The sequence below is a fragment of the Channa argus genome, chromosome 8, assembly GCF_033026475.1.
Source record: "Channa argus isolate prfri chromosome 8, Channa argus male v1.0, whole genome shotgun sequence".
NCBI lineage: Eukaryota > Metazoa > Chordata > Actinopteri > Anabantiformes > Channidae > Channa > Channa argus.
Window position 1 is genome coordinate 17,276,037 of NC_090204.1, and position 55,343 is coordinate 17,331,379.

The 55,343-nt window shown below is 34.9% G+C and overlaps 5 protein-coding genes across 6 annotated transcripts; all 5 read right to left on the minus strand.

Annotated features, from left to right (window-relative positions):
* Positions 1-1,710: 1,710 nt before the first annotated feature.
* On the minus strand, positions 1,711-8,755 carry LOC137131878 (receptor-type tyrosine-protein phosphatase C-like). Its single transcript, XM_067513701.1, has 11 exons — positions 8,738-8,755; positions 8,193-8,487; positions 4,949-5,062; positions 4,657-4,785; positions 4,397-4,546; positions 3,925-4,071; positions 3,282-3,499; positions 3,119-3,179; positions 2,886-2,997; positions 2,667-2,704; positions 1,711-2,536 (listed from the first exon to the last, which is right to left on the minus strand). Exons 1-11 carry the CDS (start codon positions 8,753-8,755, stop codon positions 2,493-2,495), a joined length of 1,326 nt encoding a protein of 441 aa, XP_067369802.1. The 3' UTR covers positions 1,711-2,492.
* Positions 8,756-12,237: 3,482 nt separating this feature from the next.
* On the minus strand, positions 12,238-21,721 carry LOC137131140 (uncharacterized). Of its 2 annotated transcripts, none has more exons than XM_067511995.1 (20): positions 21,631-21,721; positions 21,488-21,529; positions 19,000-19,140; positions 18,222-18,362; positions 17,804-18,013; positions 17,254-17,394; positions 16,818-17,027; positions 16,536-16,664; positions 16,321-16,353; positions 15,871-16,134; positions 15,541-15,771; positions 15,333-15,446; positions 15,040-15,168; positions 14,781-14,927; positions 14,310-14,456; positions 13,783-13,997; positions 13,620-13,680; positions 13,387-13,498; positions 13,161-13,198; positions 12,238-13,030 (listed from the first exon to the last, which is right to left on the minus strand). In XM_067511995.1, exons 1-20 carry the CDS (start codon positions 21,713-21,715, stop codon positions 12,987-12,989), a joined length of 2,634 nt encoding a protein of 877 aa, XP_067368096.1. In that variant the 5' UTR covers positions 21,716-21,721; the 3' UTR covers positions 12,238-12,986. The 2 variants fall into 2 exon arrangements, with proteins under 2 accessions (XP_067368096.1, XP_067368095.1); XM_067511994.1 differs by having other exon boundaries at positions 14,310-14,480.
* Positions 21,722-23,349: 1,628 nt separating this feature from the next.
* On the minus strand, positions 23,350-25,662 carry LOC137131146 (receptor-type tyrosine-protein phosphatase C-like). Its single transcript, XM_067512018.1, has 5 exons — positions 25,454-25,662; positions 25,291-25,351; positions 25,025-25,136; positions 24,865-24,896; positions 23,350-24,715 (listed from the first exon to the last, which is right to left on the minus strand). Exons 1-5 carry the CDS (start codon positions 25,619-25,621, stop codon positions 24,669-24,671), a joined length of 420 nt encoding a protein of 139 aa, XP_067368119.1. The 5' UTR covers positions 25,622-25,662; the 3' UTR covers positions 23,350-24,668.
* A 75-nt stretch (positions 25,663-25,737) lies between these two features.
* Positions 25,738-40,256, minus strand: LOC137131879 (integumentary mucin C.1-like). The gene is made up of 12 exons (XM_067513702.1): positions 40,041-40,256; positions 39,898-39,939; positions 36,851-36,991; positions 36,075-36,215; positions 27,987-28,019; positions 27,536-27,799; positions 27,207-27,437; positions 26,999-27,112; positions 26,702-26,830; positions 26,443-26,589; positions 25,971-26,117; positions 25,738-25,769 (listed from the first exon to the last, which is right to left on the minus strand). Exons 1-12 carry the CDS (start codon positions 40,153-40,155, stop codon positions 25,738-25,740), a joined length of 1,536 nt encoding a protein of 511 aa, XP_067369803.1. The 5' UTR covers positions 40,156-40,256.
* Positions 40,257-41,084: 828 nt separating this feature from the next.
* Positions 41,085-49,179, minus strand: LOC137131141 (receptor-type tyrosine-protein phosphatase C-like). The gene is made up of 16 exons (XM_067511997.1): positions 49,089-49,179; positions 48,942-48,983; positions 46,351-46,422; positions 46,063-46,191; positions 45,643-45,852; positions 44,647-44,679; positions 44,152-44,382; positions 43,944-44,057; positions 43,647-43,775; positions 43,388-43,534; positions 42,916-43,062; positions 42,406-42,620; positions 42,269-42,329; positions 42,055-42,166; positions 41,893-41,924; positions 41,085-41,744 (listed from the first exon to the last, which is right to left on the minus strand). The coding sequence occupies exons 1-16, from the start codon at positions 49,171-49,173 to the stop codon at positions 41,692-41,694; spliced, it is 1,812 nt and encodes a 603-aa protein (XP_067368098.1). The 5' UTR covers positions 49,174-49,179; the 3' UTR covers positions 41,085-41,691.
* Positions 49,180-55,343: the final 6,164 nt, after the last annotated feature.

Here is a 55,343-nt window from a genome sequence, read left to right on the forward strand (position 1 = left end):
CCAAGAAATAAAAGCACAAAAGAGTAAATGTAGACTTCATTTTGTATTGTCACAGATGCTGTTGGGGTTCTAATAGAAAAGTTCTATCAAGTTCCCCAAAAAGAAAGGCTGCACACATGTTAGGAAATGTAACCTGAAATCATGTACGATACTAATTTTATGATTTTTTTTAAATGAGGGGGGCCTTAGTCATTTTCTGACTACACTGATTGTATACGTTGGATAAACTGTCACATGATGAAACCTCACAGTCACCCACCACTCTGCCTTTTCTCTGAGTTGTCTTGTGCACTTCAACAGAACTGCCTATTTGATAAACAGGAAATCTTCACTGTGGTTGCTGGAGAAACTAATCTCTGTAATATTGATTTGATCACGATGAATTTACCCTGTCAACAAGTTGCACAACATCTCAACTTTCAATGTGACGACATTGAGTTATTTCAATGTGACAAAAAGGTAAAACAAGAATCTTTCGGTTCACAGACACTGATTTCATAAATGTTAGAGCAGTATATAGTATCAGCATCACATCGATGTTCTTATCATAAGCCATATCATGAATCAGTCTTTGATAAAGATGGAGACAGATAACTTTCTTTAGCAGTTCCCCAATGTCTTTACCACTTGAGACACTTCACTTCCTAGTTCGACCCTCTCACATGACATATATTAACCAATCAGAAACTAGAATTACTTACACAGAGGTATATGCATGTAGGAAACACAGACATAGATTCAGTTAATTAATTTAGTCATACAATTAGTTATACTTGTAAATATGTAAATTATCAAGAGTTTAAATGTAAATATGTAAATACTCAGAAACACTCAGAAAAACTGTGCACGTGCAGCAGGTAGGTTAGGTTGAGGAATAAATAAACATGGTTAGCTGACATTGACATGTCGTGCTGTTGCTTTCATTTGGTGAAGATTCACATTATGAACAAATGTGTTTAACATTAACCCTCTTTCTTTCCGTACCCTGCGTTAAATGTGTCAGGGAGTCACTATATGTGCACTAAACACTCAGAACAGTATTTTCAACTTCAAATATCTATAAGGCAGAAACCACAAAAAACCAGACACTTACAGTAAGTCTGCCTGTTAGCTGTTTCTTCCTGTTTTTGACTTCTTCTATGACACATTTAATCAGGCCTGAACTTATCCTTTAAGTATAATAAGATGCATCAGGGATATTAGAGACTTCAACCTCCTTGTGAATTTGTAGGTAGGTTCTGAGGTCCTTTAAAACTTAATGATGAATGAGGTTCACACTCTACTGCGATCACATTATTCTCTGGAACTTTACTGTGATTTGAGTAATAACTTCTGGTACTGTAAGGAAAAAAAAAAACATATACAACTTTGTGAAAATTATGTTTGTTGTTTGCTATTTCTTTTATCCTCTACAACTGTTGTGTTAAAAGAAAATACCCTGCGTTAAATGTGTCAGGGAGTCACTATATGTGCACTAAACACTCAGAACAGTATTTTCAACTTCAAATATCTATAAGGCAGAAACCACAAAAAACCAGACACTTACAGTAAGTCTGCCTGTTAGCTGTTTCTTCCTGTTTTTGACTTCTTCTATGACACATTTAATCAGGCCTGAACTTATCCTTTAAGTATAATAAGATGCATCAGGGATATTAGAGACTTTAACCTCCTTGTGATTTTTTCGTACTTCACTAAGGAAACAAACATCCACAAAATGCATGTTTTAATGAATAAATGTATTTATTGAAGCAAAAATTACTAAATTACCCAGGACTAACGATGCCTACAGAAATAATTATGGAAAGTTTTTATCCTTCATTTTAATATGGAATCAAAAAATTATGACAATTTTTTATTGTAAATTAATAATAGAAAATAGAACAGAAAACAATTTATTGCATAAGTATTCACTTTCTTCATAGTAACTTTTTAAAATAATCACTGGTGCAGCCAATTGGTCTCCAGAGTCACACAATTAGTTTGAGATCAACAGAGTGCAAGAATTGTAGTATAAATATAATTGTTAAGTATGTGGAAGGTTTAGTTGTTGGTGAATAATTTAGAAATGGAAGGAATATGACAAAGGTGAAACGCAGCTTTCAGCAGCTGACATGGGACAGACTGTACTTGAATCTGGGAGAGAGACAGAGTTGATGTTATCTCTTAAAAAGGTTCTACGGTCTGATAAGACCCAAATGGAGCTTTTTGACCATCAGATGACTGACTAATGACCTGAGCAGCAGTTGTTGTGTGTACAGTCTGTTGGAAGCTTGTATCTCCTTCAGAGGAGTCATTGGTGTCTTGGTGGCCTCCTTCAATAGTCCCCTTCTTGTTTGTCATCCAGTTTTTGAGGACGACCTTTAGACAGTTTAAAGCAGTTCTAATATAAAATGTGAATTGGCAGAAAAATACTAAACAAAACACTAAACATCTTAATAACCATAGACAAGGAGTAAATGTTAATCTGGAATCCAGCTGTATTTCTTTCTTCATCAGGGAGAGTTTTCATTTTCAGGAGCTTGAGGATTTTCATAAACTACAACAGGAAACAAAGAGGAAATTTCTTAGTGATGACAAATAATCAAATAATCTCACAGTTCAAACATCATTAGTGTCTGTTAAACAAACTCAGGCTGGTGTAAGGACAGTAGCTGAACTTTACTCACTTGTTAATGTTTCTAACATCACGTCTTCATTCACATCACTTTGGGGAAAATAGTGATGATAGAAGAGTTACTTTAATACAGATTATATTGGAACATGTTTTCTAACTCAGCACAACATAAACCTGTATTTCTTTAAGAGTAAAGGCTTTTCTGTAAATGAAACCACAATCAGTGTGACAGTCAAACTAATAAAGATACATAAGAACATCATTATTTTACTCTTTGGACTGTTTGTTCTTCCCGTAGAACTTGCTAATGTAGACCATCACAGCAACAGATGTGGCCATGAAGATGAAGGACACCAGATAACGGATTATACTGGGTGCATCACCTGTAAAATGATCAAAGCAGTAATGTTAAAGTGGCATTTTAAGATTCAATATAGAGAAATTAAGTGAAGTAAAATGTTCTTTAAGTGAAGGACTGATGGAACAAATATCAACAACACATACATGGAGTGGAAATGATTATCATCTGGGGTCTGCTCTCGAATTTTCCATTGAAAGCAGTCACCTGAAAGGACAGAAAATTCCTTTATTAAGGAAATTGTAGCAGTTTAATAAATATGATGAATAAGAATTTAATAATCTTGTGAATAGAGAGAATTATACAAACATCCAGTTGGTAGGTAGTAGAGTAACTCAGATGTCTGAATTCAAAGTCACATGTTTGGTTCCTAATCTCCTGTAGAGTCTCACGACCATAATAAAGACGTGCAATGTACATCTTCTTAGGTCCATTGAAACGAAATGATGAATGATCTTGATTACATTTTACTTTGATCACATTATTCTCTGGAACATTCACTTTCAGTTTAGTAACAACGTCTGGTACTAAAAGAAAGAAAAAACATTGAAATTTGTAGGTAGGTTCTAAGGTCCTTTAAAACTTAATGATGAATGAGGTTCACACTCTACTGTGATCATATTATTCTCTGGAACTTTACTGTGAGTTGAGTAATAACTTCTGGTACTGTAAGGAAAACTTTGTGAAAATTATGTTTGTTGTTTGCTATTTCTTTTATCCTCTACAGCTGTTGTGTTAAAAGAAAGTAGGATCCTACAAGGAGTGAAGCCAATATTACTTGACAAATGTTAAACATAACAATAGAATGAAATAGATCCTTTTTTTAAATAAAGCCATCACAAAATATTAACTGTCATTGACAGTCAGTAAGTGAATACATGTAGTCTTATTTTATTACATAAATGATGTATGAACTGTGATCATCTGCAAAAAATCGATTTTGGACTCTTACTTCCAGCCTTAGTTTTCACTGCAATTTCTTTTGGTTTGGAAACGTCCGTGTTGTTGTAGGTGGGTTGGACTTTACAGGTGTAACTGGTGAATGGTTGGAGACCAGTAAAATGACATGTTCCTCCTGATGGATGTTTGTCAGCTGTAACTATAAAGAGCCATAAACTGTTAACTGACAACAAAGAAAAAATGATAAGTGTTTACAACAGCAGATTGTTTTCCACTAAGAGACAAGTCAATCAGTTAATATCATCCATGTGTCTCTGGTAGATCACCAGCTTTGGCCCTGTGAGTTAAAACTTTGTGAATCTTGTTCATCAAATTTGATTTAACCTCAGCTTTATCTGCACATATTGTACTGTCACTGATGTATAGTACATGTATGGATGCTTCAAATTCCCATAGTTTATGTCACATAAATTGATAAATAAACATAAATAATTAGAGAAATAATGGAAGTTAATTTTACTTACTTGTAACTTTCTGATTAGAGTTACTACAACTGCAGGTATAATGAATCTTCTTCAGTTCATGTACATCTGGACAGTTCTGACTGGTTGTGTCCCAACTTAACTCAATGAATGTGTTGGTTTGTCTGTTCTTTATGATGATTATTGTGAAATCTGTTGGAACATCAGACATGAGTAACAGTGAACTGAGTATCTGGTGCAATTCATCACTCTAGTATCTGAGGAAACAAGTTTATCACTGACTGAACTGAACATCAACGTACCACAGTCAACCCTGAATCTGACAGTAGTTGTTTTGTTGGTATTGACATTGTTGTTTTTGATCTGACCAGTACAGATGTAGTCTGTGAACGGCTCCAGATCAGTGAGCTTCTTGGGTTTATTAAGTTCATCTGAGGAGACACAAAGATGAGAGTGATTATTCATCAAGATGGAAAAATGAAACACTTTCAATAAACTAAAGACAATTTCCTCTAACACCAATAGACAATTCAGTTCAATTGAGTTTTAAATCTGGAAACATATAAGTATTTTTAACTAAATATATCCACTTACCCAAACAGGTGTAATCAATGGAGAGATTTCTACAGTTTATAAGAAACTCTGGTTCTATTTGTGCAGGAAGTTTAGTGGGAACAGGTTGAAATATGTCACTTGGATTTATGTAGTCTGTGAAAAATAAGCAGAACACACAGATGAAATATAATTAACTTAGGTCCAAACATTTGTATTTTAATTGATGGTAAATTTGTTTGTACATACCAACAGTGATGCTTGTGGTGAGGTTTAAAGAAAAACTTCCTGATGTGAAGGTTGTAGTCAAATCTGAGCAATAGTCATTGTTACCAAGTTTGATACAGAGTGTTTTATCATCACTGGTGCATCTCTCAGATGAAACATGATTTGATGATGACAGTGAAAAGCTGATGTCCCAGTCACTTTGGTAACAAACATATCCAGGTCTGCAGTTGTTAACTTGAATGTTTTCTTTACCTGAAATACAAAAATAACATTTTTTTCCAAACTACATTAGAGATGTTTAAGATGTTCAAGTTAAACTGGACTTTATTAGTAGGAGTACATTGAGATAATATTGTTTTGAGTTGGCTTCATACAAATAAAATTGTATTTACTCCAAGTAAATTTTAATTTATTTACAAAAGAAAACAATACTCACATTCTGCAGCAGAGAGAGTCGGTAAATGCCAAACATCACCAGAAACCAAAAAGCAGATTAGAAAATGACAAAATGAAATATTTGATCTCATGTGAAACAATATGATAGAATGTAAAATCACATTATTATTAAAACCTTAATTTATTACCTGAAACCGTTTGTTCAGCACTGATCACAATGTGACCTGAAGTTCATTTCAATTAGATAATGATCATGTTAACACTAGAAATTTGTGGACTATATCCAGTGTAATAATAATACATATTTTGAACATGGCTACTTACAGATGATCCCAGTTAAGTGAAGGAAAGTCTTCAGACTGCAGAGACCAGTCATACTCAGAGGTTGTAGCAACGCGTCAAAGAACACGTTTGTAAGGACCAAGAGAAGATATTCACACTTAGAGAACTCCCCATTTCCTGTGAATGTGATAACTGATATCAACATATATGAGTTTATTATCTAAGCAATCATAACAGCTTCTTGTTCACTTCCCCTTAAATATAAACTAGAGACATTTCATATTAGTAGAAATTACAGGAATGTTGATTGTACACTTTAAATCTTTAACATCATCATATATAATATTATCCCAAGTCAACCGCAAGTCAACCAATCAGCTTCAGCACCTGTGTTTCTAGCTAAGGACCACTGTTTGTTGGGTATTTTGATCAGGTCTGCAAGATCTTTGGAAAACCAAAGATTAGCCCTATTTTTTACTCTGACTTTTCTGAAAGGTTCATTTTTATTAACGATCGGGATAAAGTAACTGTGAGCTTCTTGTGTTTATTAAGTTCATTTGAGGTGAAACAAAGATGACAGTGATTATACATTAAATTATTTTGTGTTTTTGAGTCCAAATGTGTCTTTTCATTTTAATGGCAAAGATGATGTTTGTGCCTCTGAACACATGGACATTCTCTCTCTCTCTCTCTCTATCTATATATCTATCTATATATATAATCTACAAACACAATTTTTATTAAAGTTGGGCCTTTTGTAAAATCTAAACGTGAATGCAGTGATTTGTAAATTGCACACAGACAATATATCATATGTTGGTTTCTGTTAGTCGCTCGGCGTGGTCGCTCAGCGTGGTCAACTCAACAGCACCTTCAAACCTGAACTCCCTCATTCAGGTCTACAATCCCTCTCACTCACTGCAAAACGTCCCAAGCAGAGCTCTTCGGCTCAGTGGTCCCATAATGATGGAAGGAGCTACTGAACTCTGATGCTCAGCAGCTTCACTCCCAATAATCAAAAGACAGTTTGTAACTTTCTATGCACTTCAAAACATAAATAAAAACTCTTCTTTTTTGTCTGTTTGAATAAGTCGTGAAACCTACACATACAACTGTGCTTTAATGTCTTTTCCTATAGTTGAGTTTTTTTTCTTGGTTTGTACGTCACTTGTAAGTTGCTGCCCAATAACAATGTAATTTTATTTTTTCGAAATATATATTTACTTTCATTTTGAATTTGATGCACGCAACATGTCGATAAAGATTCGGGGGGCAGCTGTCGATCAGTAAAGGCAGTAAAGGCATTCGTCCACAGTGTCAGTGGTTCAATCCCTGGTACCAGCTATATGTCGAAGTATCTCTGGGCAAGACACTGAACCCCTAACAGCCCCCTCCTGGCTGTGCAGTGCCAGTCACGGTAGAAATTGGGGAGGATTGTGTCAGAATGGGCATCCGGTGTAAAAACTGTGGCAAATCAACATGCCGACACTGATCCGCTGTGGCGACCCTGAACTCATGGGATAAACTGAAAGGACACAAAAAAAACATGTTGATAAAAAAAGGGACTGATACAAACAAAAGAAATAAACAATGCTAATAAATAAATAAATACAAATAAAATTCCACGATCGCATATATAAAAAAAAAAAAAACAACCCAGAGAAGCTGAGTGTTTAAGATGTAAATATCAGGCAAAGTTCATCAGTCTGTGAAAAAATGTGCCTCAATGTAAAACTGCAAAGAGGATTTTATCATTTTCTGATATATAAAATCACTACAACATTCGTAGACTTTACTGTATGTAGACAATAGGCCGCACTGAGAACTGAAAGACCACGATCTTCACGATCAGTACAAACACATGCACCAGCTAAATGTAAATTGTAAATGCAGTAGGTTTATGGTTAATTATCAGTGTCAGAGAATGCAGTCCTACCCCTAACCATAACACTGTTGCACATTCAACTAGTACATGTGTGCTTTCATCATCAGTTTACGAAAAGTTAAGTAAAATAATAAAACTTTAAACACTACAAAAGTTTACGTCCCCCTAAATGAATGAACTAAAAATTATCTTCGATCTTTGCACATGGCTGTAGTTTGTTGCTGCATCCGCAAATTGCACTTTACCATACAAAGAAAGAACAAGCAGAAGCTGATTTAAAAAGCACTGAGGTGAAATGGAAACTGTCCTGAGTTCAGGAGTGAAAATTTAAATTATGGAAATCATGAATTCTGAGCTTCAAAATTAAAAAAACTAGTCTCCTCATTTCCCAAAAAGTACTTTTTGAAAGAAGAGGCAATGCAGCACAATTATTAACATTTGATACGTTATCTTTACGTCATTATTTACAATCAAAAATAGATTATTTGTACATACCAACAGTGATGCTTGTGTTGAGGTTTAAAGAACAATTTCCTGATGTGAAGGTTGTAGTCAAATCTGAGCAATAGTCATTGTTACCAAGTTTGATACAGAGTGTTTTATCATCACTGGTGCATCTCTCAGATGAAACATGATTTGATGATGATAGTGAAAAGCTGATGTTCCAGTCACTGTGGTAACAAACATATCCAGGTCTGCAGTTGTTAAGTTGAATGTTTTCTTTACAAGAAATAAATGAATAGCATTTTTTATAAACTATATTAGAGATGTTTATGATGTTTAAGAGAAACTACGATGTAGTTTATGAACAGCTGATCTTCTGATGACCTGTCAGCCTTTTCAGTTATGTCTATTCTGTAGTTAATTCAGTGTAATTCAGTAGCCAAACTTGATGAATGTGACAGTGTAAGAATCTGCACAGTAAATTAACAAATTAAAAAAACAACATTTTGTTGTATAAACCATCTGAGGATATTTTCTATCTCTTCTTGTAGATGCTGAACGTTCTTCTGTGTGATCCAAACAATCTCTGCACTCACTGTATTGACCAGTTTCATTTTTGTTGTTTTGCTCGAGGGGGGATTTGTATGTTTCTCTTTATAAATCTGTGTAGTCTGGACTTTATTAGTTGAAGTACATCTAGCTAATTTTGTTTTGAGTTGGCTTCATACAAATAAAATTGTATTTACTCCAAGTAAATTTGAATTTATTTACAAAAGAAAACAATACTCAAATTCTGCAGCAGAGAGAGTCGGTAAATGCCAAACATCACCAAAAACCAAAAAGCAGATTAGAAAACAACAAAATTAAATATTTGATCCCATGTGAAACAATATGATAGACTGTAAAAACACATTATTATTAAAACCTTAATTTATTACCTGAAATCGTTTGTTCAGCAGTGATCACAATGTGACCTGAAGTTCATTTCAATTAGATAATGATCATGTTAACAATAGAAATTTGTGGACTCTATCCAGTGTAATAATAATACATATGTTGAACATGGCTACTTACAGTTGATCCCAGTTAAGTGAAGGAAAGTCTTCAGACTACAGAGACCAGTCATACTCAGAGGTTGTAGCAACGCGTCAAACAACACGTTCGTAAGGACGAGAGCTATAAGAGAAGAGATTCACACTTAGATAACTCCTTCCTTTTAGTAATAATTAATGTCAACGTTTGCACATGCATATGCAATTATTATCTAATCACTAATCACAGCTTCCTGGAGTTGTTACCTCCCCTTAAACCTCTGGGGAATATTTGAACTATAACCATTTCATATTAGTAGAAAATACAGGATGTACACTTTAATTCATCAACATTCTCATATATTATTATCCCCTCAATTTACAAAATGAGAGTTGATTTAATAATACATTAACAGAAAAGTGAGGCGATATTTTATTCCTATAAATAAACAATAAACAACAATGTTTGGAAATCATACCAGATCAATAATACCTTTACACAGACCATCCAAAGACATGTACCATGTACACTGACCAGCCATAACATTATGACCAGCTGTACAATTTATTACAATTTAATAAAGTGGCTCTGCCATGAATTCTCTTTTGCAAGGTAATAATTTCTTAGTTTTTAGGTTGAAATCATCAAGTAGGTGATAATTCTACTATGTGTTTATTATGGAGGCCAAAGTGGGTTGTGGATTGCATTACAAGAAGAGGTGGATCTAATTTGGCCACCTCATTCATTTTTAAATAGGGTGTCCAAGGTCAAACAAAAGCTTTGGTCTTTATAATCCTTTATTGCACTGATCATTGTCTGTGATTTTTGAGTCAGTTTTTATTACATTACTATGAAGGAACAGACTGCTGTTCTGTGTTGTGAGGGCCACAAGACATACTGCAAAATATGACTGTTGTCAGTTTGACAAACAACTTAACCTTAATGTCCGGAGCCTTTTCACCAACAGACGTACTCGGTTCAGATTGGAAGTAACTTTGCTTCTGGTTTGTAGGAAGTTAAGTGGGAAGAGGCTGATTTAAAGGTCTAAAATAACACCGAAAACTTTAAAACAGGGATTTGTAGCTTGATATACTGTTTTACATTTTACATACTGTCTTTACTGTATATACTGGGCTGAAGGTTCTGTGTTCAGATCAATAAAATAAGTCTAAATATTTTTTTTTGCAGGTCTTAAGAATTTGCCAAGAAATAAAAGCACAAAAGAGTAAATGTAGACTTCATTTTGTATTGTCACAGATGCTGTTGGGGTGCTAATAGAAAAGTTCTATCAAGTTCCCCAAAAAGAAGGCTGCACACATGTTAGGAAATGTAACCTGAAATCAGGTACGATACTAATTTTATGATTTTTTAAATGAGGGGGGCCGTAGTCACTTTCTGACTACACTGATTGTATACGTTGGATAAACTGTCACATGATGAAACCTCACAGTCACTGTTAAACCCAGCTTCTCTGGGTCTGTTGATGTGGAAGAATAACTCAAAACTTAATAAACTCTGAGAAAAGCACGTTTATTTAACCCTATTACAACAAAAATCTCTGGAAATCGTCTCGATGCCCACACTGTGACAGTCAAAGAGGATCTAAACTAATGGCAACTTCACTCTAACTCTTATTCCCAGTTTTTTTCTACCTTTCCTGATATCCATTGCTAAACTATGTGTGTTGTCAGTTTAAACCAGCTCCCTGTTTTTCTCTGCTGGAATGAAGGGTAGCACTACTCTGTACCTGCTGTTCCCTTAGCTAAGCTGTGTGTGTGTTTGCAATAGATAACTTGCCCTGCAGCTGTCTCCTCCCTAAGGTAATAATTGTTGAAGCAAACTATTGTTCTATATTATGTCAGTAAGCTACTTGCTTATGCACCTGCTAAAGCTCACCTATTAACTTATTAAAAGAATTGATTATAAATTCCTCTTCAACCAACATCACACTCTTAAAGATTATAATTCCACAATTCCCCCTTTTGATCTCTTCTAGAGATCATCATTTGATCAGCTCCAGTACCAAATTTTCTGATATTGCAGTTGTAAACAAACGAGTACACAAAGTAAAATTGCATGGTATACAACAGCATCCACAAGTAACCAACATTGCGATAAAAGTAAAAGCAATTTTCTTTTGCAATTTTCTTGTGCACTTCAACAGAACTGGCTATTTGATAAACAGGGAATCTTCACTGTGGTTGGTGGGGAAACTAATCTCTGTAATATTGATTTGATCACGATGAATTTACGCTATCAACAAGTTGCACAACATCTCAACTTTCAATGTGACAACTGAAAATGATCTAGAAGAGGAAGTTAATAAAGGATTCAGCCCTGTGTTTTCGTTTGGACATGGTTATTAGAAGAAATGTATGTTTTTGTTGAAAAAAAAAGTTAAAACAAGAATCTTTCGGTTCACAGACACTGATTTCATAAATGTTAGAGCAGTATATAGTATCAGCATCACATCGATGTTCTTCAATGCCCAGCATGTGCTGATTGAATCAGTCTTTGACAATATACAATACAATTGTTTATACTTATTTATACTTGTAAATATGTAAATTATCAAGAGTTTAAATGTAAATACTCAGAAACACAGCATTAAAACTATGCACGTGCAGCAGGTAGGTTAGGTTGAGGAATAAATAATCATGGTTAGCTGTCATTAACATGTCGTGCTGTTGCTTTCATTTAGTAAAGATTCACATTATGAACAAATGTGTTTAACATCAACCCTCTTTCTTTCCGTACCCTGCGTTAAATGTGTCAGGGAGTCACTATATGTGCACTAAACACTCAGAACAGTATTTTCAACTTCAAATATCTATAAGGCAGAAACCACAAAAAAACCAGACACTTACAGTAAGTCTGCCTGTTAGCTGTTTCTTCCTGTTTTTGACTTCTTCTATGACACATTTAATCAGGCCTGAACTTATCCTTTAAGTATAATAAGATGCATCAGAGATATTAGAGACTTCAACCTCCTTGTGATTTCTCGTACTTAACTAAGGAAACAAGCATCCACAAAATACATGATTTAATTAATAAATGTATTTATTGAAGCAAAAATGACTAAATCACCCAGGACTCACGATGCCTACAGAAATATTCATGGAAAGTTTTCATCCTTTATTTCAATATGGTACCAAAAAACTCGGACTCATTTTTATTGTAAATTAATAATAAAAAATAGAACAGAAAACAATTTATTGCATAAGTATTCACCTTCTTCATAGTAACTTTTTAAAATAATCACTGGTGCAGCCAATTGGTCTCCAGAGTCACACAATTAGTTTGAGATCAACAGAGTGCAAGAACTGTAGTATAAATATAATTGTTAAGTATGTGGAAGGTTTAGTTATTGGTTTTAAGCAGCTGACATGGGAGAGACTGTACTTGAACCTGGGAGAGAGAGAGAGTAGATGTTAACTCTCAATTAGAGTTAGTCAGAAGGACTGTGGGAGACACTGACGTCAACTGGAAAAATGTTCTACGGTCTGATAAGACCCAAATGGAGCTTTTTGACCATCAGATGACTGACTAATGACCTGAGCAGCAGTTGTTGTGTGTACAGTCTGTTGGAAGCTTGTATCTCCTTCAGAGGAGTCATTGGTGTCTTGGTGGCCTCCTTCAATAGTCCCCTTCTTGTTTGTCGTCCAGTTTTTGAGGACGACCTTTAGACAGTTTAAAGCAGTTGTAAAATATGTGTGAAATGGCAGCAAAAAACTAAACCAAACACTGAACATTTTAATAACCAAAGACAAAGAGTAAATGTTAATCTGGAATCCAGCTGTATTTCTTTCTTCATCAGGGAGAGTTTTCATTTTCAGAAGCTTGAGGATTTTCATAAACTACAACAGGAAACAAAGAGGAAATTTCTTAGTGATGACAAATAATCAAATAATCTCACAGTTCAAACATCATTAGTGTCTGTTAAACACACAAAGGCTGTTGTAAGGACAGTAGCTGAACTTTACTCACTTGTTAATGTTTCTAACATCACGTCTTCATTCACATCACTGTGGGGAAAATAGTGATGATAGAAGAGTTACTTTAATACAGATTATAATGGACCAATAAACATGTTTTCTAACTCAGCACAACATAAACCTGTATTTCTTTAAGAGTAAAGGCTTTTCTGTAAATGAAACCACAATCAGTGTGACAGTCAAACTAATAAAGACACATAAGAACATCATTATTTTACTCTTTGGACTGTTGGTTCTTCCCGTAAAACTTGCTAATGTAGACCATCACAGCCACAGATGTGGCCATGAAGATGAAGGACACCAGATAACGGATGATACTGGTTGCATCACCTGTAAAATGATCAAAGCAGGAATGTTAAAGTGGCATTTTAAGATACAATGTAAAGAAATTAAGTGAAGTAAAATGTTCTTTAAGTGAAGGACTGATGGAACAAATATCAACAACACATACACAGAGTGGAAACTTCTTCTGTCGTAGGTCTGCTCTCAAAATATCCATTGAAAACAGTCACCTGATAGGACAGAAAATTCCTTTATTAAGAAAATTGTAGCACTTTAATGAATATGATGAATAATAATGTAATCATCTTGTGAACAGAGAGAATTATACAAACCTTTAGTTTGTAGGTTGTAGAGTAACTCAGATGTTTAAATTCAAAGTGACAGTTTGTTTCATTCTTCACAACTGGAGTCTCACTATCATACTGAAGACGGGCTATGTATCGTTTCTGAGGTCCTTTAAAACTTAATGATGAATGAGGTTCACAGTCTACTGTGATCATATTATTCTCTGGAACTTTTACTGTGAGTTTTGTAATAACGTCTGGTACTGTAAGAGAAAAAAACATATACAACTTTATGAAAACTGTATATGGAATACAGACTCATATTCATAGTTTTATTTAACATTAGTTTCATTATTAGATGTTGATATAAATACAAAATGTCTCATAATAACTCAAAGCTAAAAAAGGAACAATAAAAAATTTATATTTAAAAGTTTTTACTGTTTGTTGTTTGCTATTTCTTTTATCCTCTACAGCTGCTGTGTTAAAAGAAAGTAGGATCCTACAAAGAGTGAAGCCAATATTACTTGACAAATGATCTTTTGTTAAAAAAAAAATCGATTTTGGATTCTTACTTCCAGCCTCAGTTTTCACTGTAACTTCTTTTGTTTCAGAAACACCCTTGTTGTTGTAGGTAGGTCTGAATTTACAGTTGTAATTGGTGAATGGTTGGAGTCCAGTAAAATGACATGTTCCTCCTGATGGATGTTTGTCAGCTGTAACTATAAAGAGCCATAAACTGTTAACTGACAACAAAGAAAAAAGATAAGTGTTTACAACAGCAGATTGTTTCCCACTAAGAGACAAGTCAATCAGTTAATATCATCCATGTGTCTCTGGTAGATCACCAGCTTTGGCCCTGTGAGTTAAAACTTTGTGAATCTTGTTCATCAAATTTGATTTAACCTCAGCTTTATCTGCACATATTGTACTGTCACTGATGTATAGTACATGTGAGGATGGTTCAAATTCCCATAGTTTATGTCACATAAATTGATAAATAAACATAAATAATTACAGATATAATGGAAGTTAATTTTACTTACTTGTAACTTTCTGATTAGAGTTACTACAACTGCAGGTATAATGAATCTTCTTCAGTTCATGTACATCTGGACAGTTCTGACTAGTTGTGTCCCAACTCAACTCAATGGACGTGTTGGTTTTTCTGTTCTTTGTGTTTATTGTGAGATCTGTTGGAACATCAGACATGTGTAACAGTGAACTGAGTATCTGGTACAATTCTTCACTCTGTAGTATCTGAGGAAACAAGTCTCTCATTGACTGAACTGAACATCAACATACCACAGTCAACCCTGAATCTGACAGTAGTTGCTTTGTTGGTATTGACATTGTTGTTCTTGATCTGACCAGTACAGATGTAGTCTGTGAACGGCTCCAGATCAGTGAGCTTCTTGGGTTTATTAAGTTCATCTGAGGAGACACAAAGATGACAGTGATTATTCATCAAGATGGAAAAATGAAACACTTTCAATAAACACAATTAAAGACAATTTCTACACCAATAGACAATTCAGTTCAATTTAGTTTTAAATCTGGAAACATGTAAGTATTTCTAACTAAATATATCCACTTACCCAAACAGGTGTAATCAATGGAGAGACTTCTACAGTTTATAGGAAACTCTGGAACTATTTGTGCAGGAAGTTTAGTGGGAACAGGTTGAAATATGTCACTTGGATTTATGTAGTCTGTGGAAAAATAAACAGAACACACAGATGAAATATAATTAACTTAGGTCCAAACATTTTTATTTTAATAGATGTTAAGTTTGTTTGTACATACCAACAGTGATGCTTGTGGTGAGGCTTAAAGAACAACTTCCTGATGTGAAGGTTGTAGTCAAATCTGAGCAATAGTCATTGTTACCAAGTTTGATACAGAGTGTTTTATCATCACTGGTGCATCTCTCAGATGAAACATGATATGATGATGAAAGTGAAAAGCTGATGTCCCGGTCACTTTGGTAACAAACATATCCAGGTCTGCAGTTGTTAACTTGAATGTCTCCTGTACCTAAAATACACAAATATTTTTTTAATAAATATAAATACTTGTTTCTTAAATTGAGATACACTAACTTGCATTACATTCAAAGGAACTAATTGTACTCACTCATTGCATTTGTCCTAGTTTTGTTTTCGGTTTTTTGACAGGGTGTTTCTCTGCCATTACTTTCAATAAAGGCCACATTATGCTCATATTCAGTACAGGGCTTCAGGTGTTTGAGCTCATGTGATGCTTGATAGGCAATGTAAACAACTGAACTTCTGATCTCTCGTTGTCCTTCTTCAGTTATGTTTATGATGTAGGTACCATTGGTAGAGCCTGTTATGTTAATCCAGAAGCCAAACTTGATGGGTGTGACAGTGTAAGAACCTGCAGACAAAATTAACAGACAAATAAAATATCTAAGTTAATATGAACCAACTGATGATATTTTTTAATCTTAGACATTTTGTTTATGTTGAAGTTAACATATTTCATAACAATAAAACAATTCTCACTACAAAAACATTCATCAATGAAGTGTTATACTGCAAAATGTTTTACACTGATACTTACACTGTGTAGAATGTGGAGGGGTTATAGATGTCACTGGGTGATTAGAAAGAATAATAAATAAATATTTATTATTTTAAAACTTGTGAAAAATAAAACTGTACTCTGTACCTGCCACATCTGAACTGAAGCAGTGATTGGTTGTTGTCTATCTCACACAGAATCTCATGAATAACACAGTATTATCTCAGTCTTATGTAATAAGAAAATGTTCCTACCTTCGTAGTAGTAGTTACTGTGGTGTTGGGGTGTGTGTGTGGAAGTGAGGTTGGGCTTTGAGTGGTGCTTGGTGTTTTGATGCTGGTTGTGGGTGAGGTGTCTTTTGAGGTGTGTAAAGGATGAAGTGGCTGCAGGATGGAGAACATGATGGAGGTTATCTTCATGTAGAAATACTTTATACCAACAGTCTGACCTGATATGGTGCTTTTATACCAGTTCAGGATTTTATCATGTTCCATGTTCTGCTAATCTGGCAGATAAACTGAGACTGGATACTTTACCAGACATGGCATCTGAATGTTTTGTTTGTTTAGCTGAATTTGTGGTGAGGGTTGATGATGGGGGTTCAGGTGTTAGGGTGGTTGTTTGAGTGTCTGAAGACACAGGAGAAGTTGTTGCCGTGGTGCTTGGAAGCAAGGTGGTTACAGATTTGTTGGTTACTAAAGGTGAAGTGGAGCTTGTTGTGGTGAGTGGAAGAGAAGTGGGTGAATCTGTGTTCAATTGAAAAAATAGTCAGGACAAATGAAACATCACATTGTTTGTTTCTACATCATTACAAAGTTCAACATGAAGCACTTTTCCCCCAAGAATGATGAGAACATTAATCCATCAGTGAATAACATCAGCTGTGCTACAGTTGTTCACTATACTCACACACAATCACAGGAATAACACAGTATTATCTCATTCCTATAAAAGAAAAGAGAAAATTCCAACCTTTGGTGGTAAAAGTCACTGTGGTGTTGAGCTGTGTGGTTGCAGGCGAGTGTGAGATTTTAGTGGTGTTTGTCTTAAGGTCTGTTTTGGTGGTGGATGTGGGTGAGGTCTCATTTGAGGTGGGTGCAGGAGATAAAGTGGCTGCAGGATGGAGAACATGATGGAGGTTATCTTCATGTAGAAATACTTTACTATCAACATTCTGAGATGATATGGTGCTTTTATAACAGTTCAGGATTTAATCTTTGTTTGACTTTGTTTGAAATAATAATTCTGAGTACTCCATACTGAGTTAGGAGTTTACCATAAGCACATTTTAAAGTACTGTACACTGTTATTTTAGTTGTGTAAACTAAATTGTAAGTGTACTACACTTATTAAGCATTTGTAAGTAGAAACACAATTCTTATTTCGGTTTACTTAATTTGTTTTTTAGACAATCAGTTTGCATGGTTCTATAAGTAAAGTCAACTCATCAGTATTTACAGTGCAGTTTATCATGTTACATGTTCTAATGACCTGGCAGATAAACTGAGACTGGATACTTTACCAGACATGGCATCTGAATGTTTTGTCTGTTTAGTTGAATCTGTGGTGAGAGTTGATGATGGGGGTTCAGGTTTTTGGGTGGTTGTTTGAGTGTCTGAAGACACGGCAGATGTTACTGCCGTGGTGCGTGGAAGGAAGGTGGTTACAGATTTGTTGGTTACTAAAGGTGAAGTGGAGCTTGTTGTGGTGAGTTGAAGAGAAGTGGGTGAATCTGTGTTCAATTGAAAAAATATTCAGGACAAATGAAACATCACATTGTTTGTTTCTACATCATACAAAGTGCGACGTGAAGCACTTCCCCCAAGAACTATGAGAACATGAATCCATCAGTGAATAAAGTTGTTGTCTATACTCACACAGAATCACAGGAATAACACAGTTTTGTCTCAATCCTATATAATAAATACGAAAATTCCAACCTTTTGTGGTTATATTCCCTGATGTGTTGAGCTGTATGGTTGCAGGCGAGGGTGAGATTTTTGTGGTGCTTGTCTGAAGGTCTGTTTTGTTGCTGGTTGTGGGTGAGGTCTCATTTGAGGTGAGTGCAGGAGATGAAGTGGCTGCAGGATGAAGAACATGATGGAGGTTATCTTCATGTAGAAATACTTTACTACCAACAGTTTGAGATGATATGGTGCTTTTATACCAGTTCAGGATTTAATCTTTGATTGACTTGTTTGACTTTGTTTGAAATAATAATTCTGAGTACTCCATACTGAGCTAGGAGTTTACCATAAGCACGATTTTAAGTCCTGTACATTACCAGACCTGGTGTCTGAATCTGTCTGTTTACTTGAATCTTTGATGAGTGTCGATGAGGGGAGTGCAGGTCTTTGGGTGAATGCTTGAGTGTATGAAGACACAGCAGAAGTTGCTGCCATGGTGAATGGAAGCAATGAGGACTAGTTTGTTACTAAAGGTGAAGGGGAGCTTTTTTTTTGTGAGTGGAAGAGAAATGAGTGAATCTTTGTTCAATTGAAAAAAAAATTAGGACAAAAGCAACATCACAATGTGTGATTTTACATTATTTCAAAATGCTACATGAAGCACTTCTCCTTAACAACGACGACCACATGAATCCATCTGGTAACAACTTGTTATGTCAGCGGTGCTACAATTATTTCCTATACTCACACAGAATCATAAAAATAACACAGTATTATTTAGATCCTATATAATAAATGAGAAAATTCCAACCTTTCATGGTTTTATACCCTGATGTGTTGAGCTGTGTGTCTGCAGGCGAGTGTGAGATTTTAGTGCTGTTTGTCTCAGGGTCTGTTTCGGTGGTGGTTGTGGGTGAGGTCTCATTTGAGGTGAGTGCAGGAGATGAAGTGGCTGCAGGATGGAGAACATGATGGAGGTTATCTTCATGTAGAAATACTTACCACACTGTAAAATCCAATATTAATCCTAATTTAGATTCTTTTAGATAACTTCACTCAGTTATCAACAATATGCACTTCTTACTAATTTTTATCAAGTTAGGTGGAATTGCAGGGTGAAACAAAAAACTTTACTGATTGTTTGGAGTAGTGCTACCTTAATACAATCAAGTATAGAAGCAACCAGCTAGGCACTGATGCTACTTAACCAGTAGGACGCAGCAATTCAGAAAAAGGGTGCTTAATGTGCCGGGAAAATGTTTAGGCATGTAATTACAGGGTCATAGATGTAAATATTAATGGGTTCAGAGCATTTTAGTGCAATTCATAAACCTATGGCAATCGACTACTGACAGTTTTCTGCTCTTGGAAATCCCTCTGCTGACATTTGCTGAGAACAGAGCACTGCTGCAAGTAAAATATATTTCCCATTTGTGCAAAACACTGTGAAGAACATTTACACTATAGCAGGACTGATCTGAGCACTAGATAATTACAGATAATTGACAAAATAAGCATTCTTAGATGGAACAGCTGGAAGGGTGGGGGTCCCTCTACCTTAGTAGTATAGTAGATAATAGCATAATAATGTGGTACAGCATAGTATTATAACATGAGTAATGTTCTTACATTTTGGGGAGAGAGGCATGGATAACAAACCGTGACTGAAGACACTTAAATAAGTGTGTATTGAAAGACATTGCTGTCTTCAAAGAAGTGACCGTCTTTATTCAGTAGCATATACAGTGCTCAGACTTGTCCTAAGGAGCTAACTCTCCTGTGTTCTTCCATGAGATCGCGAGAATAGAATAGAAGAGAAGAGAAGAGAAGAGAATAGAATAGAAGAGAATAGAATAAAACCCTACTAAAAAGAAAAATAGAAATTATTTTAAAAAAGAAAAAAGTTTCTCCAGTGAACAAATCCGTACATTTCTTGCTCCATGGATCTGCATATAACAACCCTGTCTCCTAAGAATTATAACTAAACTAAACTGCCAACACGATTATGTAATTTCAACCACATTAAGTGTCTTGTCAACATAATGAGAATATGTTGATAAGTAAAGTAAATGGTGAGTTGCAAATATGTTGGTACTGAACAAATCAATTAAATGCTACCAGACGATATATTTTTGACGCCAAAATATGTGATCTTGCAGCAAAATATCTGGTTTCTTTTTTTGCAGTAATATGTGAACCTGCAGTACAACTGAGGGCTGGTGTAATATAGGAAAATCTAACAGCCACCCAAAAGGGGTTTGTCCTTCTCTAACCCTAACGTCACCCACCACCCTCCCCAACCAATCATTTATAAACCAATGTAAGTAAACGTGTGAGTTATAAAAAAAATGTGTCTATTAAAGAAAAGAAGAGTTAAGGGGGTTAGAAGATTCAGTCCAATTTCAGGATATAAGAATACAAGTACAAACATGCATGATAGATTATAAAATATAGATAATGTGCTAAATATTAAACTTTAATGTGCTTTTCCACTTTACTGGACAAAGTGCTTTGTAATTGACCTCTTTTACCCACACTGATGAGGACACTGTTTATATGTTTTACCAACTAAACTCTAAAAGCAGAATTAAAAACAAATCTTAGTCTTAAAAATCTTAAAATTACAGTATTCAACCTAAGTGAAACTTTGGAATAAGTTTCTATTGCTCTGCTCATTCGTCTCTCTTGCTTCTCTGAAACAGCATTTTCCATCTTATCAATAAATAAAATAAAAAAAATTATTATGTACAATCAGCATTAATTAGGTTAGTTTATGACTGTCTAAAGTTTAAAACAGTTAAACAAATAAAATATCTGACATTTCTTAAACTTAACAAACACTTTAAGAACAATATTATACAAAGGTTTTGAAATTTGACTTTAAAATTAAATGTGCCGCCCTGTTTTAAGACAGACAGACCATCTCAGTGAAAACTAACCCTGAAGCTCACTGCTTCATACAAAGACATGACATCGTTCATGTGTTAAAAAACATCAATAAACACAATATTTAGCTCTATACAGCAGCGTACAGATGTTTGTCTTATTTTTACTGCTGTTGAAGAAACAGGTTGTGGACAGTTGATGTGTGAGATGACATATAAAGTTAAAGTGTGTGCAGTGCAATAAAATGTGTCTATTAATGACACAAAAACACAGTAGAGGGAACAAGACAATGACATACAATAAAATTAGGTTAAAAAACAATGTAACAGTAAAGTGCAGCATTTAATCACACAATACTATATATAGCACTAACTATATATGTATAAATACTTATATTTACATAAAGAAATTACCTGTAATCCAGTAGTACTCCCAAGCAGTGGTATTACTTTGACCTGAAGTAATATTTATTCAGATTATTATCATCATAATAATGTAAATTTGTAATCAATCATACAAATTAATAGTAAAAAATATTTTCATCATGGATACTTACAGATGATCCAAGCCAAGAGAAGCAACGTCTTGACATTACAGAGACCTGCCATATCTAGGAGGTACTGTAAGATGTAATAGTACATGGCAGTGGAGACCAAAGAAACCAAATTCGTACATATAAACTTCTCCTTTTTTTAAATGTGACAAACAACGTCAGAATTTAAACATGTATGTTTTCTGTCTCACCAATGATAAAGCTTTTCTCTCATCTCACTTCAGTTCTCACATTTGTTTTCACAAGTGTTTTACAGTAACAACTGAGTTTAGACCCCGAAATGTTACTTCTAGGAGACATGGTTTGACATGTTGCTGTGAGAATTGATGGAAACATGAGAAATGGCCGATTCATATTCTGATGGATCCACACTAGACAGGAACAATCATAAGTCAATGGGTTTGATCCTGCCGTTACAAAATGATCAACAAAGAAACACATAACAAGAGACGTCAATGCAAGAAAAAATGTAATGTACATAAATGCAACAAATTATTATTGATGTATACTGAACAATAAACACTTGATAAATAAACACACAATACTTGATTCTTGTCATGTATATGTGTGTATACGTTGTACACACATATTTTGAGATGATGCCAGAGATCACAAAGATTCAGTGTTTCCATGAAGGTAACAGGAAGGATTGTTTGTGAAAGCTTTACGAAAGATGGACAGAGGGGTCTTCTGGGAAGACGTCGGTTTCTTTAGGTAGAATCCACATTAAATACGCATCAGTGTATTTCAGTGATGATTGCTGCACTGACAGTAAAGTTGAGTTTAAAAGAAGTTGGATGCTTTATTTGTGTTGAATGTTCTGTAATTGTTGTTTGAGTTTGTCTGTGTAGTGACTTGTTGCTAATGCTTTAAACCTCCTGTCTGAGACCAAGTTATTGGAAGGGGTCTAATACCTAGAATCAAGCTGCAACATAGTTTTTTGATCGGAAGCTTAACTTCCACTACAGTATGTCACTGTGAACAGGAAGTCTCATGATATCCAGACTTTGCATACTGCATGTTTTCACATTATTTCTACACAACACTCTGTATGATTGTGTATTGAGAGCTGCTTCCTTTTTACAAAAACACGATGCTTAGCAAAATTAGAGAAATGTGTGTACTTGCTTTATGTGATGACTTATGTGCATTTATTCTTACTCTGTACAGTTATAGGGTTTAGCAAACTAAACTTTTTAGACAAGAGTGTATATTATGATGTACAATCAAAGACACAGTAAAGAATTACTAAATGTGACCTACATTTTGCTTGGTGATTAAATCATAACAGTAACTGGACCTGTTGAATGGTAAGTATGTTTAAACAGAGTCTGATCAGCCACTTTGGATTCTCTGTTTTGCATCTTTTCTTTAAATACCACTTTGTTTTATTGTTAAATTGGTTTAATTTAGCGATACAAGATATTTAAGCGCTTAAATGCAATTATCTTAAAGTCTGTTTAATGGCACATTTTGACAAATGACAACTGGAGAGTGACTGTAAGTTTCATGAACATTTATTTTACAGGCCTGAAGAATATGACACAAATACAAAAGAAATACATGTGACATACTGCTGAATAATCGAGAACTTTAGACCTATATGTGCATGTAAACTTTAAACACATAAAAAGCAGAATGTCAAACCACACCAGACTTTAAGTCTGCCTGGTAGTTATATTCTTCCTCTTTTTAACCCGTTATAGGAGATATTTACTCAGACCTGAGGGGGAGCCACAAACTAGCTTTCTCTCTCATTCATTAAAAGCATTTGGGGGAGCAGAACATCAGCTGTGCATGTTGGCAGTGGCTTACTATCACAAATGTGCTATCTGACATATTTTATTAACTTTCCTTTCAACTGTCATTGCAGTAATCACTAAATCTGTAAGAGTCCACAAATATGTGAGTATATGTCATTTAATATGTGAGTCCACAAAATCAGCTCTATAATGTTACAGTTTGGGACGGGCCCAAGTGTTTAACTGAACAAAGCCTTTTTATCCAATTGGACAAAAATTACTATATTTGAGCAGAAGAGTCATTTTTACGAGTCTAGTTGTGTTCTAATATTTCTGTATAATTAGCCCAGCTCTGCTCAGCTCTGCACCTGCTCTTGCAATTTTTCCTAATCGTATTAACAAAATCTTCTTAAAACTACTGTGTACTGTGATCTCCTACAACAAAAATGTGAAGCTCTGCAAAAACAGACAAACGTGAGCACTTTATGTTGCACCTTATGGTCTTTTACATTTATTGGGTTTAGCAGATTAAGCTTTAAGACACCAATTGTTTCAGTGCTGCCATAAAACTTTCCCCCTTTGCCATCTGCAATTTCGGCACCATATTTAATAAAAATGACTCTTGACTGTAAACTTTAACAGTGTCACCGGCTTGGGTAGATGTTTCACCAAAGACAGAACTGTGCAGTCATCCACTTTAGTTGTCTTCTGTGGTCTTTCAGGTGTGTTGCCATTACTGACACATCTTTTTAAGGATGCACCAAACTGTTGGTATGTTCAGTCATGAGGTTTCTGCCATGTTTCTCATGGCTTTATTCTTTACTTGCATGGACAACTCTTTGGATCTCATATTGAGTTTTTCACTGAATAATTATCAAATACAGCTCCAAACCTTTTATCCACTTGATCTGTCATGGAGAGACGAGTTCACATAAAACTGCTTTTCATCCATTGCCCAATTACCTTTGAGACTCTGAAAATGGAGGATTGTGTATAAAAATGGCTGTAATTCCTAAACGCTTACTCAAATACTTTTACTAAACATCTTGAGTTAAAACTGAAGAAAGGTATTTATTTTTTATTACTTCATTTTAGATCCACTGTGGTGTTGTAGAGATGCAGAAACGTTTTGCCACTGTTCAAACATTTTTTGACCTGACTGTTAATTGAGCTCTTAGTAAATAACAATGAGGTAAATCCTAAAGCTGGAAAAACCAAACAAAAGCAGTAATACTGGAGCTGCAAATGAAGAAAAAATGAAGAACTGGTATGTGGCTGTATCAGAACTTTCCTCATAGGTTAGTTCCTTTTCTGATGACATGCAGGAGGCCGTGCATTCATATAAACTACAAAAGGAAACAAAGAGAAATTTCTTAGTGATTATATTCAAGGTGGTAAAACGTTATTTATAGAATAAATGTGACTGGTGTTTGTACATATTGAAGACGTTGTAAGACTGTTGTAAGCTAAGTCAGGAAGATTAAAGTTTACTCACTTGGTTCTGTCCTTATATTTTCATACACATCACTGTGGAGAAAATCATAGGGATTGGTTTTAAACACGTTTATAAAAAAACTGCAATGAATAAACATTTTTTTGTTTTGAATCATTGTGAAAGAACTAATTCAGCTAATTAGAAACACAATAATCTTTACTCTGTGGACTGTTTGCATCTCCTGTACGTCTTTATTATGTAGAACACGACAGGCAGGGATATGATGATGATGATGACGAAGATGATCACAACAATTACAGCTTTGTCATTGTCTGTGAAATTGTGGTTAAAAGAGAAGAATTTTAAAATCTATAAATACATTAGCTCAGTAATTTTACCAAGCAAATTGCAATGGTATTTAAAACAGTACATAAAAACAACATACACATACACACAAAGATACATACAAATAACAACATCACATACACAGAGTGTAAACTTCTTCTGTTGTAGGCCTGCTCTCAAAATATCCATTGAAAACAGTCACCTTAAAGGACAGAAAATTCCTTTATTAAGAAAACTGTAGCACTTCAATAAATATGATGAATAAAAATGTAATCATCTTGTGAATAGAGAGAATTATACAAACCTTTAGTTTGTAGCTTGTAAGGTAATGCAGATGTTTAAATTCAAAGTGACATTTTGTTTCATTCTTCACAACTGGAGTCTCACTATCATACTGAAGACGGGCTATATATCGTTTCTGAGGTCCTTTAATATTTAATGATGAAGGAGGTTTACAGTCTACTATGATCATATTATTATCTGGAACTTTTACTATGAGTTGAGTAATAACTTCTGGTACTGTAAGAGAAAATAAACATATACAACTTTGTGAAAACTATGTTTGTTGTTTGCTATTTCTTTTATCCTCTACAGCTGTTCTGTTAAAAGAAAGTAGGATCCTACAAGGAGTGAAGCCAATATCACTTGACAACTGTTAAACAAAACAATAGATTCAACTATATTCTTTTTTTTAAAATAAAGCCACTAGAAAATATATACTGTAATTGACAGTCAGTATATAAATACATGTAGTCTTATTTTATTACATAAATGATTTATGGACTGTGATCATCTGCAAAAAATCGTTTTTGGACTCTTACTTCCAGCCTCAGTTTCCACTGTAACTTCTTTTGGTTCAGAAACGTCCTTGTTGTTGTAGGTGGGTTGGACTTTACAGGTGTAATTGGTGAATGGTTGGAGTCCAGTAAAATGACATGTTCCTCCTGATGGATGTTTGTCAGCTGTAACTATAAAGAGCCATAAACTGTTAACTGACAACAAAGAAAAAATGATAAGTGTTTACAACAGCAGATTGTTTCCCACTAAGAGACAAGTCAATCAGTTAATATCATCCATGTGTCTCTGGTAGATCACCAGCTTTGGCCCTGTGAGTTAAAACTTTGTGAATCTTGTTCATCAAATTTGATTTAACCTCAGCTTTATCTGCACATATTGTACTGTCACTGATGTATAGTACATGTATGGATGGTTCAAATTCCCATAGTTTATGTCACATAAATTGATAAATAAACATAAATAATTACAGATCTAATGAAACTTCATTTTACTTACTTGGGCCTTTCTGAGTAGAGTCACTGCAAATGCAGGTGTAATTAAGATTCTTCAGTTCAGGTACATCTGGACAGTTCTGACTGGTTGTGTCCCAACTCAACTCAATGGACGTGTTGGTTTGTCTGTTCTTTGTGTTTATTGTGAGATCTGTTGGAACATCAGACATGTGTAACAGTGAACTGAGTATCTGGTACAATTCTTCACTCTGTGGTATCTGAGGAAACAAGTTTCTCATTGACTGAACTGAACATCAACATACCACAGTCAACCCTGAATCTGACAGTAGTTGTTTTGTTGGTATTGACATTGTTGTTCTTGATCTGACCAGTACAGATGTAGTCTGTGAACGGCTCCAGATCAGTGAGCGTCTTGGGTTTATTAAGTTCATCTGATGAGACACAAAGATGAGAGTGATTATTCATCAAGATAAAAAAATGAAACACTTTCAATAAACACAACTAAAGACAATTTCCTCTAACACCAATAAACAATTCAGGTCAATTGAGTTTTAAATCTGGAAACAAATAAGTATTTCTAACTAAAAATATCCACTTACCCAAACAGGTGTAATCAATGGAGAGATTTCTACAGTTTATAGGAAACTCTGGTTCTATTTGTGCATGAAGTTTAGTGGGAACAGGTTGAAATATGTCACTTGCATTTATGTAGTCTGTGTAAAAATAAACAGAACACACAGATGAAATATAATTAACTTAGGTCCAAACATTTTTATTTTGATAGATGTTAAATTTGTTTGTACATACCAACAGTGATGCTTGTGGTGAGGCTCAAAGAACAACTTCCTGATGTGAAGGTTGTAGTCAAATCTGAGCAATAATCATTGTTACCAAGTTTAATACACAGTGTTTTATCATCACTGGTGCATCTCTCAGATGAAACATGATTTGATGATGATAGTGAAAAGCTGATGTCCCAGTCACTTTGGTAACAAACATATCCAGGTCTGCAGCTGTTAACTTGAATGTCTCCTTTACCTGAAATACACAAATATGTTTTTATAAATATAAATACTTGTTTCTTAAATTGAGATACACTAACTTGCATTACATCCAAATGAACTAATTGTACTCACTCATTGCATATGTCCTCGTTTTCTTTTCATTTTTTTGACAGGGTGTTTCTCTGCCATCACTTTCAATAAAGGCCACATTATGCTCATATTCAGTACAGGGCTTCAGGTGTTTGAGCTCATGTGATGTTTGATTTGCAATGTGAACAACTGATCTTCTGATCTCTCGTTGTCCTTCTTCAGTTATGTTTATGATGTAGGTACCATTGGTAGAGCCTGTTATGTCGATCCGGAGGCCAAACTTGATGGGTGTGACAGTGTAAGAACCTGCAGACAAAATTAACAGACAAATAAAATATCTAAGTTAATATGAACCAAATGATAATGTTTTTTAATCTTAGACACTTTGTTCATGTAGAAGTTAAACATAGTTCATAAGAATAACAAAATTCTCACTACAAAAACATACATCAATAAAGTGTTATACTGCAACATGTTTTACACTGATACTCACACTGTGTAGAAGTTGAAGGGGTTGTAGATGTCACTGGGTGATTAGAAAGAATAAAAAATAAATATTAATTTATGATTTTAAAACAAGTGAAAAATAGAATAACACTTGAAAGTACTTTGTACTATGTACCTGCCTTCTACAAGTGACTAGTAATCTGAACTGAAGCAGTGATTGGTTGTTGTCTATCTCACACAGAATCTCATGAATAACACAGTATTATCTCAGTCCTATGTAATAAGAAAATATTCCAACCTTTAGTGGTAGTAGTTACTGTGGTGTTGGGGTGTGTGAGTGGAAGTGAGGTTGGGCTTTGAGTGGTGCTTGGTGTTTTGATGCTGGTTGTTGGTGAGGTGTCTTTTGAGGTGAGTGCAGGAGATGAAGTGACTGCAGGATGGAGAACATGATGGATGTTATCTTCATGTAGAAATACTTTATACCAACAGTCTGAGATGATGTGGTGCTTTTATACCAGTTCAGGATTTTTATCATGTTATATGTTTTATAAACTTGTAAAATAAATTGTAAACTGAGACTTGATACATTACCAGACAGAATGGGTGAATGGGTTGAGGTGGCAGAGCTGGTGGATGGTAAGTTAGGTGAAGGACTGGTGCTGGCTGATGGACACATTGAATTTGGTGTTGTGGTGAGTGAAGATGAGACAGAGAAAGATGAGACAGATACACTGATCACTAAAGGTAAAGCGAAGCTTGTGGTAGTAGGCAGAATTTTATAGTTTCAAAAATTTTAGTTGCAGATTTTTTTATTCCTTAACCTCAAATATATATTTTTGTTTTTCTGAGACTGGGTTTGATAGTTTTAGTTTAGTGTTTATCAAGGAAATCTGATTTAGATGTAATTTTACTTTACTTTTTTTAAGTGTATTGATTCTACAAATGGTTGGTATGTACTGTAGGGACACACTAAGTGAAATGCTACAGGGACTAACTTTATAAACACCTTTCAGTAAGAGATACATTTAGATACTGGGAAACATGACGTGTAGATCAGTCTGTAAAGATTCTCAGTTATCCAGGTCTTGGTTATCCCAGAAGTTGTGTTCAGTGGTGACTGGACTTGCTATTAGTTCTTGAAGCTTCTTCAGTTCTGACCACCTGGCTCAGAGAGGCAGGCCTATAAACCTTGTGGAGTCATTAGGTCATCTAGGAGTTGTTGTCTCACCGCACTTTTATGTGTCTTCGGATTCAAATGTTTTAGAGTCTGGACGACTGTGAAACACCGTCGGGTGTCACAAAAGAACGGCACTGTAAGTGTTTGATAAGTGGGGTCTTAGTCCACCCCCTCTTTTGAGGGATGGTCGCTGTGGTCTGACAGAAATCTATTCCTTTAGCCTCCTTCAAAATAAAGGTCTTTCCTGTCCAGAATGTGGACATTGCTGTTTTCAAAGAAGTGACCCTCTTTATTCAGTTGCAGATACAGTGCTGAGACTTGTCCTAAGGAGCTGACTCTCCTGTGTTCTTCCATGTGATTGTGAGAATAGAATAGAATAGAATAGAGCCCTACTAGAAACAAAAATAGAAATTATTAAAAAATAAAAACTTTCTCCAGTGTACAAATCTGTACATTTCTTGCTCCACGGATCTGCATATAACAACCCTGTCTCCTAAAAATTATATTTCTATACAAGTAAACTGCCAACATGATTTTGTAATTTCAACCACATTTAGTGTCTTGTCAACATAATGAGAATATGTTGATATGTAAAGTAAATGGTGAGCTGCAAATATGTTGGTACTGAACAAATTAATTAAATGTTACCAGATGATATATTTTTGTCCACCAAAATATCTGATCTTGCAGCAAAGTATCTGCAGTAATTTGTGAACCTGCAGTACAACTGAGGGCTGGTGTAGTACAGGAAAATCTAACAGTCACACAAAAGCTTTTTTTTTTTTCGCTTTTAAACACATTTACAATCTTTCTCTAATCCTAACATCACTGGTTTTATTGGTTGAACCTAAGCAGAAAACTAACTGAGGAGTCTTTTCCTTGACAGTTCAGTGCTTTGTACTCTCACCACTTCAAGACAAAACATGTATATGAGAGGAAGTTTGAACTATATTTTAAACATCCTTCAAAAGTAGTTATTAAAAAATGTGTCTATTAAAAAAAAGAAGAGTTGAGGGTGTTGAAGATTCACTGCAATTTCAGGATATAAGAAAACAAGTACAAACATGCATGATTGATTATAAAATACAGATAAGGTGCTAAATAGTAAACTTGTGCTTTTCTACATTACTGGACAAAGTGCTTTACAATTGACGCCTCATTCACACACACATTCATTCTCACGCTGATGAGGACAAAGCTAAACTCTAAAAGCAGAGTTAAAAATCTTAAAATTACAGTATTGATGCTGAGGTGAAACTTCGGAATAAATCTTTATTGCTCTGCTCAGTCGTCTCTGTCGTTTCTATGAAACAGCTTTTGTTTTTGCTCCTTACACTCTGTCCCGCTCTGCACAGTCCTTCAGGCAGAGTCGCAGTTATCGTAATACAATAAATAAGAATGCTAATAAACCTACTAGTGAAGCAAACATCAGTTTTTCTCTGATTGCTCAGTAGGGTGAGTCTCACTTAGAAACACTTTCAGAAACAAATATCTCTGCACTGCTGCCACTGCTGTTCAGTGAGTCTGGGTCACCACACCTCAATATTAAGATAAGTGTTTGAGCATATTACTATTAAGAAATACTTAACAAATGCACACTTTGACTTCATATTTTTACATCTGCAGAAACATTATCACTGTGTAGAGATCTGTGTGTTCATATGGACTGTATTTAATCATTATGAACAATTAAAGTTTTTGTTTATGACTATGTCGAGTTTAAAATGGTAGAACAAATTAAGTACATACAATCCTTAAGTATCTCACATTTAAGCTTAAGGAGCACTAAACAATATTATACAAAGGTTTTTAACTTTGAGTTTAAAATGAAATCTCCCGTCCTACTTTGGGACAATCTGACCACCTCAGTAAAAAAAAAATAAAATTGTAAGAAAAAAAAAGTCCCCGATGCTCACTGCTTTATAAAAAGACATGTCAACAAACAACATTTGTCTCCTTACTGCAGGATACAGATGTTTCTCTTATTTTTACTACTGTTAATGAAGGTTGTGGACAATGAAGTGCAAGAATCACACATCACACACACATTACAAGTAAATAGAGAAAAACTGTTGTTCTGATGACTTTGGTAACAAACATATTCACGTCAGGTCAATATCAAAAACTTATATGAATAAATGTGTGTTTAAATTTTATTTATTCACAAAAAAACACTACTCACATTCTGTAGCAGAGACAGATTGAAAACGTAAATATAAAACCAAAAAGGAGATTTTAAAAATGATCAAATGTTTGATATTGTAATATAATATGAAATTATATTTATGAATATATAATGATGTTATAAATATAAATAATAAATTATAATATGTAAATTAATATGAAATATTTTTCAGAACACAGTTACTTACAGATGATTCCAGCCAACAGCAGCAAAATCTTGGGACTGTAGAGACCCACCATGTCCAAAGGTTACAGCAAGTTGTGGAACAAGAAAAGAAATATACAGCACATAACCCACCAACACACACACACACACACACACACACACAAACACTCCCATTTGTTGAATGTCAGATGTCAAAATGTTACCATGCAAACAAAAAAAAAAAAAAAAAAACTTTTCTCATTTGTCACAGCCTCCTGTCTTGTTACCACATCCTGAACTTCACATCAAGGCAACATAGACACATTCACACTAGTTGAAATAACTGCTTTAATTTCAGACCATCATTAGAAAAACGGTGTATTTTCTTATTCTCTAATCACGACTATTCCCAGATACAATTTACAAAGTAACACAAGTGACCAACTTGTGTCTTGTAGATCAGAACATTAACATCATTCTAGTTCTGATGAGCAAAATGAAAGTCATATATAGAAGTGACCAACATATTGTTATTACATATTTTATATTTTATACATATTTTAGTTCCTTGTACATCTTCTGACCCTCCACCATGCTGAAACATATGTTTTAAGTATTTATCTTCATTAACTTTATTCTTGCATGTTTGCAGCGATTACAGTAGATAACACAAAGATCAAACTTCAGCTCTGAGGTGCATGTAGCTGTGGTTAGAACATGTTAACCACAGCAACACAGCACCCAACACCTCTGTTCAAACCACAGTAACTTTATCAGGCTAACTTTTTTTTTGGCTGGGCTTCAGTTACAAAATTACAAAGACATTTTAATTTACATGCACAGTTTTGTTGTCCGAGTAGATTTTCAGATGTTTGTTTTAATTTTACTTGGCGCTGACCTGACAAAGTTTAAACCTCTTTAGACGTGTCTGTGAATAAATACCATCTTAGAAGAGGGGAAAGTGAGAGTGGACGAAGTGAATTGATGTTTTAGCTTCCGATTGACTTTGTTTGGTTTTGCTGTTTGGTTTTCTTTGTTGGTTTTCTCCTTTAGTTATGTAAAATGTAACTTTTTTTAAACAATATACATGTGTTTTCCTCGTCCTTGTTCAGCCTTGAGCACTATTGAAATGATGAAATGTAGAAATGTAGAACAACTTAACCATCTGAATGTAACATAGATGAACTACACTCTACAGTGCCCCTGAATGCCTCACACAAGGGTTCACCAGAGCTGCTGCCTTTGATGGAGAGCTCACGCTACGCTGTGATACTGTCTGAATGTCAAATCACTCAACAAGATTTTTTTTGTTATATAAACAAATGTAACTTGGTCATTAACAAAAAGGTAAATAAAGGTTTTAATACAAATTCTAAAATAGCCAAGGCAAAAAAAAAAATTTTTTGTAGTCACATCATAATGTATTCTGACCCTTGCACTGTGTTAATGTATTTTTAAATGGAAAATAATGCTAATTTGCCCATCAATCTAAAAACAATATTGATAAAGTAAGAAAAAAAAATTAAATAGCCAATTAATTAAATATCAAAAGCTAATTGTCTGATTTCCAAAGGTTTTAAGACCATTGATATTGAGTTTGTCAGTAGGATTGTGGGAGACACTGACATCAACTGGAAAAAGGTTCTACGGTCTGATAAGACCCAAATGGAGCTTTTTGACCATCAGATGACTGACTAATGACCTGAGCAGCAGTTGTTGTGTGTACAGTCTGTTGGAAGCTTGTATCTCCTTCAGAGGAGTCATTGGTGTCTTGGTGGCCTCCTTCAATAGTCCCCTTCTTGTTTGTCGTCCAGTTTTTGAGGACAACCTTTAGACAGTTTAAAGCAGTTCTAAAATAATGTGTGAAATGGCAGCAAAAAACTAAACTAAACGCTGAACATCTTAATAACCAAAGACAAAGAGTAAATGTTAATCTGGAATCCAGCTGTATTTCTTTCTTCATCAGGGAGAGTTTTCATTTTCAGAAGCTTGAAGATTTTCATAAACTACAACAGGAAACAAAGAGGAAATTTCTTAGTGATGACAAATAATCAAATAATCTCACAGTTCAAACATCATTAGTGTCTGTTAAACACACTCAGGCTGTTGTAAGGACAGTAGCTGAACTTTACTCACTTGTTAATGTTTCTAACATCACGTCTTCATTCACATCACTGTGGGGAAAATAGTGATGATAGAAGAGTTACTTTAATACAGATTATAATGTACCAATAAACATGTTTTCTAACTCAGCACAACATAAACCTGTATTTCTTTAACAGTAAAGGCTTTTCTGTAAATAAAACCACAATCAGTTGACAGTCAAACTAATATAGATACATAAGAACATCATTATTTTAATCTTTGGACTGTTTGTTCTTCCCGTAGAACTTGCTAATGTAGACCATCACAGCAACAGATGTGGCCATGAAGATGAAGGAGACCAGATAACGAATGATACTGGTTGCATCACCTGTAAAATGATCAAAGCAGTAATGTTCAGTGGCATTTTAACAGTGATTGACAGTGATTATTCATCAAGATGGAAAAATGAAACACTTTCAATAAACACAACCAAAGACAATTTCCTCTAACACCAATAGACAATTCAGTTCAATTGAGTTTTAAATCTGGAAACATATAAGTATTTCTAACTAAATATATCCACTTACCCAAACAGGTGTAATCAATGGAGAGATTTCTACAGTTTATAGGAAACTCTGGAACTATTTGTGCAGGAAGTTTAGTGGGAACAGGTTGAAATATGTCACTTGGATTTATGTAGTCTGTGAAAAAATAAACAGAACACACAGATGAAATATTATTAACTTAGGTCCAAACATTTTTATTTTGATAGATGTTAAATTTGTTTGTACATACCAACAGTGATGCTTGTGGTGAGGCTCAAAGAACAACTTCCTGATGTGAAGGTTGTAGTCAAATCTGAGCAATAATCATTGTTACCAAGTTTAATACACAGTGTTTTATCATCACTGGTGCATCTCTCAGATGAAACATGATTTGATGATGATAGTGAAAAGCTGATGTCCCAGTCACTTTGGTAACAAACATATCCAGCTCTGCAGTTGTTAAGTTGAATGTCTCCTGTACCTGAAATACACACAAAAAAAGTTTTTATAAATATAAATACTTGTTTCATAAATTGAGATACACTAACTTGCATTACATCAAAATGAACTAATTGTACTCACTAATTGCATTTGTCCTAGTTTTCTTTTCAGTTTTTTGACAGGGTGTTTCTCTGCCATCACTTTCAATAAAGGCCACATTATGCTCATATTCAGTACAGGGCTTCAGGTGTTTGAGCTCATGTGATGCTTTATGGGCAAAGTGAACAACTGAACTTCTGATATCTGGTCGAAATTCTTCAGTTATGTCTATTCTGTAGTTACCATTGGTAGAACCTGTTATGTTAATCTGGAGGCCAAACCTAATGGGTGTGACAGTGTAAGAACCTGCAGACAAAATTAACAGACAAATAAAATATCTAAGTTAATATGAACCAACTGAAGATATTTATTAATCTTAGACACTTTGTTTGTGTTGAAGTTAAACATATTTCATAAGAATAACAAAATTCTCACTACAAAAACATTCATCAATGAAGTGTTATACTGCAACATGTTTTACACTGATACTCACACTGTGTAGAAGGTTTAGGGGTTGTAAATGTCACTGGGTGATTAGAAAGAATAAAAAATAAATATACATTTATGATTTACAACATGTGAAAAATAAAACAGCACTTGAAAGTACTCTTTACTCTGTACCATCTACAAGTGACTAGTAATCTGAACTGAAGCAGTGATTGGTTGTTGTCTATCTCACACAGAATCTCATGAATAACACAGTATTATCTCAGTCCTATGTAATAATAAAATATTACAACCTTTGGTGGTAGTAGTTACTGTGGTGTTGGGGTGTGTGACTGGAAGTGAGGTTGGGCTTTGAGTGGTGCTTGGTGTTTTGGTGCTGGTTGTGGGTGAGGTGTCTTTTGAGGTGTGTAAAGGATGAAGTGGCTGCAGGATGGAGAACATGATGGAGGTTATCTTCATGTAGAAATACTTTACCACCAACAGTCTGACCTGATATGGTGCTTTTATACCAGTTCAGGATTTTATCATGTTACATGTTCTAATGACCTGGCAGATAAACTGAGACTGGATACTTTACCAGACATGACGTCTGAATGTTTTGTCTGTTTAGTTGAATCTGTGGTGAGAGTTGATGATGGGGGTTCAGGTGTTTGGGTGGTTGTTTGAGTGTCTGAAGACACAGCAGAAGTTGCTGCCGTGGTGCGTGGAAGCAAGGTGGTTACAGATTTCTTGGTTACTAAAGGTGAAGTGGATCTTGTTGTGGTGAGTGGAAGAGAAGTGGGTGAATCTGTTTTCAATTGAAAAAATATTCAGTACAAATTTAATATCACATTGTTTGTTTCTACATCATTACAAAGTGCGACGTGAAGCACTTCCCCCAAGAATGATGAGAACATTAATCCATCAGTGAATAACGTCAGCGGTGCTACCGTTGTTCACTATACTCACACACAATCACAGGAATAACACAGTATTATCTCAATCCTATAAAAGAAAAGAGAAAATTCCAACCTTTGGTGGTAAAAGTCACTGTGCTGTTGAGCTGTGTGGTTGCATGCGAGGGTGAGATTTTAGTGGTGCTTGTCTGAAGGTCTGTTTCGTTGCTGGTTGTGGGTGAGGTCTCATTTGAGGTGAGTGCAGGAGATGAAGTGGCTGCAGGATGGAGAACATGATGGAGGTTATCTTCATGTAGAAATACTTTACCACCAACAGTCTGACCTGATATGGTGCTTTTATACCAGTTCAGGATTTAATCTTTGTTTGACTTGTTTGACTTTGTTTGAAATAATAATTCTGAGTACTCCATACTGAGTTAGGAGTTTACCATAAGCACATTTTTAAGTACTGTACATTACCAGACCTGGTGTCTGAATGTGTCTGTTTACTTGAATCTTTGATGAGTGTCGATGAGGGGAGTGCAGGTCTTTTGGTGAATGCTTGAGTGTATGAAGACACAGCAGAAGTTGCTGCCATGGTGAATGGAAGCAATGAGGATTGGTTTGTTACTAAAGGTGAAAGGGGAGCTTTTTTTGTGAGTGGAAGAGAAATGAGTGAATCTGTGTTCAAGTGAAAATAAATCAGGACAAAAGCAACATCACAGTGTGTGATTTTACATTATTTCAAAATGCTACACAAAGCACTTCTCCCTAACAACGACGACCACATGAATCCATCTGGTAACAACTTGTTATGTCAGCGGTGCTACAATTGTTGTCTACACTCACACAGAATCATACAAATAACACAGTATTATTTCAATCCTATATAATAAATGAGAAAATTCCAACCTTTGGTGGTGGTAGTCATTGTGGTCCCAAGTGAATTGTCTGCAGGTGAGTCTGAGATTTGATTGGTGTTTATCTGAGGGTCTTTTTTGATGGTGGTTGTGGGTGATGTCTGATTTGAGTTGAATGCAGGAGATGAAGTGGCTGCAGGATGAACATAAGAACATGATGGAGGTTATCTTCATGTAGAAATACTTATCACACTGTAAAATCCAATATTAATCCTAATTTAGATTATTTTAGATAACTTCACTCAGTTATCAACAATATGCACTTCTTACAAATTTTTATCAAGTTAGGTGGAATTGCAGGGTGAAAAAAAACTGATTGTTTTGAGTAGTGCTACCTTAATACAATCAAGTATAGAAGCAACCAATGAGGCACTGATGCTACTTAACCAGTAGGGGGCAGCAATTCAGAAAAAGGGTGCTTAATGTGCCGGGAAAATGTTTAGGCATGTAATTACAGGGTCATAGATGTAAATATTAATGGGTTCAGAGCATTTTAGTGCAATTCATAAACCAATGGTAATCCACTACTGACAGTTTTCTGCTCTTGGAAATCCCTCTGCTGACATTTGCTGAGAACAGAGCACTGCTGCAAGTAAAATATATTTCCCATTTGTGCAAAACAGTGTGAAGAACATTTACACTATAGCAGGACTGATCTGAGCACTAGATAATTACAGATAATTGACAAAATAAGCATTCTTAGATGAACCAGCTGGAAGGGTGGGGGTCCCTCTACCTTAGTAACATAGTAGATAATAGGGGGTTCAGGTTTTTGGGTGGTTGTTTGAGTGTCTAAAGACACGGCAGAAGTTGCTGCCGTGGTGCTTGGAAGCAAGGTGGTTACAGATTTGTTGGCTACTAAAGGTGAAGTGGAGCTTTTTGTGGTGAGTGGAAGAAAAGTGGGTGAATCTGTGTTCAATTGAAAAAAAAAATCAGGTCAAAAGCAACATCACAATGTGTAGTTCTACATCTACACAACTGTACAAACACCTTTCAGTAAGAGATACATTTAGATACTGGAAAACATGACATGTAGATCAGTCTGGAAAGATTCTGTCATCCAGGTCTTGGTTATCCCAAGTTGTGTTCAATGGTGGCTGGACTTGCTTATAGTTCTTGAAGCTGTTTTACCTCTGATCCAAAAGGTTTCTTCAGTTCTGACCACCTGGCTCAGAGAGGCAGGCCTATAAACTTTCTGGATTTGGAGTCACATGCTTTAGGGTGTGAACGACTCAGGAGTCATGAAAGAACGGCACACTAAGTGTTTGATAAGTGGGGTCTTAGTCCACTCCCTCTTTTGAGGGATGGTCTGGCATATTCCTTGACGATTCCTTAGCCTCCTTCAAAATAAAGGTCTTTCCTGTCCAGAATGTGGACATTGCTGTCTTCAAAGAAGTGACCCTCTTTATTCAGTTGCAGATACAGTGCTGAGACTGTGTTCTTCCATGTGATTGTGAGAATAGAATAGAATAGAATAGAATTTAATAGAATAGAATAGAGCCCTACTAGAAACAAAAATAGAAATTATTAAAAAATAAAACCTTTCTCCAGTGAACAAATCTGTACATTTCTTGCTCCACGGATCTGCATATAACAACCCTGTCTCCTAAAAATTATACTCCTATACAACTAAACTGCCAACACGATTATGTAATTTCAACCACATTAAGTGTCTTTTCAACATAATGAGAATATGTTGATATGTAAAGTAAATGGTGAGTTGCAAATATGTTGCTAATGAACAAATTAATTAAATGCTACCATATGATATATTTTTGACGCCAAAATATCTGATCTTGCAGCAAAGTATCTGCAGTAATATATGAACCTGCAGTACAACCGAGGGCTTGTGTAATACAGGAAAATCTAACAGTCACACAAAAGGCGTTTTATCGCTTTTAAACACATCTACAATCTTTCTCTAAGCCTAACGTCACTGATTTTATTTCCTGAACCTGACCAGACACAGGACTCGGGAACGGAACTTGAATCTGTTGCTTGACAGTTCAGTGCTTTGTACACCCACCACCCTCCCCAACCAATGATTTATAAACCAATGTAAGTAAACGTGTGAGTTATAAAAAAAATGTTTCTATTAAAGAAAAGAAGAGTATAAGAGTTAAAGAGTTGAGGGGGTTAGAAGATTCACCGCAATTTCAGGATATAAGAATACAAGTACAAACATGCATGATTGATTATAAAATATAGACAATGTGCTAAATATTAAACTATAATGTGCTTTTCCACTTTACTGGACAAAGTGCTTTGTGATTGACCTCTTTTACCCACACTGATGAGGACACTGTTTATATGTTTTACCAACTAAACTCTAAAAGCAGAATTAAAAACAAATCTTAGTCTTAAAAATCTTAAAATTACAGTATTCAACCTAAGTGAAACTATAAGTTCCTATTGCTCTGCTCAGTCGTCTCTCTCGCTTCTCTGAAACAGAATTTTCCATCCTTATCAATAAATTTAAAAAATATATATTATGTACAATCAGCATTAACTAAGTTAGCTTACAAACATCTAAAGTTTAAAACAGTAGAACAAATAAAATATCTAACATTTCTTAAGCTTAACAAACACTTTGAGAACAATATTATACAAAGGTTTTTGAAATTTGAGTTTAAAATTAAATGTGCCGCCCTGTTTTAGGACAGACAGACCATCTCAGTGAAAACTAACCCTGAAGCTCACTGCTTCATACAAAGACATGACATTGTTCATGTTTTAAAAAACATCAATAAACACAATATTTAGCTCTATACAGCAGCGTTCAGATGTTTGTCTTATTTTTACTGCTGTTGAAGAAACAAGTTGTGGACAGTTGATGTGTGAGATGACATATAAAGTCAAAGTGTGTGCAGTGCAATAAAATGTGTCTATTAATGACACAAAAACACAGTAGAGGGAACAAGACAATGTCATACAATTTTAAAATTAGGTTAAAAAACAATGTAACAGTAAAGTGCAACATTTAATCACACAATACAAGTATATATGTATAAATACTTATATTTACATAAAGTAAATTACCTGTAATCTCGTAGTACCCCCAAGCAGTGGTATTAGTTTGACCTGAAGTAATATTTATTCAGATTATTATAATCATAATAATGTAAATTGGTAATCAATCATACAAATTATTAGTAAAAAATATTTTCATCATGGATACTTACAGATGATCCAAGACAAGAGAAGCAACGTCTTGACATTACAGAGACCTGCCATATCTAGGAGGTACTGTAAGATGTAATAGTACATGGCAGTGGAGACCAAAGAAACCAAATTCATACATATTGATCTTCTCCTTTTTTTTTATGCGACAACCAACCTCAGAATTTCAACATATAGGTTTTCTGTCTCACGAACGATAAAGCTTCTCTCTTATGTCACTTAATTTCTCACATTTGTTTTTATGGTAACAACTGAGTTTAGACCCCGAAATGTTACTTCTAGGAGACATGTTTTGAACTTTTGCTGTGAGAATTAATGTAAACATGAGAAATGGCTGATTCATATTCTGATGGATCCACACTAGACAGGAACAATCATAAGTCAATGGGTTTGATCCGGCCGTTACAAAATGATCAACAAAGAAACACATAACAAGATACGTCAATGCAAGCAAAGCAGTAAACTGAAGAACAATCAAGGGGATGACTTTGTAGGCTCCTCCATCAACTTTCTAGGTGACTTCAGTATGGACAAAAACTAACAATCAACAACAGTGAGCAAACAGAAAAAAAGAGCTTGAAGATAACTAATACTGTCACACTTGCAGTTTTATGTTTACCCTGATATACTTGACTCTTGCCATGTATATTTGTTGTATACACACATACTTTGAGATGATGCCAAAGATCACAAAGATTCAGTGTTTCCATGAAGGTAACAGGAAGGATTGTTTGTGAAAGCTTTACGAAAGATGAACAGAGGGAGACGTCAGTTTCTTTAGGTAGAATCCACATTAAATACGCATCACTGACAGTAAAGTTGAGAAGTTGGAGGCTTCATTTGTATTGAATGTTGATGACTCGAGAGTGACTATAATTTTAATGTGCATTTATTTTACAGGCCTGAAGAATAGGAAACAAATACACAAAGACACACATGTGACTTACTGCTGAATAATTGACCTCTGTAGGCCTAGATATGAAAAACTCAATTTAACTATGTTAAAGTATTTAACATATTTCCTAAAACTACAGGCTGTCAGTGTATGTAAACTTTAAACACATATAAAGCAGAATGTCAAACCACACCAGACTTTAAGTCTGTCTGGTATTTATATTCTTCCTCTTTTTAACCCGTTACAGGAGATATTTACTCTGATATTTACTTCAGGCCTTTAGGCAGATCTGCAATAAACACATATGATTCTATATTGGAGATCACTGTATGGGCTCAGGAACACCCCTGAGTTGGTCACTACATCCACAAATATACTGTATATAATGACTTGGTCTTGGCCGAGTCTAGTTGTGTTTTAATATTTCTGTATAATTAGCCCAGCTCTGCTCAGCTCTGCACCTGCTCTTGCAATTTTTCCTAATCGTATTAACAAAATCTTCTTAAAACTACTGTGTACTGTGATCTTCTTTTTACAACAAAAATGTGAAGCTCTGCAAAAATAGACAAACGTGAGCACTTTATGTTGCACCTTCTGCTCTTTTACATTTATTGGGTTTAGCAGATTAAGCTTTGAGCTCTGAGTAAATAACAATGAGGTAAATCCTAAAGCTAGAAAAACCAAACGAAAGCAGTAATACTCAAGCTGCAAATGAAGAGTAAATGAAGAACTGGTATGTGGCTCTATTAGAACTTTCTTCATAGGTTAGTTCCTTTCTGATGACTTTCAGGAGGCCGTGCATTTATATAAACTACAAAAGGAAACAAAGAAAATTTCTTAGTGATTATATTCAAGGTGCTAAAATGTTATTTATAGAATAAATGTGACTGCTGTTTGTACATATTGAAGACGTTGTAAGACTGTTGTAAGCTAAGTCAGGAAGATTAAAGTTTACTCACTTGTTTCTGTCCTTATATTTTCATACACATCACTGTGGAGAAAATCATAGGGATTGGTTTTAAACACGTTTATAAAAAAAAAATTCAATGAATGAACATTTGCTTGTTTAGAATCATTGTGAAAGAACTAATTCAGCTAATTAGAAACACAATGATCTTTACTCTGTGGACTGTTTGCATCTCCTGTAGATCTTTATAATGTAGAACACGACAGGCAGGGATATGATGATGATGATGACGAAGATGATCAGAACAATTACAGCTTTGTCATTGTCTGTGAAATCGTAGTTAAAAGAGAAGAATGTCAAAATCCAAAAATACACTAGCTCAGTAATTTTACTGAGTAAATTGCAGCGGTATTTAAAACAGGACATACACAAAGTGTCCACATCTACTGCCCTGGACCTGCTCTCAAATTTTCCATTGAAAGCTGTCACCTAAACAGACAGAACATCTATAAAGGTACTTACTGAAATTTGAATTATCTTAGTAGAAATGTAGATGTGCACAAACCTCCAGTTTGTAGGTCGTAGAGTAACTCAGATGTTTAAATTCAAATTGACATTTTGTTTCATTCTTCACAACTGGAGTCTCACTACCATACTGAAGACGGGCTATGTATCGTTCCTGAGGTCCTTTAAAACTTAATGATGAATGAGGTTCACACTCTACTGTGATCATATTATTCCCTGGAACTTTCACTGTCAGTTGAGTAATAACTTCTGGTACTGTAAGAGAAAATAAACATATACAACTTTATGAACACTATATTTATTGTTTGCTATTTCTTTTATCATCTACAGCTGTTGTGTTAAAAGAAAGTAGGATCCTATAAGGAGTGAAGCCAATATTAATTGACAAATGTTAAATAAACAATAGAATTAAATAGATTCCTTTTTAAAATAAAGCCATCACAAAGTATAAACTGTCATTGACAGTCAGTAAATACATATAGTTTTATTTTATTACATAAATTATTTATGGACTGTGATCATCTGCAAAAAATCGATTTTGGACTCTTACTTCCAGGCTCAGTTTCCACTGTAACTTCTTTTGTTTCAGAAACGTCTTTGTTGTTGTAGGTGGGTTGGACTTTACAGGTGTAACTGGTGAATGGTTGGAGTCCAGTAAAATGACATGTTCCTCCTGATGGATGTTTGTCAGCTGTAACTATAAAGAGCCATAAACTGTTAACTGACAACAAAGAAAAAATGGTAAGTGTTTACAACAGCAGATTGTTTCCCACTAAGAGACAAGTCAATCAGTTAATATCATCCATGTGTCTCTGGTAGATCACCAGCTTTGGCCCTGTGAGTTAAAACTTTGTTAATCTTGTTCATCAAATTTGATTTAACCTCAGCTTTATCTGCACATATTGTACTGTCACTGATGTATAGTACATGTGAGGATGGTTCAAATTCCCATAGTTTATGTCACATAAATTGATAAATAAAAATAAATAATTAAAGATCTAATGAAAGTGCATTTTACTTACTTGGGCCTTTCTGAGTAGAGTCAGTGCAACTGCAGGTATAATTAAGATTCTTCAGTTCAGGTACATCTGGACACTTCTGACTAGTTGTGTCCCAACTCAACTCAATGGACGTGTTGGTTTGTCTGTTCTTTGTGTTTATTGTGAGATCTGTTGGAACATCAGACATGAGTAACAGTGAACTGAGTATCTGGTACAATTCTTCACTCTGTAGTATCTGAGGAAACAAGTTTCTCATTGACTGAACTGAACATCAACGTACCACAGTCAACCCTGAATCTGACAGTAGTTGCTTTGTTGGTATTGACATTGTTGTTCTTGATCTGACCAGTACAGTTGTAGTCTGTGAACGGCTCCAGATCAGTGAGCTTCTTGGGTTTATTAAGTTCATCTGATGAGACACAAAGATGAGAGTGATTATTCATCAAGATGGAAAAATGAAACACTTTCAATAAACACAACTAAAGACAATTTCCTCTAACAGCAATAGACAATTCAGTTCAATTGAGTGTTAAATCTGGAAACATGTAAGTATTTCTAACTAAATATATCCACTTACCCAAACAGGTGTAATCAATGGAGAGACTTCTACAGTTTATAGGAAACTCTGGAACTATTTGTGCAGGAAGTTTAGTGGGAACAGGTTGAAATATGTCACTTGGATTTATGTAGTCTGTGGAAAAATAAACAGAACACACAGATGAAATATAATTAACTTAGGTCCAAACATTTTTATTTTAATAGATGTTAAGTTTGTTTGTACATACCAACAGTGATGCTTGTGGTGAGGCTCAAAGAACAACTTCCTGATGTGAAGGTTGTAGTCAAATCTGAGCAATAGTCTTTGTTACCAAGTTTGATACAGAGTGTTTTATCATCACTGGTGCATCTCTCAGATGAAACATGATTTGATGATGATAGTGAAAAGCTGATGTCCCAGTCACTTTGGTAACAAACATATCCAGGTCTGCAGTTGTTAACTTGAATGTCTCCTGTACCTGAAACACACAAATATTTTTTTATAAATATAAAAACTTGTTTCTTAAATTGAGATACACTAACTTGCATTACATCCAAATGAACTAATTGTACTCACTTATTGCATTTGTCCTAGTTTGCATTACAACTGAAGATATTTTTTAATCTTAGACACTTTGTTTATATTGAATTTAAACATAGTTCATAAGCATAAAAAAATTCTCACTACAAAAACATTCATCAATGAAGTGTTATACTGCAACATGTTTTACACTGATACTCACACTGTGTAGAACGTGTAGGGGTTATAGATGTCACTGGGTGATTAGAAAGAATAAAAAATAAATATTAATTTATGATTTTAAAACAAGTGAAAAATAGAATAACACTTGAAAATACTCTGTACTCTGTACCTGCCATCTACAAGTGACTAGTAATCTGAACTGAAGCAGTACTTGGTTGTTTTCTATCTCACACAGAATCTCATGAATAACACAGTATTATCTCAGTCCTATGTAATAATAAAATATTCCAACCTTTGGTGGTAGTAGTTACTGTGGTGTTGGGGTGTGTGAGTGGAAGTGAGGTTGGGCTTTGAGTGGTGCTTGGTGTTTTGATGCTGGTTGTGGGTGAGGTGTCTTTTGAGGTGTGTGTAAGAGATGAAGTGGCTGCAGGATGGAGAACATGATGGAGGTTATCTTCATGTAGAAATACTTTACTACCAACAGTCTGACCTGATATGGTGCTTTTATACGAGTTCAGGATTTTATCATGTTACGTCTTCTAATGATCTGGCAGAGACTGAATGCTTCACCAGACATAGTGTCTGAATGTTGTGTCTGTTTAGTTAAATCTTTGGTGAGGTTTGATGTTGATTTAATTTTATGGTTGCTTGAGTGTCTGTAGATTTGGCAGAAATTGCTGCCATGGTGCGTGAAAGTAAGGAGTTGACAGATACAGTGATTAATAAAGGTGAAGTGAAGCTTCTTGTGGTGTGTTCAATTGAAACACAAAATCAGGACAAATGCAACATCAAATTGCATGTTTCTACAATACAAACACTGTTATTTCAGTTGTGTAAACTAAATTGTAAGTGTACTACACTTAATAAGCATCTGTGGGTAGAAACACAATTCTAATTTCGGTTTACTTAATTTGGTTTTTAGGCAATCAGTTGACATGCTTCTTTATGTAAAGTCAACTCATCAGAATTTACAGTGCAGTTTATCATGTTACATGTTGTAATGATCTGGCAGATAAATTGAGACTGGATACTTTACCAGACATGGCATCTGAATGTTTTGTCTCTTTAGTTGAATCTGTGGTGAGAGTTGATGATGGGGGTTCAGGTGTTTGGGTGGTTGTTTGAGTGTTTGAAGACACGGCAGAAGTTGCTGCCATGGTGCTTGGAAGCAAGGTGGTTACAGATTTGTTGGTTACTAAAGGTGAAGTGGAGCTTGTTATGGTGAGTGGAACAGAAGTGGGTGAATCTGTGTTCAATTGAAAAAAGAAATCAGGACAAATGAAACATTACATTGTTTGTTTCTACATCATTACAAAGTGCAACATGAAGATCTTCCCCCAAGAATGATGAGAACATTAATCCATCAGTGAATAAATTTGTTGTCTATACTCACACAGAATCAAAGGAATAACACAGTATTATCTCAATCCTATAAAAGAAAAGAGAAAATTCCAACCTTCAGTGGTAAAAGTCACTGTGCTGTTGAGCTGTGTGGTTGCAGGCGAGGGTGAGATTCTCTGATGGTCTGTTTCGTTGCTGGTTGTGGTTGAGGTCTCATTTGAGGTGAGTGCAGGAGATGAAATGGCTGCAGGATGGAGAACATGATGGAGGTTATCTTCATGTAGAAAAACTTTACTATCATCATTCTGAGATGATATGGTGCTTTTATACCAGTTCAGGATTTAATCATGTTACATGTTCTATAAACTTTAACTAAAGTTTAAACTGAGACTTGATACATTACCAGGCAGAATGGGTGAATGGTTTGAGGAAGCAGAGGTGGTGGATGGTGAGATAGTTGAAGGACTGTTGCTGGCTGATGGACACATTGAATTTAGTGTTGTGGTGAGTGGAGATGAGACAGAGAAAGATGAGACAGATACACTGATCACTAAAGGTAAAGTGAATATTGTGGTAGTAGGAAGGAATTTTATAGTTTTAAAAATTTTAGTTACAGATTTTATTTCTTCCTTAACCTCAAATATGTAATTTTGTTTTTTTTTAGACTGGGTTTGTTAGTTTCAGTTTAGTGTTTATCAAGGAAATCTAATTAGATGTAATTTTACTTTACTTTTTTTAAGTGTATTGATTTTACAAATGGTTAGTATGTACTGTAGGGACAAGCTAAGTGAAATGCCACAGTGACTAACTCTATAAACACCTTTCAGTAAGAGATACATTTAGATACTGGAAAACATGACATGTAGATCAGTCTGGAAAGATTCTGTCATCCAGGTCTTGGTTATCCCAGAAGTTGTGTTCAGTGGTGGCTGGACTTGCTTATAGTTCTTTGAAGCTGTTTTACCTCTGATCCAAAAGGTTTCTTCAGTTCTGACCACCTGGCTCAGAGAGGCAGGCCTATAAACTTTTTGGAGTTGGAGTCACATGCTTTAGGGTGTGAACGACTCGGGAGTCATGAAAGAACGGCACTGTAAGTGTTTGATAAGTGGGGTTTTAGTCCACCCCTCTTTTCAGGGATGGTGGCTTTGGTCTGACAAAAATCTATTCCTTTAGCCTCCTTCGAAAAAAAGGTCTTTTCTGTCCAGAATGTGGACATTGCTGTCTTCAAAGAAGTGAACCTCTTTATTCAGTTGCATATACAGCGTTGAGACTTGTCCTAAGGAGCTGACTCTCCTGTGCTCTTCCATGTGATCGCGAGAATAGAATAGAATAAAACCCTACTAAAAACAAAAATAGAAATTCTTTTAAAAAAGAAAAATGTTTCTCCAGCGTGCAAATCTGTACATTTCTTGCTCCAAGGATCTGCATATAACAACCCTGTCTCCTAAAAATTATATTCCTATACAACTAAACTGCCAACACGATTATGTAATTTCAACCACATTAAGTTTCTTTTCAACATAATGAGAATATGTTGATATGTAAAGTAAATGGTGAGTTGCAAATATGTTGGTACTGAACAAATTAATTAAATGTTACCAGATGATATATTTTTGTCCACCAAAATATCTGATCTTGCAGCAAAGTATCTGCAGTAATTTGTGAACCTGCAGTACAACCGAGGGCTTGTGTAATACAGGAAAATCTAACAGTCACACAAAAGGGTTTTTTTGCTTTTAAACACATCTACAATCTTTATCTAAGCCTAACGTCACTGGTTTTATTGCCTGAACCTGACCAGACACAGGACTGGGCAACTGAACTTGAGTCTTTAGCTTGACAGTTCAGTGCTTTGTACACCCACCACCCTCCCCAACCAATGATTTATAAACCAATGTAAGTAAACGTGTCAGTTATAAAAAAAATGTTTCTATTAAAGAAAAAAAGAGTTAAGAGGGTTAGAAGATTCACTCCAATTTCAGGATATAAGAATACAAGTACAAAAATGCATGATTGATTATAAAATACAGATAATGTGCTAAATATTACATTTTAATGTGCTTTTTTCACTTTACTGGACCAAGTGCTTTGTAATTGACCTCTTGTTCCCACACTGATGAGGACAAAGCTTTCATCCAAAAGCACTGTGCATATGTTTTACCAACTAAACTCTAAAAGCAGAATTAAAAACAAAGTCTTAAAAATCTTAAAATTACAGTATTCAACCTAAGTGAAACTTTATAATAAGTTCCTATTGCTCTGCTCAGTCATCTCTCTCGCTTAAATAAAATATCTAACATTTCTTAAGCTTAACAAACACTTTAAGAACAATATTATACAAAGGTTTTTGAAATTTGAGTTTAAAATTAAATGTGCCGCCCTGTTTTAGGACAGACAGACCATCTCAGTGAAAACTAACCCTGAAGCTCACTGCTTCATACAAAGACATGACATTGTTCATGTTTTAAAAAACATCAATAAACACAATATTTAGCTCTATACAGCAGCGTTCAGATGTTTGTCTTATTTTTACTGCTGTTGAAGAAACAAGTTGTGGACAGTTGATGTGTGAGATGACATATAAAGTCAAAGTGTGTGCAGTGCAATAAAATGTGTCTATTAATGACACAAAAACACAGCAGAGGGAACAAGACAATGTCATACAATTTTAAAATTAAGTTAAAAAACAATGTAACAATGTGCAACATTTAATCGCACAATACAAGTATATATGTATAAATATTTATAGTTACATAAAGTAAATTATGTAAAAACAAGTTGTGGACAGTTGATGTGTGAGATGACATATAAAGTCAAAGTGTGTGCAGTGCAATAAAATGTGTCTATTAATGACACAAAAACACAGCAGAGGGAACAAGACAATGTCATACAATTTTAAAATTAAGTTAAAAAACAATGTAACAATGTGCAACATTTAATCGCACAATACAAGTATATATGTATAAATATTTATAGTTACATAAAGTAAATTACCTGCATTCTTGTCTTTCCCCCAAGCAGTGGTATTAATTTGACCTGAAGTGATATTTATTCAGATTATTATCATCATAATAATGTAAATTGGTAATCAATTATACAAATTAATTATTTGTAAAAAATGTTTTTACCATGGATACTTACAGATGATCCAAGCCAAGAGAAGCAACGTCTTGACATTACAGAGACCTGCCATATCTAGGAGGTACTGTAAGATGTAATAGTACATGGCAGTGGAGACCAAAGAAACCAAATTCATACATATAGAACTTCTCCTTTTTTTTTATGCGACAACCAACCTCAGAATTTCAACATGTATCTTTCTGTCTCACGAATGATAAAGGTTTTCTCTCATCTCACTTCATTTCTCACATTTGTTTTTATGGTAACAACTGAGTTTAGACCCCGAAATGTTACTTCTAGGAGACATGGTTTGACATTTTGCTGTGAGAATTGATGGAAACATGAGAAATGGCCGATTCATATTCTCATGGATCCACACTAGACAGGAACAATCATAAGTCAATTGGTTTTATCCGGCCGTTACAAAATGATCAACAAAGAAACAAAAAATGTAATGCACATAAATGCAACAAATTATTATTGCTGTATACTGAAGAACAAACAAGGGGATGACTTTGTAGGCTCCTCCATCAACTTTCTAGGTGACTTCAGTATGGACAAAAACTAACAATCAACAACAGTGAGCAAACAGAAAAAAAGAGCTTGAAGATAACTGTAATACTTTCACACTAGCAGTTTTATGTGTACCCTGATATACTTGACTCTTGCGATGTATATTTGTTGTATACACACATACTTTGAGATGATGCCAAAGATCACAAAGATTCAGTTTCCATGAAGGTAACAGGAAGGATTGTTTGTGAAAGCTTTATGAAAGATGGACAGAGGGGTCTTCTGGGTAGACGTCAGTTTCTTTAGGTAGAATCCACATTAAATACGCATCACTGACAGTAAAGTTGAGAAGTTGGAGGCCTCATTTGTATTGAATGTTGATGACTCGAGAGTGACTATAATTTTAATGTGCATTTATTTTACAGGCCTGAAGAATAGGAAACAAATACACAAAGACACACATGACATACTGCTAAATAATTGACCTCTGTAGGCCTAGATATGAAAAACTCAATTCAACTATGTTAAAGTACTCAACACATTTCCTAGAACTACAGGCTGTCAGTGTATGTAAACTTTAAACACATATAAAGCAGAATCTCAAACCACACCAGACTTTAAGTCTGTCTGGTATTTATATTCTTCCTCTTTTTAACCCGTTACAGGAGATATTTACTCTGATATTTATTTCAGGCCTTTAGGCAGCACTGCAATAAACACATATGATTCTATATTGGAGATCACTGTATGGGCTCAGGAACACCCCTGAGTTGGTCACTACATCCACAAATATACTGTATATAATGACTTGGTCTTGGCCGAGTCTAGTTGTGTTCTAATATTTCTGTATAATTAGCCCAGCTCTGCTCAGCTCTGCACCTGCTCTTGCAATTTTTCCTAATCGTATTAACAAAATCTTCTTAAAACTACTGTGTACTGTGATCTTCTTTTTACAACAAAAATGTGAAGCTCTGCAAAAATAGACAAACGTGAGCACTTTATGGTCTTTTACATTTATTGGGTTTAGCAGATTAAGCTTTAAGACACCAGTGGTTTCAGTGCTGCTATAAAACTTTCTGCCTTTGAAATCTGCAATTTTTGCACCATGTTTAATGAAAATGACTCTTGACTGTAACCTTTAACAGTGTCACCGGCTTGGGTAGATGTTGTGGAGTGATTTTTCTTCACCAAAGACAAAACTGTGCAGTCATCCACTTTAGTTGTCTTCTGTGGTCTTTCAGGTGTGTTGCCGTTGCTGACTTTCCCAGTGCACATCTTTTCAAGGATGCACCAAACTGTTGGTATGTTCAGAGGTTTCTGCCATGTTTCTCATGGCTTCATTCTTTACTTGCATGGACAACTCCCAAATTTATGTAGTGTTGTACAGATGCAGAAAAAGTTGTGCCACTGTTCAAACATTTTTTGACCTGACTGTTAATTGAGCTCTTAGTAAATAACAATGAGGTAAATGCTAAAGCTGGAAAAACCAAATGAAAGCAGTAATACTGGAGCTGCAAATGAAGAGTAAATGAAGAACTGGTATGTGGCTCTATCAGAACTTTCCTCATGGTTAGTTTCTTTCTGATGACATGCAGGAGGCCGTGCATTCATATAAACTACGAAAGGAAACAAAGAGGAATTTCTTAGTGATTATATTCAAGGTGCTAAAACGTTATTTATAGAATAAATGTGACTGGTGTTTGTACATATTGAAGACGTTGTAAGACTGTTGTAAGCTAAGTCAGGAAGATTAAAGTTTAATCACTTGATTCTGTCATATTGTTTTCATACACATCACTGTGGAGAAAATCACGACAGCCAGGGATATAATGATGATGATGATGACGAGGATGATCAGAACAATTACAGCTTTGTCATGCTAAGAAACAGCTTTCAGTAAACGTGATATTTTAGTTTTTGTTGTTGTTGTCGTTTTTATTTATTTATTTACATTTTTATATAAGAGCGAAAAATAATACTAAAGTAAATTTGTTTGTTTTTTGTGATTTGTTTTTGTCTTGGTATTGTCTAGTTACTGCAACACAAATATCTTTACTTGATATTTGGCTTGATGGAAGTACTATAAATAGGAAAGGTACCTTTATGTTACATAGATGTCTGTAAGTCACTTTGACATGTGGAACTTACTTCCAATCTCAGTTTCCACTCTAACTTCTTTTGTTTCAGAAACGTCCTTGTTGTTGTAGGCGGGTTGGACTTTACAGGTGTAACTGGTGAATGTTTGGAGTCCAGTAAAATGACATGTTCCTCCTGATAGATGCTTGTTACCTGTAACTGTGACAATGATTTTTTAATCTGTGTTATTGTGTCTGTTGCATAAGAAACAAGAAGTGACTTTCAAAAGAATCAGGGGAATTAGTGATGTTTTGTCTGTATCATGTTTCATGTACATAGTATATAGAGTATGACCTATAGATGTACTGTATTTTCTCAGCAGGCTTTGAATTATTAATTTAACCCAGATTATTAGACATACACATACTATAATATACTATACTATATTATACTATACACATACTGTGACTTGATTATCAATAACTCACTTAGCACTAATGACAGAATGTCAAAAGAACTTGCCAATGTGACATTATGCAAATTGAATTTAAATGTGGTAACTTACATGAAATAACTTCATGTAAATATTTCCACTCACCCAAACAGGTGTAATCAATGGAGAAATTTCTACAGTTTTTAGGAAACATTGGATCTATTTGTGAATGAAGTTTAGTGGGAACAGGTTGAAATATGTCACTTGGATTTATGTAGTCTGTGAAAAATAAACAGAACACACAGATGAAATATAATTAACTTAGGTCCAAACATTTTTATTTTAATTGATGGTAAATTTGTTTGTACATACCAACAGTGATGCTTGTGGTGAGGCTCAAAGAACAACTTCCTGATGTGAAGGTTGTAGTCAAATTTGAGCAATAATAAAAATGACCCTTTGTTGGGTCATTTTTAAATGTAATTTTTACTTATATAATTAAATGTGTAATGTAACTACAGTAGTTTCACTAATGTTCTACACTGGGTTTTAAATGTACATTTACTTTAAAAGAAACCTCTGATTTTCTTTGAATCAGATTTATAAACCAATGTAAGTAAATGTGAGTTATTAAAAGTCTATTAAAGAAGAGTTGAGGGGGTTAGGAGGTTCACTGCCTTTTCAGGTTATAAGAAAACAAGTAAAAACATGCATGATTGATTATAAAATACAGACAATATGCTTTACTGGACAACGCTTTATGATTGACATTCACACACACATTCTCACACTGACAAGGACAAAACTGTCATGCAAGGCACTGTGCAAATGTTTTACCAGCTAAAGTTTTAAAAATCTTAAAATTAAAGTATTAGTGCCGAGGTGAAACTTTGGAATAAATCTGTATTGCTCTTCTTCTATGAAACACCTTTTGTTTTTGCTCCTTACACTCTGTCCCGCTCTGCTCAGTCCTTCAGGCAGAGTCGTAGTTATCGTAATACAATAAATAAGAATGCTAATAAACTTACTAGTGAAGCAAAAAAGTTTTTCTCTGATTGCTCAGTAGGTTGAGTCTCACTTAGAAACACTTTCAGAAGCAAATATCTCTGCACTGCTGTCACTGCTTTTCAGTGAGTCTGGGTCACTGGATGCTTTCACCACTCCTCTGAACATTAAGATAAGTGTTGGAGCATATTACTATTAAAAGCAATACTTTAAAAATGCACACTTGCACACAGGAAGTAAAGTTAACCTCAAATGGGATAAATAAAACACACAGTTAAAAGAAAAAGGGTGGAAATACATTAATAACAGTAATTTAATAATAGTAATAATAAAATGAGTATTTGCTTAGCAATGTTAATAGGAAGGGGAGGTGAGAAGTAAAACAAGCATATTTGCAGGATAAGTGGTCCGGCTGCAACAGAGAGCAGATGCAGACAAGAGTTGTAGGTTGAATTTTTTCTGAAAGATTCTTCATGTCTCCTTCAGGATTGATTCTGTGAAGTACATTCAGTCACAGATGTTTGTTTTAATTTTATTTTGCGCTGACCTGGCAAAGTTTAAACCTGTGTAGACGTAAATACCATCTTAGATGAGGGTAAAGTGAGGGTAGCAAAAGTGAATTGATGTTTCAGCTTCCAATTGATCTGGCACCTGATCTGGGAATTCAGCACTTGGTTGTCCAGAATTAGTTGGAAAACTGGTGGTTAGAATTGGTCATCACTTGGTTTCAGTTCACTGGGCCTGGCAGGGTAGCTGGTGGCTTTCAAGCAGTCATTCTCCCCCTTTGGCTTCCACTTTGTTTGGTTTTGCTATTTGGTTTTCTTTGTTGGTTTCTTCCTTGAGTTAATTACAGTACAGTGCATATTGTCTCCTCGTCCTTGTTCAGCCTTGAGCACTACTGAAATGATGAAATGTTGAACAATTTAAAACTAAATTATCAGATTGAACAATCTGAATGTAACATAGATTAACTACACTCTACAGTGCCCCTGAATGCCTCACACAAGGGTTCACCAGAGCTGCTCCGTTGTCTGAATGTCAAATCACTCAACAAGATTTTAGATTTTTGTTACAGACAAGAGAACTTTTCAACGTTTTAAGAAGACAGCAAAGTTGGACACTGTCAAACAATGTCATGACACATTAACTCTTCAAATTATCTAAACTTTAAACATTAGACAGAGTTACTGTATGATCATGTTCAACATCTACAGGCAAGAAAAAGAAATTAGATGATTCTGGATAACTTTGTCAATGTTGTACTGACATCACTTTTAAAGAAAAAGTGTGTTTATTTTGGTTTACACAGTTTCCTTTACAGTTTTCTAGGCAAAGCTTCAATTTACCTTGTGGGTAGTAGGACATAACAAATGTAACTTGGTCATTAACAAAAAGGTAAATAAAAATCAATCTACACACAATGTTCATAAAGTAAAAACAAAATTTTAAACAACCAATTGTTAATTATCAAAAAAATAATTGTCTCATTATGTTTTTAGACCATTGGCTTTGCTATAATTTTAGTGAGACGGTGGCTCAGTTGGCAGAGTGGCCGGCCGCCAACCATAGGGTCGGAGCTCGAAGTGTCCCTGGGAAACACACTGAACCCCCGAGTGCCCGTCCCCATCCACAAGACATTGAGGGAGGGTTCATCAGAAAGGGCATCAGCAAAAAAATGTGCTAAATCAATACGGGGACTAATGATCCGCTGAGATAACTTATGAGATAAGCCATAAGAAAAAAAAGCCTGTGCTATAATTGTAGTCATTCATAAAACCAGTGTAAAAAAGCAATTTCTAAAGGAAGAAGACATGAAAATAAAACAAGGACTCTTGCTAGAGTGGGCCATCCAGGCAAATGAAGGAACTGGACAATAAGGGGCTTGGTTAGGGAGGTGACCACGATCCTAATGGTCACTTTAACAGAACTTAAGAAGTTCTCTGCAGAGATGGAAGAACCTGGCAGAAGTATAACCATCTCAGTCATGCCTTTCTAATACTACTACTACTACTACTACTATCAATCAAGCCTTTCTAATTGAAAAGAACAGGAAAAAGTTTGATGTAATACATAAACTGATAATTGATCTAAATAGTGACACAAACATGAACTAGAGAACCACACAACGCAAGACAACCAAATAAGAATGAGGAACACCAACACATCTCAGTACCAAAGAAGTCGGAAAATGAATGTGAATACATAGATCTAGGAAATTCATAACATAAATGTAAAATGTGTGAAAAACA

What these genes read in the sequence shown, in the direction of transcription:
- LOC137131141 (XM_067511997.1), bottom strand. Translation starts at nt 49,173, where the DNA reads ATGTACTATTACATCTTACAGTACCTCCTAGATATGGCAGGTCTCTGT. An exon ending in CAGATTCAGGGTTGACTGTG is followed by an intron (nt 43,535 to 43,646) that starts GTACGTTGATGT and finishes ATGTTCCAACAG; the next exon opens with ATCTCACAATAAACACAAAG. An exon ending in AGATGCAAACAGTCCACAGA is followed by an intron (nt 41,925 to 42,054) that starts GTAAAGATCATT and finishes TTTTCTCCACAG; the next exon opens with TGATGTGTATGAAAATATAA.
- LOC137131146 (XM_067512018.1), bottom strand. Translation starts at nt 25,621, where the DNA reads ATGATCATAGTAGACTGTAAACCTCCTTCATCATTAAATATTAAAGGA. An exon ending in TTACAAGCTACAAACTAAAG is followed by an intron (nt 25,352 to 25,453) that starts GTTTGTATAATT and finishes CTGTCCTTTAAG; the next exon opens with GTGACTGTTTTCAATGGATA. An exon ending in AGATGCAAACAGTCCACAGA is followed by an intron (nt 24,897 to 25,024) that starts GTAAAGATTATT and finishes TTTTCTCCACAG; the next exon opens with TGATGTGTATGAAAATATAA.
- LOC137131140 (XM_067511994.1), bottom strand. Translation starts at nt 21,715, where the DNA reads ATGTACTATTACATCTTACAGTACCTCCTAGATATGGCAGGTCTCTGT. An exon ending in AGTGACTTTTACCACCAAAG is followed by an intron (nt 17,028 to 17,253) that starts GTTGGAATTTTC and finishes AATTGAACACAG; the next exon opens with ATTCACCCACTTCTCTTCCA. An exon ending in CCCTCCACATTCTACACAGT is followed by an intron (nt 16,135 to 16,320) that starts GTAAGTATCAGT and finishes TTTTGTCTGCAG; the next exon opens with GTTCTTACACTGTCACACCC.
- LOC137131878 (XM_067513701.1), bottom strand. An exon ending in CATTGATTACACCTGTTTGG is followed by an intron (nt 4,786 to 4,948) that starts GTAAGTGGATAT and finishes GTGTCTCCTCAG; the next exon opens with ATGAACTTAATAAACCCAAG. An exon ending in CTCTAATCAGAAAGTTACAA is followed by an intron (nt 4,072 to 4,396) that starts GTAAGTAAAATT and finishes GGCTCTTTATAG; the next exon opens with TTACAGCTGACAAACATCCA.
- LOC137131879 (XM_067513702.1), bottom strand. Translation starts at nt 40,155, where the DNA reads ATGAATTTGGTTTCTTTGGTCTCCACTGCCATGTACTATTACATCTTA. An exon ending in AGTGACTTTTACCACCAAAG is followed by an intron (nt 28,020 to 36,074) that starts GTTGGAATTTTC and finishes CTAATCACCCAG; the next exon opens with TGACATCTACAACCCCTTCA. An exon ending in CCCTTCAACTTCTACACAGT is followed by an intron (nt 27,800 to 27,986) that starts GTGAGTATCAGT and finishes TTTTGTCTGCAG; the next exon opens with GTTCTTACACTGTCACACCC.